This window comes from Mytilus galloprovincialis, chromosome 2, assembly GCF_965363235.1.
Source record: "Mytilus galloprovincialis chromosome 2, xbMytGall1.hap1.1, whole genome shotgun sequence".
NCBI classification, from domain to species: Eukaryota; Metazoa; Mollusca; class Bivalvia; order Mytilida; family Mytilidae; genus Mytilus; species Mytilus galloprovincialis.
Window position 1 is genome coordinate 13138138 of NC_134839.1, and position 60948 is coordinate 13199085.

Consider the following 60948-nt stretch of genomic DNA (forward strand, 5'->3'; position numbering starts at 1 on the left):
TATATATATATAATCTTTATGTTCCGGACCATGCGAGTATTTGCATCGCACGCGAATGGTCATGACCATATGGGTATACTCATATGGTCCGACCTTACGCGTATGGTCGAACCATATGCGCATATACTCGTATGGTTATCAAAGGACCTTCGTTTTATAGTTAAAGATTAGTAGTGTTTCTCAAATAAATCTTTTTTTTTTAATTTTTGCTACTGTAACATTTATCGTTTTAATTAGGCAATTGATTAAAAAACAGTTATGCAAAAACTAAGGCTATATCCATCCAAGGTTGCTATCATAGCCCGTATTGTCATGTAGATATTTTGCTTTTTTTGTCAGTCTCGTAATTTTTTACTAATCCTAAGAGTGGAAGTTTTTTTTTGGATTCCAAATTTTTAATGTTCCAGTTTTCCTGAACAAATATTATTGTCAAAAATCAATAGCTGACCACTTAATTCCTAACACTAGTCTAGAAAGCTTATAATCAAAACTTTTCAGACAAGCTTTGGTCAAATAAATTCTAATTGATTCGTTTGTTGTTGCCGGCTTGTTAAAAGATTATGGTCACACTTTTCATAAAAATTGTAACATGACAAGTCCCACTCGAATCATCAGATATGTGTCTGGATCAAAGAATATTTGTCAAAATTAGCTTCGTTAATTCACAATATAGAAATGCACTCCTGAATCAAAGGTTCCAAAGTTTGTATAATTTTGTCGATTGAAAGTCGACAATTTAGCTGAGTTACAAAAATGGTGGTTTCTTTGAAGATGAAAAAAATAGGATTTGTTTTTTTAACTGCATGCTACATACAATTACTTACATTATATATATATATTGGTCGTTTGGACGTTGTACTTTATGTCTATTTTCAAACACAAATTTGCATGTTTGTTCTTTGGTTTTTAATAGAAATTTATCGCATTGGGAATCATACCACATCTCCTGATTTTATATTCCCAAAGAACTTAAACCAGTTTTGGATCCGGGGGGTGGGTTGTAGTGGGCATTCGACACTTTTCGTTGCCAATTTGTTTTTATAATATTATTTGTTATGATTTATATGAATTTTTTGAATGAAATCGTCCACAATTTTATATCTAATCCGTTTTTTGAATAACGCCCCTGCACCACATGCAAGTATACCCTTTAGTGGAAATTTCGAGTGCACATAATTTACACGTACGATTTTTCTTGCCTCATTCTAAGTATTAAATTAATTGTACTATATTAACAGAGACATATAATGTATTATATGTCTCTGATATTAATTAAGCGATTAATGCTTTCGGCGGCCGTAGCAAAGAAGCCTATGAACACCAAGACCTACGGATCATATAGCTGTCCTCGTTTACGTGCAGAAACGGATTTTCGTTTTTCAATAAATCGCTATACTATTTTAACTATGACGGAATTACAATTAGACATTTTTTGACTGCAGATAAAATGCCTCAAACTATCTCTTGGTCATGGATATGAGTGTTTTACTCCTTTTATTCAGTCACGTTGTGTCGCGGGAAGGATGCGAAACTAAAGCAATGGTGGTACTTCAGAACATGTTATAATCAAGACAATCTAGAAATAAAACCAAATAGAAAAATATCAACCTTTCTTTTCAACTGTACATCGACCTAGAAAATGAGGATGAAAAGATAAATTAGTCACCTAAAGGATATTTTCATTCGAGTGTTATCATGATGAACAATCGTCTATATTTTCCTTTTTCTTAATTTCATTTCCTTCGTACACTGAACGAAACCAGTTTTAAAATGTATAATAATAAATATATTTTGAAGTGTTCATTTTAAGTTCATTTCCTCATGATAATATTGGAGAGAATACAGTTTTATGGTAATTATTTTTCTCACTTTTTCGAATATCGATAGAGGCATATATTGTTTTTGCGTTCAGTCTTAAACTTGTATAAAAATCAACAAAGCGTAAAACACTATTCATAAGTTATCTCCTATGTTAAACATTGAATATTTTTGTATAAAAGAAGATGTGGTATGATTGCCAATTATAGACAACTCTTCACAAGAAACCAATTGACACAGACATTAACAAATGCAGGAAGCCGTACGGCCTTCAACAATGAGCAAAGCCCATATCGCAGTTAGATGATTGCTACAATAAGGGATCTTGAGTATTATGTGTATTTGTTTAGGTAAAAAAAATGTCTTAAATTATCCGACATAAGATTTATTTCCTGTATTGGACTGTTTCACTAGCTTACATTTTCTCATCTCACAATATTATTTTGCTGTAGTGTAAACATTTGATATACGGTTTACCGAGGCTCTTTCAATGTATTTGATTCATCTTGCAAATTGTATTTAATTTATAAAATTAACAATTGTAGCTTAAAGAAATTCAATTGATTATGCATGTGTTTCTACAAAGCCATAAAATATTATCACCGAATGCGAGTAACACGATTGATGCCACTATAGGAGCTGGAACTGTTAACCTTTCCAAAGACCTTGATTTGATTTTGCATTTGTTTTCAATGTTCGTTTTGAGGTATTTTCAACGTCTGTTGTTCCTAATCACCCGTTATAACAGCACAATCTGGTGAAACTGGGACTGCTGACACTTTCGTAATCACTGGCGTTCATTCATATGCATGTTTTATTTTACTCAATCTTAAGTTTTCTTCGTAGTACATTGTGGAATATTCTTTCGACTTTTCGTCGGTATTTTCGAGTTTTTGGATTTTCTTCGACTTATGTACCATCTTTTCCTAACGCTGTTCAAAGCTGTTGTCTGCGTTGTAATCCCTTCATTTCTGATCCACTCACAAGTTATTGTTAGTGGCTTGAATCTTCTACATCTATCAAATGTTTAGCTCCCGCTTATAGTGCCTCCTATTAAAAAATGTCTCATAATTGCCAGGCGATTGTTGCTTATACTTTTATTTGATTGGTTAATAAGTATTCTGCGATGATTGCAAATACATTTAATAAATACGTTTCTTGGACATCTACACGTAAAAAAGACTATCAGAAACATAAATTGACAAACAAGGGTATACTAGCATAACACAATAGCAACTCTTTGTAGGAAGTTTATAAGGGCAAAAGTTCACAAGGCAGTTACAAATAAATCAGATGTTAGACACCACCGGACCATCATTGACATATATTATATACAACTGGTACAGAGATATAATAGCACAATAGAATAGGTGGTAAATAATGTTTAAGTGTTCATACAGTCACCTGATTGAATAAATCAATAACATTTGATCACCATAATAGAAAAATAAGTGCGACGAACAGCAAGTCTCATTTATCATTTAAGTTATAGTAACCCCAAACAATACACCTGCTGTATATAGTTTTGAACATTCCATCGATGTTATACAATGTAAAATTAGCCTAATAAACATGTTTTATCATATATAAGAATTTTTAAAAGGTAATTAAAAACATGCTATTATTACTGCACAGTTCGCATGAGGGTTTGCCCTGTCTCACTTCATGTAGATATTTGTGTCGGATAAAGCAAGATTTATTTCTATTTTGAACAATATGAGTATTAAAAAGTATATGTTGCAAAAATTCGTACCAAGATACTTGTGTGCAGTCTTTTTCTTTCATGAAATTAAGACCTGGTTCTTGTATTCGGGCTTTTCCGTTTTCCTTTTTTTTTTTAATTGATTACTAAACCTTGTTATATAAATACTATGTGCTACTGTATATGTGCTGATATTAGACATTTGTTTTAATCTATCTTGCTTAGCTTTTATTCTGCATGTGCTATCTATGTATTAATATATATATGTGATGTCTGTATGTTTGTGTTGTATGTGTATCTGATGTTATTACATGTATGTTTTGTTTATTAATATCAGTCGGTTAAAGAGCGCTTAAGAGCTCATGTTCTTTGTTATTATGTATATATATGCAACCCGACTTTAAATAAAGATTACTTTACTTTACTTTACTTTACTTTACTTGAAGTCCAATAAAAACTTGTCAGAAGCCTACTGTATATCGCTATCTTGTATTGTACAGTAGCAGTACACAATCGGTCTAGTTCTTTAACTAAATACGCAAATTTTGAGACATACTCCAATTTATGTTATATGAATGTTTATTTGTAAAAAAAAGAAAATAAGTGATTTATTGCCTAATCTATAATGTTTAAATAAATACCAAATATTTGGGTTTTAAAAATTATTTTTTCAACTTAACTATTTAAGGGGAGAACAATCTATGCAAATTTTGGCAATTTTGCAAGACTTCTAGCTTGAAAAAATAAAACGATGACCCATAGTTTTTATTAAATATAGTTATATTGTTTATTATTTTGTATGTTACAAACTTAATGTTTAAAGTTTACATGGCAATAAATATTTGAATTAAATATATCTGAAAAAAGCATGGTCACATCTACATATTTGGCAAAGTTTAATAAAATTCTATCTGAGGAAATCTATACCGATGATTCACCTGAACTCTACTGACTATTCAATTTCACGTTTTATCAATCATGCCTGTGGTCGAAAGTTTACAGTTATTCTGTTCCCCTATAAAAGCAGGAAGGATAAGCTTTTTTTGGAAAATACTTAATCCGATTTAACATTGCATGTTAAAAAAAAACATTAATGTCGTGGCCTTCTATATCTGATATCGGGTATTAGTTTTTATCATTGTTGGAAGGCCGTACGGTTGCCTATAATTACTAAATATCCACTTCATTTAAACTTTAGTGGACATTTGTCTAATTGGCAATTACTTTATTTACAGACCAGTATGGAGGATGTCACATGCAATAACATGTCAATGAAATGTCGAATATACCAAAATTATCTAGATAATATACAAGTATAGTCTTTTTTATGTTGAAACGAGGATATATCAACAAGAAATAATTAAGTTATTGTAAGAGAAAAATCAGTCTAGGTAAACATGTGTCCGGGCAGACACATATATTGCTAGTATGAAATGATAACAGGGGCTTTTACAACATTGGATGTTTTGCATCATTCAAATATTTCATATTTTTATAATTTAGTTATTTTCAGAAGAATTCGATTTTAAAATAATAAAAATTGCACTAAATAATCATGAAAAAACGCCATATCCAATATTTTCTAGAAAAGAAAGTAGCTGGAAATGTATTTGATTTATTTTACTACGAAAATGTATCCTGGGACTTATTATTCAAGTAAAAGTTTGGTATGAGCTTGATTACTTAGGAAAAAAGTCTGCCAGGTGTACAAATTTGACTGTCACATAATCTCTTTTGATATTGGAACTGTTATCGAACTTTGCTCATGGAATGAAAAAAAATGTAATAATATATATTTTTTGTTCACTGTTTTCTTAATTTTTTATTTATATATATAACAGCTGTAGATGAGCCACGATGATGTTTCCAATCAATCAATAATTATTATACACCTTATTTATGAACAAGCATATTTTTTATAAATATCGATTGGAATGTAATAGATCGCACCGTTAATAATCGATTTTATGCACCTTTGAACCTCTGGTTTAAATATATGTATTATTTTCCAAATTATTGTTTTGAGTTATCTACCTTTGGGCACAATCCATCTTACTTCCTTGTACACAACACTATTATGGTAATATTAATTTTATAAATTGTTCATGTTATACTTGAAAATTAATGTTATGCAAGCTTAACAAGCATGTAACAGTCTTTTGAAGTTAGAATCCACATAATGTCACTGCACTGCGAGTGTTATTTTATATTAAGTAATCATTGTTTTGTGTAATTTGTAAATCACAGGTAAGTATAACAATTAGTTTTGTTTCAACTTGAATATGCATGGATCAAAGATCGTAGATAAAATGTTCAAGATGATATTGTCGTGTTTTCATTATTAAGATTATGCTTGAGATCTTTTTTGACGACACAATATTGAGCTATATTTGTTCCGCAAATTAACAAAATTGGTAAGTAAATATAAATGTAAATTCAGGGGAGATAAATCTGGCATGGCACTTCCAAGAACTCGTTGTTTGTACAAACAAATTAAAAATAACTAGGTTATCTTGAAGAAAATTCAGTTAATTTTAGAAGAGTTTGTGTTACTTTTTCTAACACATGTTCATTTTCTTGCAATAAAACTATTTCTAACAGAAAAAAATATCACAAAAGGAGAAAATAAGATAATGTTATATTATTAAAACATCCTATTTTGTTCTAGACCAACACACTAAGATTGATTTTACGGGCTAATCACAGGTAACAGACATAAATGTGTCAACTACCGGACACGTTATTTTGATTCCTAGTCCACCATACTGGGAGTTTTTGCTCTAACTTCAAAATGCAATGCGCTAAATGGAGAAGCACGACGATGCGAACATGCTACCATGAGACTGAGCCATGAGACCACTGGCACTGACGTGTTTTTTTACGTCAATAAGTCAATACCGAGTTCTAAAAGTTTGACTCGAAAAAGATGTGCATTACTGTATAACCATTTTGTTTTGCTTAAGAAAGATAAGCTTTCAGTACAGCCAAAACAGCCTATTAGAATAGAAAGATCGCCCATTATAGTATTAAATAATGAATTTGGACTTGTGCATGTATATGTTTAAAAGTTTAAGTTTTATGGGGGTCTCTTGATGCAATGTTCACATGATTATTTGCAGGACAAACAAATCTAAATTAAATCGTCACAATTTATATATTTTTTTAATTTTCTCTTGTATAGATCTTGTGGCATTATGGTTCTTTACTTGTGTTAAAATAAAATGTAATGTATTGCTTTTGAATAAATTGTTGGTTATTTTCCACTTTTTTCTCAGTATTGCTTCTCCATTGTCTGTTTCTGCTTTTACTTCTTTAAATTTAGTTTTCAATATTGTGTCTTGATGTCATCCAAGACTAAATCACGTCAAATTATTATATGCTAGTGTGAAGCTTTACAATTAATTGATTGTCTGTTGTCATTCCCCAGTCGCCGATATTATAAGCAAATCAAGGAAAGTCGTCAACAATTTATCGAATTCAATCATTCCAACCACGCCCTTTTTGTACTATACAAGGATTTCTGGAATTTGCTTTCAAGGTTTATATAAGTCTGCTATACCGTGTGATGCGTTTTCAGATTCGTCACTCGACAACTTCCTGTTAACCGAACAATTTTACACATGATAACCAAGTTGAAAATTTTCGTCACATTTTTCTCAGGAATTCCAATACAAGGATTTCTGAAATTTGGTTTCAGGATTTATACAAGAAGTCAGCTATACCTTGTGATGCTTTTTCAGATTCATCACTCATCAACTTCCTGTTTACAGAACACTTGCATATTTTAACACTAAAAATTATCCACTTGCGGCGGGGGTTTCATCAGTGAGCAGTAGCTCACAGTTTCACTTGTTAAGCATATTTTTGCTTTTCACCGTTTGTTTTAAACTGTTTTAAAAGTATTTTCCGGTTAAAAGCGGATCCCGAGTTAAACAGTTAAATACTGATGAATCCTTCAGGTTTCACATGATGTCTAACAAAATAATGTAGGCAAATCTAGACATATTTTTGTTTACTGTTAATGTGCAAAGTTTATCGAGATTAAAAAAAGGATAGTTACTTTCAAGTATTCTAAATTTATGTATGTCATAAATGTCATTGATTACATTATTGATTCTGGACAACTAAAATGGGGATAATATTTTCGTAAATATATATATTATTTTTTTTAATTGTTTATTGTGGAATGCTTGTATTAATATAACAAGCTACAGCAAAAATTATAACATTCCGACGAAATGGGCTCTGTCTTACGGCAAATTCACTTTTACACAAATTAGTTTATGTATCAATTTATCGAATTCAATCATTCCAACCACGCCCTTTTTGTATCTACAATATGTTAAATACAGGAAAGACAAGTTAATTTTATTTTTTATATACAAATTTCCATTCATTTATAATGTTTTTTCTTGGTTTTGGAAGAATGTTTAAAGGGGGACTATCGATATTGATCAGACCAAAACTATTACGTGTATAAACGGGGTTGTTTGATTAACTTCCTGTTTTAAACTGAATGCTAAATTTGGATCATTGATTTAGGATAACATTTCCGATTTCAAAAAAAAATAGGAAATTGAAATGAAATGAAATAATGTACAGAAATATTAAACTAAAATCATCTTCACATATATATATATATATTAAGTATTTGAAAATTCATTATTAAACTTATTAAAGAAATGACGAGGTTATAAACCTAAAAAGACAACAATTATAGACAAAGCTGAACAATGAATCAGAGCATTGTATGCAAGGATTTATTCCTTAATTTAGAATAATTTCAAATAAAGTCCATCAGCAGAGCAATAGACCCAGTGGTAGTATAATATTAACGGTAACAATATATCCGCCCGGGGTGTTTGTTAAGTTATGTTCAAGGTCAAAATATTTAAAATTGGGGGAAAAAATGAGGAGCTTATAAACCTAAAAGAACAAATTGTATAGGCAAAGCTGGGCATGAATTAGAGCTCTGCATGATAACTTTTTCAAGCGATACCCAATTGTGACTCGTTATAAAACTTATAAATATCGGCAGCTGTTCCTCCGACAAGATTTCATGATATCAAATAGTAGACCATGACAGCATGAGTTAAAGTTAACATTTGTATGCAGACTGCCGTGGGCATTTTATTTATCCTGCTCTAATCGGAAGACGATCACAATTACCGTCAAATATACTTTCTTCAAGGTTGTTTCAATGTAATTTGATACAATTTAGTAAAAAAATCTTGACTAACTAGGGATAAAATGGCAAAAGTTAAGCCTCCTGACATTTTTGAAATATCTGTCAAGTTAGATTTTGTATGGTCTAAATAAAGTTTAGCGATCAACTTTGATTCATATCCGTAAATGGAAATATCCCGTTATAATTTTCGCACATCTGAAATAAATAAATACTATGGTACATTCAGCATTCATTTAGTCGAAGACATGCGGTCAATCTGATGATCCCGACTTTGGAAACAGTAACGTGTTTTTATACGACCGCAAAATTTGAAAAATTTTTCGTCGTATATTGCTATCACGTTGGCGTCGGCGTCGTCGTCGTCGTCGTCGTCCGGCGTCCGAATACTTTTAGTTTTCGCACTCTAACTTTAGTAAAAGTGAATGGAAATCTATGAAATTTTAACACAAGGTTTATGACCACAAAAGGAAGGTTGGTATTGATTTTGGGAGTTTTGGTCCCAACATTTTAGGAATTAGGGGCCAAAAAGGGCCCAAATAAGCATTTTCTTGGTTTTCGCACTATAACTTTAGTTTAAGTAAATAGAAATCTATGAAATTTTGACACAAGGTTTATGACCACAAAAGGAAGATTGGGATTGATTTTGGGGGTTTTGGTTCCAACAGTTTAGGAATTAAGGGCCAAAAAAGGGCCCAAATAAGCATTATTCTTGGTTTTCGCACAATAACTTTAGTATAAGTAAATAGAAATCAATGAAATTTTAGCACAAGGTTTATGACCACAAAAGGAAGGTTGGGATTGATTTTTGGAGTTGAGGTCACAACAGTTTATGAATTAGGGGCCAAAAAGGGGCCCTATTAAGCATTATTTTTGGTTTTTGCACCATAACTTTAGTATAAGTAAATAGAAATCTATGAAATTTAAACACAAGGTTTATGACCATAAAAGGAAGGTTGGGTTTGTTTTTGGGAGTTTTGGTCCTAACAGTTTAGGAATAAGGGGCCCAAAGGGTCCAAAATTGAACTTTGTGTGATTTCATCAAAAATTGAATAATTGGGGTTCTTTGATATGCCGAATCTAACTATGTATGTAGATTCTTAATTTTTGGTCCCGTTTTCAAATTGGTCTACATTAAGGTCCAAAGGGTCCAAAATTAAACTTAGTTTGATTTTAACAAAAATTGAATCCTTGGGGTTCTTTGATATGCTGAATTTAAAAATGTACTTAGATTTTTAATTATTGGCCTAGTTTTCAAGTTGGTCCAAATGGGGGTCCAAAATTAAACTTTGTTTGATTTCTTCAAAAATTGAATAAATGGGTTCTTTGATATGCCAAATCTAACTGTGTATGTAGATTCTTAATTTTTGGTCCAGTTTTCAAATTGGTCTACATTAAGGTCCAAAGGGTCCAAATTAAACTAAGTTTGATTTTAACAAAAATTAAATTCTTGGGCTTATTTGATATGCTTTATCTAAATATGTACTTTGATTTTTGATTATGGGCCTAGTTTTCAAGTTGGTCCAAATCAGGATTCCATATCAAGTATTGTGCAATAGCAAGAAATTTTCAATTGCACAGTATTGCACAATAGCAAGAAATATCTAATTGCACAATATTGTGCAATAGCAATTAATTTTCAATTGGAGTTATCTTTCTTTGTATAGAATAGTAGTTGATAATATATGTTGGAAATTTGCCAGACATGACTATGATGTCATTTTCTATTTTTATTTGCCAATAACTTTATGTAAATAACTTCATTGGAAATTTGCCAATATAAAATGTTGCTGATGAAGCTTTTTTTCCTTATCTTATCTAAAATGTTTTAGATAATGTATGTTGGAAATTTGCCAGACATGACTATGATGTCATTTTCTATTTTTATTTGCCAATAACTTTATGTAAATAACTTCATTGGAAATTTGCCAATATAAAATGTTGCTGATGAAGCTTTTTTTCCTTATCTTATCTAAAATGTTTTAGATAATGTATGTTGGAAATTTGCCAGACATGACTATGATGTCATTTTCTATTTTTATTTGCCAATAACTTTATGTAAATAACTTCATTGGAAATTTGCCAATATAAAATGTTGCTGATGAAGTTTTTTTTATTGTTTTATACAATAAACAATGTATATTCACTTTTACTACCAACCAATCTTTACCATTCAGTGATAACAAGCACTTTATTTTACATTTTAATATTTTATGATGTATTTAAAAGAGTAGTTATTGTTGCAAACTCCATTAGAAATTTGAATTGATATCAGTTTTGGAAAAAGGGAAACGGGGATGTGAAAAAGGGGGGGGGGGTTAAATTTTTCTCATTTCAGATTTCATAAATAAAAAGAAAATTTCTTCAAACATTTTTTTGAGAGGATTAATATTCAACAGCATAGTGAATTGCTCAAAGGCAAAAAAAAACTTTTAAGTTCATTAGACCACATTCATTCTGTGTCAGAAACCTATGCTGTGTCAACTATTTAATTTTAGATTTAAATAAGAAGAAATCTTTAATTGATTTGTAAAATCTTGACATTTGTTTTGTGTAAAAAAAACCCATGTAATGTCAAAAATTTGATCACAATCCAAATTCAGAGCTGTATCACGCTTGAATGTTTTGTCCATACTTGCCCCAACTGTTCAGGGTTCGACCTCTGCGGTCGTATAAAGCTGCGCCCTGCGGAGCACCTGGTTTGTATTGGGTTTTGAGTTGTTTGTTTTAATATGATTTTTGTTAGAATCCTATACATTTTATATACTGCATGCCTTTAATCATTTACAAAATAATTCGCTATTGGTTCATCCTTTGCACCTTTTGGGGGCTACGTTCTCTTTTATTTATTTTTAAAAATATCGTCTGCTTTTATTTTTACAGATTTTTTTTGGATTAGTTTGAATTGTATTCAAATAGCTTCAACACAATGGCCGAGGGAGATGACAAGACGGACAAAAAGAAAAACAGTTTTTCGTCAACTCTTCGAAATTTGGCCGACATGGGTTTAAGTGGCGAAATGGCCGATCTTGAAGTAATTGTGGAAGGCAAATCTTTTCCATGTCATAGGTTAATTCTATCAGCAGTTTCCCCACATTTTCGAGCAATGTTCAATTCAGGAATGGTCGAAGCTCAGAAGGGTCGACTAGAGTTACCTGACATAACAAAGGAAGTTTTTGAGATCATGCGAACATTTATTTATACTGGAAATGTCGAAGTGGACAAAATCACAGAAGACAACATCGTTGACCTTCTTCAGGCGTCTGCGCTTTATGAATTACAAGATATGCAAGACGAGTGTGAAAAAGTTCTTGGAAAAGAAATCGGCAATGATAATTGTTTGCCTTTATTTAAAATGTCACGCATGTACAATTGTAAGTTATTATTTGACAAGTGCAGACCGTTTATTATGGAAGGCTTTAATGGTTTGTGGAAAGCTGACGAATTTACTACCCTTCACATAGAAGATCTTGAAAGTATTGTCCGCGATGACGAATTAGTACCAGTTGATGAGGAACAAATTTGTGAAGCTATCCTTATGTGGATAAAAAAGGACCCACAGGAAAGAAAGCAATTTATCAGTCGATTGTTTCGACATGTTCGTTTTATCAATATAAGTCCGGAGTATTTAATCAAAGAGTTATATAGCGAAGATCTTTTAACGAAAGACCCCGAGTGCAAAAGATTTCTGGATGAGGCTCGAGATTTTCATTTGCTTCCGGCAAGACAGCACGAGTATACAACCGAAAGATTTCACCTTCGGGACAGTGATGATTACGAGGAGGTGATTTTAATTTTAACAGAATTCGACATGGAACGTTCAGGGTCATTTTATCAAGATGGAAAATGTCTGTGGGCTTTTAGCTTACAACAGAGTCGATGGTTCACATTATCACCCGTTCCACATCCACTAAACCCAGGATTACATGTTGGTATGGTATCGTACAGAACAGATGTATTCATTACAGGTGGTAATGAAACGAAAACCTCGAAAAACATTATAAGATACGATTCCGAAAAGAACGAGTTTACGCCAATTCCAGAGGCAGTGTTGAAAAAGGGTCGATTTAACCATATGATGGTTGCGGTCCGAGAATCTTTATTTGTCATGGGGGGTAAAATCGAAAAGGCAAGGAAGGATGGCACATATCAAGTTGTTCCGACTATTGAAGAGCTACCAGTTCATGGAAAAAGGTGGCGGGTAATTGGGGAACTGAAAACAGCAGTACATTCCGCAAGCACAGTTGTTGTTGGTGAAAAGGTTTTTGTTTTTGGTGGAATACTAGAAGACGGATCTAACCATAATCGTGTGCAAGTTTTTAATGTCCGTCTTCGTGAAACTGAAAATGTTTGCGATATTGACAAAAGTATGACTCAACCATTTAAAGTCATCCACTTCAATGGAAAGGTTGTTATATTCACGGCTAAAGGGGAAATGCACGATTTTGATCCGTGTGGTATGAAATTCAAATTGATGAAACAAATAAAATCGACGTATCTACCAATAGCAGCTGTTTCACATTATAGAGGGTGCATCATGCTTCTAACCGGGAAACCCGACAACCCGAATTGTTATAATAAAATGTACAGGTTGGACGTTAGTGTAAACCCATATAGATTGGATCTTATCACGCCTAAGTCAAGCATCAAGCCAAAGCCAATTCATTCGTGTCAGAGGGGGAGAGTAAACAAACAATTCATGTACCATACTTATTTTCAATAAGCGGAAACGTGTATTTGTGTGTGAAACAGTGATTTTTTTTATAGACAAAAACATGATTTTAGTAAAAGATTGTTTATAATATATTGTTTTTCACAGTTAAACTGTAACTATTAAAGTTTGTAAATACAATTTTTTTTTAGTAAAGCTTTGATTTTTTAAGTTTCAGCTGTATAAAGTTCCATCAGTAAAATCCCCTATCAAGGTCTGAACATGTAAGTAAATGTGATATCTATGTCATGTCTTGATACACAACGTATAACCAGGGGTATAGAAATAATATCAACATTGATCACCATGGAATAACCGTTTCACACATGATATCGGATATGTTCCTTGTGTCGTAAATACAATCTACTTCCCTTTTCACTACGAATGTGACCTACCGAGTTAGACTATGTACTTCTTACTGTGCTGGCGAAATCCCTGGTTACTAACTGCTCACCAGCATTTCGACAAATAGTGTCTTCTGCTCCAGGACAAAAATATTGGAATATCTAAGATATAATACAAATGTAACGTGTGACCGCATTTCGGATTCAATAGATTGGATTGCGAGAGGCTGTATGCTTAGCACAACAACGCATGCGTTATTGTTAACCTTTAATTTGCGAAGACTTTAATTACTTTAACGGCAATACAATTCGAATATACATGTTCATGTTTAAGATCGTTTAAGATTACAGACATTGTAACACCTAGACAATTAATTGATGAAACAAAAAAAGGCCTTTGGAGACTATCTACTCGATGAAAGACTCCGATTGCTGTGTGTTCATTGGTAGTGGACAACAGAACAAAATAACTTTCAATGAATGAACATAGGGAACACATATATTTTAATGAAGAACTAGATATTGAAAAGAGCTCCCCCCCTTTTTTTCTGCTCTGTCATATGCATGAGTATAGTTTCACATATTTCATATTTGACAAACAGTGATGTTGGCATACAACTTGAAATTGTAACACTGTCTATAAGACACAAATGATGCCCCCGCCTGATCATAGGAAATTATAGATTTAACACTATATATGTATGAAGATGTAATAGTAGGAGGAAATAGCCGGACAAACCATGCATGATCTTTATATGCAGCTAGTTAAAATCCAACTACCCGTCATTTTCAGAATATTTGAAGAAACAAAATCAAAAGAAGAAAACGCAAAATTATATAGAAACCGGTCTACAGCAATTAACATTACAGTCAAACCTGGGTAAACCGGACCGTGAATAAACAAAATTCCTCTCTATTCCGGTCAAAAATTAAGGTCTCAATATTTTTACATGTAGAAACAAATGAAGCCAAAATGATTTTTGACGGCTGTAGGAAAATAAGGGAGGAAGGAAACAATTCGATACGCGTTGAAGACCAGCGGAAAGGAAATAATCAGCGGAACATCTGAACAGTATAAAAATAATGAATACATCAAACTATAAAGAACTCTTGTTGGAAATTAAAAATCCTGAAACGAACCAAATATAAACAGCATGCAGTAACTGTCATTTCCTAGATTTAGGTATTTCAGTTTCACACGGGAAACTACACACACAAAAATTACGACAGAATGTACGTCGTATTCCGTCGTCTGTCATCGTCTGTCTAATACTATTTCAAAAATCATCGCCTCTGAAACTACTGGGCCAAATTCCTTAAAACTTTTTACTAAATGAATCCTTAGGGTTTTATAAATTATTTCCGAAGATTTGATCCCTCGATAAACATGGCCGCCATGGCTAAAAAAAGAACATAGGGGTCAAATGCAGTTTTTGGCTTTTTGGCTTATATCACACAATTTGTTCATCAAGTTTGCTAACATTTAAAAATATTCTCCTCTGAAACTGTTGTGCCTAAACCTTCTTAAGTTTAAATGAATGTTCCTTTGGGAATCTAGTTTTTTAATTATATCCGATTTTTGTATCCATCAACAAACGTTGCCGCCATGGCTAAAAATAGAACATAGGGGTCAAATACAGTTTTTGGCTTATATCTTAGAAACTAAAGCATTTAGAGCAAATATGACATGGGTTTTTGATGTTTAAAAGCTCAAGATCTATCGGCCCTAAAATTTTCAGACAAACCAAACAACCCATTAGTGCTACGTTCCTTTGTGTGTTAATATGAGTTTTTTAGTGGGTGCGGGTGTATATTTGTATATTGCGCATTATCCATCCTACTATGTAGGAGTCGCCGATCTAGAACGGCGATTCATAACTGTAGAAAGAAAGCTGCCACCAAATTGGTTATTTTGAGGAAATTTTGCTGTTTTTTGTTATTATCTTAATATTATTAAAGATAAAGATAAACTCTAAACAGCAAAACTGTTCAGCAAAGTAAGATCTACAAAACAGACACTATAATATGGCTCAAATGGAACATATCATGGAGAAAACGCATTTATTTGCTTTTAAAGAAAATATGACAGATACAATGAACATTTAAATGGCATTTTTAAGCCACTCATTAATAAATATTGAAAAGCAAAAATAATCATTGATGAAAGATTTAAACAAAAAAATAACAGGTGAGCGATTCAGGCTCTTAAGAGCCTCTTGTTTATTTTTCTTTTTTTGCCGGAACATTGATGTTCCTTATGCCTCAGCGAAAGGTGTTTATAAATACATACTCGAAAAAACGTTCCCTCTGTAGTGACGTTTTTGGAATACATTGAATGTAATCCAGCTATTTTCGTTACCACAAATTATTTTAAGCTATACTTACTTCTTCCATAGATACAGATATTTGTTTTGGAATTTTGACTGTACCTTTAGAAAACATTTTTCAAAAGGGCTAGCACATCCTAATTTTTACGGTGATATTGTTTACCGAGCCCGTAAATTAAGATACGATCCGGGTAAACGTATCGATATTATTCTAAAAGGTTACCAATTCAAGATTTTGAATATCATTTTTATCATTAAACATATTGGTTTTGTGGTCAATGAACAAAAACACACTTAAAGGTACATTAACGGTCCTGTAATCAGGCGATACATATAGTTTTGTGTTGCAAAAGATCTTGTTTTTCTCCGACTAACGTCTTTACATAAAATCCATTGGATGTTGGGTTTGAACTGATTGATAGTTTAGTCTTGCATAGGTGTAAACCGATATAATATATTTATTATTTCCTCCCATGCCCTTTCTTATCTCTGTATAACAGTATGGGATTTTGCTTTTAAAATTCGTTTACTCCCTTGCTCGTCCGTCAAAATAACCTTTTCTCGTATTCCAAAATTTGATTCGTTCTGACATTTTTGTTTGTTTAATTATTTTTAAAATTCAATAACACAACTAACATTTTAATTTAACCCAAATTGTTAAAAATATGCATTGTTCAATCAATGCATGGAAACTATCAACACAAACTTTTGCACGGATGAGTACATGCGCTAACATATACCCAACGTTTGTAAAAGTAAGACTTAAATGCATACGACTTTGACTAAAGAAATTCTAAATATAATGTTATTTCAAAGAACACTTAAAAGTGAAGATTTTTATGCGTACGGGCACTGGTATACTATGAATTCATATCCAATAATTAAAAACAAACCACTGAACGAAATAAAATAACAGATGCCTTGAGTTCGGCAGTTTTAACATGAATCTAAGTTATTCCTCTTTGTATACTGAAGTACGACTCATCAGGTATTATATATATAAGACCCATATAAAGCGAACATTCAATAAAAATATGGACGCAAATTATGATATACTGTTTATAATGTTAGCAAAATTTGGGTTAATTATTTGTTTACTATTTTCTACAGTGCCTATACGTGGAGTAGTGGCCTGCTGCAAGGAAAATTGTCTGTCCCTATCCAATACACCCTCATTTTTCAGTGACAGTTCAAATTTTCACGGCCATCATCCCAGTCGTCCTCTATTACGTGCTCGACCTACCTATTGTATTCATTGTTAATTTGATCTCGTCCCAAATACATGAAGTATTTGCCACTGGACTTTGGGCAATTAAGTATTAAGATAAATGTATATGGAGTACTAGTATACATATGTCAGCCGGTACGATACACTAGAGTTTGCGTTTCTTATCATGTTTCTCTTGAAAAAGGTTTTCTGCTTGCAAAGAATCGATTAAAATAACGGTCTCAAATGGTGAAGCTGAAATCATCTCATGAAAAGCATTATGTCGTATCTATAATAATTTAATTTACACATAGCCTACATCTTATTATGTATTAGTATCATGGTATGGTCCATTATGTTGCAGGTTAGAAAAGTTAATAAACTCAAACAGTTACAATTGAAGATGGAAGCTATCAAATAACATTTAACAAAGCAGTTTGTTGGAGGGACATATTAGATAAATTGCATACGGATTACAAAGAAAATAAAAGTAGGTGGTTAATGTATGTGTGTAAACAGAACAAAAGCGACCACACAACACACTCTTCGATTTTTCGTTATCTCTAAGTAAACAGTTGAGTCCAAATACAAAACAGGGAGACTGACCATTTGGTTGCAGATTTCTTTCTGACTTCTGATGGATAACAACAAAACAAAGGATGTCCTTGCTTTTTGTGTTTTTTGTTTGTTTTGCTTTTACTGATTTTGCGTCATGGGTGAATATCCCATATCCTTTCTCCTTTTTTTAAAATTATATATTATTGAATGAACAAAACATTGTGAACAAGGGCGTCGTCGTCGTCGGTCTGGATAATATGATCTGAATTGTTGTTTGTGTGTTTGTTTTTATTATATATGATATAATTGCTCCTATGTAATTTCTTCTTTTTCTTAATGAGATTTCAACTACAGTTTGGCCAAATGGTCAATGATAGCTTCTTAATGAGTTACACAGATTATTATGTGCATTAAGGAGATAACTATGTTTTATTTTAAGCTCCGACGGCATCAATTGGGATTTGATGGTCGCAAATTAAGTTTACTGGCGACGCGTTAGCGGAGACAGTAAACGGGTATTTGCGACCATCAAATCCCAAATTGATGACGTCGGAGCTTAAAATACAATATTGTTATCTCCATTCTAATGAAACTGACAGAAAACAACGTTAAAACATGTATTTAAAATCTGTCATATGCCGTCTGCGCTTGCGCGTACGTCCCATAGCATCAATTGTGAATTGATGCCATGTAAGAAAGTGACGTTATCCAATCAAAATGAACGTTACAAACGTTGTTGCATTAGAATTGATAATATTTATTTTGCAAATTACGTTCATATCGTTAGGTACGGTAAAACAATACATACAGTACAACATAGTTTTAACAATAAAGTCAAGAATTACATATATAAACATTGAACAAGCACATAAAGGTTGTAGTTGTGGAAAGATATGAAAGAATGAGAACGGACTCAAGATTCTTCGCACAAAGATGGACTGTTCAGTAACTCGAATAATTCAAGCCCTTTCCGTGTCCGATTTTCTCCCACACGAGGGCTTGAACTCTTTGTGATCATTGGCCGCGTCGCCTGCTCTCTGTGAGAGAGAGCCAATCAGCGGCGATCAGGATATGAGTCTGCGCAACTCTCTTGAAATTGCCTTACCACACACGTGTGTTCAATTAACACAAATCCGATAATAATTAATTAACATCAATTAACATCAGTTTACATCATTTATCATCAATTAACATCCGGAACTCCTCCTTCTTTAGCTGCCAATTTAAATCAAAATTCCCATATTGCAAAGCGGTGTGAATTTTCCGGTTGACGGTCTTGATCGAGGAAGACGTTCAGGCGTTAATGTAGCCTTCGTAGATCAGCGGAATATAACGACTGAATTAGTCGGGTTAACTGTTCAGTGGCAAAAATTCTTGAACGATGCAAAGGGCCACCTGATGAAATGAACCAGAAAACACAACACAGTGTTCAACACCTCCATGTTCAATAGGAGGAAGTCACAGAAGAAGACGATGTTTATGACAAGTTAGGAATTAATCTTAACAGTCAACAGGAAGGAGAGAAATATCAAGGGAAAGAAGAAGACCAACCAACACCACGAATTAAGTGACCAACAGCAGCTTGTAAGAAAGGAGGTATGGACAGAAAGATAAAGTGCTACGAGGAAGCAGAGGTATATGAACGAGAGGCATTAAAAGAGCTAAGATGTCAACAGGAGAGAATACAAACGCTGAGGAGAGCAGATAACTTAAGAAAGAACCGAAGGAAAGGAGCTCTCTATTTACATCTTTGTAAAGAAACTTCTTGTATATAAAAGATCAGGCCGGTAAGATTGTCCAAGAGAAGAGGTTGGAAATTATATGAGAGACACTCACAACGAACATGACAGAGAAAGAGATCTAGGAGACCAACCCAGATTGATAAGTCCAGATGAAACAACAGTAGAGTTTAATATGTCAGAACCTAAACTTCATTAAGTGATGTCAACTTTTAAAAAAGCGAGAGCAGCATCAGCACCAGGACCAACCGGTATTCCATACAGAGTTTATAAGAACTAGTCATTCCTATCAAACCAACTATAGAGACTTATTAAAGTAATATAGAGAAGAAATCGGTTACCAAATGAGTGGTTTTATTTCAAAGGAGGGAGATTCTAATGAGCTTTAAACAGTTTAGGACCATATCACTTCTCAAAGTTGAGGGAAAGGTTTGTCTGGCAATCTTTGCAAAACGGGTTACAATATATATGCTGAAGAACAACTATTTTGTCACCTAAGTTCAGACGGTGGAGTACTATGAGTACCAGGGTGCCAAGCGTTTTAAAAAGTTTTAACAAAGATTATCCAGGAAGCTAAAGCGAACAAAGGTGATTTGACTTTCATGTGGTTAGACCTGTCAAATGCATACGGAAATATACCACACTAGCTAGTAGACTTAACCCTGAAGAAATACCACATACCTTGCTAGGTTAGAGAAATGCTTCAGCACTATGCCAACAACTTTGTAATGAGGTTAAAAGTTGCAAACTATACAATAGCATGGCAAAAGCTAATAGTAGTCATTTAGTCTTAGATGCAAGATTTTTTATTAGTTGTTATTGGCTTTGAACTAGCTGTCAGTTAACTGCGAGTACTCTCAGATCTGTATCTAGTGTCTTTTTGTTGTTGGGATGTACAAGTACCCGGCCACGTCCACTTGTAATTGTATTCAACTAATTTTTATAGTTCGTTCTTATGTTGTACTGTTATACCACTGTCCCAGTTTTGGAGAGGGTTTGGCTCCCGCTAACATGTTTAACCCCGCCAACTTCTGTATGTATGTGCCTGTCCCAAGTCAGGAGCCTGTAATTCAGTGGTTGTCGTTTGTTTATGTGTTATATATTTGTTTTTCATTCATTTTTTGTACATTAATTACGCCGTTAGTTTTCTCGTTTGAATTGTTTTTCATTGTCATTTCGGGGCCTTTTATAGCTGATAGTGCGGTATGTGCTTTGCTCATTGTTGAAGGCCGTACGGTGACCTATAGTTAATTTCTGTGTCATTTTAGTCTTGTGGAGAGTTGTCGCATTGGCAATCATACCACATCTTCTTTTTAGCTCACCTTGCCCGAAGGGCCAATGAGCTTTTCTCATCACTTGGCGTCCTTCGTCTGTCGTCCGTCGTCTGTCGTCCGTCGTCGTCGTTAACATTTTACATTTTGAACTTCTTCTAGAGAACCACTGAATGGAATGAAACCACACCTAGTATGAATGTGCCTTATTAGGTGCTGAGCAAGTGTTGTTACTTTGTAGCCGATCCATCATCCAAGATGGCCGCCAGCGGGGGACTTAGTTTTAGATAGGACCTTAAGGGAAATACATACAAATGTCTTCTTTCAGAGAACCACTGAATGGAATGAAGTCAGACATAGCATGAATGTTCCTTATGAGATGCTGACCAAGTGTTGTTACTTTGTAGCCAAGCCAACATCCAAGATGGTCGCCAGTGGGGGGACTTAGTTTAACATAGGACCCTATGGGAAATACATACAAATTTCTTCTTTTAGAGAACCACTGAATTGAATGAAACCAAACATAGCATAAATGTTCCTTTCCTAATGAGGTTCTGGCCAAGTGCTGTTACTTTGTAGCCAAATTTTATCTTTTTTTATCTGAATTCAAAAACCTAGGTAGATTCAGGTGAGCGATACAAGCTCTTGAGAGCCTCTAGTTATATATTGTTACAGGATGCATCATATCTGATCTGTAGTCTTATTCTCAGCAGCAATGAATCTACTACTAGTAGTAAAATCAGCATAAAAGATGAGCAGAGGACCTGTAATGTCATCTGGGGTCAGTCACCACCAACAAAAGCATTCATGTATAACATGACAACAGCCATGACAGTTATGGAATGCAAGTGGGTGCTACAAGATCTGTGTGAGCTTATAGAAGTTCAAGTTTCAAGTGAAGGAGTCTGATATTGAAGAAAGGAAATGTACAGGACAGAAAAATCAGAATTGGAGGAGATATAATTCCAACAATCATAGGAAAACCAGTCAAAATCTTAGGCAAGTGGTTTAGAGACTCCTTGAACGACAGAGAAAGTATAGTTAATGGTATCACAGGCAGGAAAGTTAATGGACATTATTGACAAGTCGGGTTTATCTGGGAAGAATAAGGCATGGTGCTTTCAGTATGGAATATTACCAAGAATCACATGGCCTCTGTTGATGTACGAAGTACCTCTTACCAAAGTTGAAATTTTAGAGAGGATGTGAAAAAGACACTTACGCAAATGGCTTGGGGTTCCAAAGAGCTTTAGCAGCATTGGTTTGTACAGTACCAGTTCAAAACTTCAACTACCACTGTCTTCTATTACAGAAGAGTTTAAAGTCACCAAAAGTTATGATGTTAAGAGACAGTAAAGATGACAAGGTGAAAGAAGCAAATGTTGTTGTTAGGACAGGACGAAAATGGGTGGCCAAGAGTGCCGTTGAAGATGCAGAGAGTCGATTAAGACATAGAGACAAGGTGGGAGTGGTAACATTCAGCAACCATTATGGCAGTTAGCAGATGCAAGACACAGAAGGGAACCTTTTCAGTAAGAAGTTCGTCGTTAGGAAGAAGAAAATCGCCAAGAAGGAGCCGTCAGTATGAAACAACAAGGGCAATATATGAAATGGGAGATGACAAGACCAAGAAAGATCAGTTGGCATGAGATGTGAAGAATGGACGGACAGAAGATAAGCTTCTTACTAAGATCAGTATACGACGTACTACCAACACGCGCAAACCTTACAATGTGGAAACTGATCGAAGACCCTAGATGTGCGGCAAGCCAGAGAATTTAGAACATTTTTGTCGTCTTGCAGAACAACTCTAAAGGATGGAGATATAATGCATTGCGCCATGACCAAGTCCTTCAGGAGATAGCATCAGTCTTGGATACACAGAGGGGGAGAAGACTAAGATAGAGAAGTGGCCAAATTTCATCAACTTTATTAAAGGAGGTGGATAGTCATCCGAAAACACAAATAGCAAAACCAGTGGTATCATAGAAAAGCGAATCACTGGGAGATGCAAGCCGACGTTAGTGAAAAGACCACATTCCCAAGAGAGCCTCAGGTCTTAACAACATCCCTCTGACCAGACATTGTGCTGTGGTCCAGAATCGGCATGCATGTCTGTTGTCTGCTCTATGGTCGGGTTGTTGTTTCTTTGGCACATTCCCCATTTCCATTCTCAATTTTATCATTCTTGTAGAGCTAACAGTGCCATGGAAAACAAGACTGGCAGAAGCTCATGAGAGAGAGCTTGTGAAGTACCAGAAATTAGTAATAGATATCCAAGACAAGAGTTGGAGGACATGGTATTTTCCAGTAGAGGTAGACTATAGAGGTTTTGTTTCACAAACATTCTGGAGGGTCTTGGGGTCCCTATGACTAACTGGACCAGTAAGAAGCTTGGTTGGAAATGTTGGGAGACAGGCAGAGGAAGCTTCTGGTTGAGTATGGAGGAAGAGAGACGAGCAGTGGAAGAGCTAGCTTTTTCCTGGCTGAACTTGATCAATTCAGTCGGCGGATTGTCGTGGACAGCGCCGAAACAGTCGAGGAGAGGGGATCCACCTGATGATGGAACCAACTGAGCAGTGGAAACACTGTATTTAAGGTTTTACTTAATGCAAATTGCTAAATGAATTCTTATAATAACACTTGAAGTTGTCTTGTGTAAAAAACATTCAGTTTGCATTTAATCTTTGCATAACTATTAAATTTAGAAAGGAAGAGACAACGGCAGACTGATGACTACAAAAATATCATCAACTAAATTTTTGTTAAATTTTCTTGTTGACAATACTCAAGTTGATAATTTACATTTTCTGTCTTAATATTGACCCCTTTTCTACCTCTTATTTTGCGTCTAAGAACTAAAATCTAAATTTTGATTCAGACAAAATCATGCCGATGATAGCTGCAAAAGCAGAAAGAGAAATTTAACCTTTTTCGACATTTTTTTTATTAAATATATATCTTCATTGCAGCTTGTCTATTTAAAAAAAAAACGATCATCTACGTGTCCTTTTTTCACACGAAAACGTGTATAATGGGACTTGACATCTAAGTCTGGTAGGATTATAGAAATGTTGTCAAGATAGATTTCTATTTTCATGCATTTGTTAGACACCGATAAGCTTAGGTATATTAAAGAACATGATTGATAAGTGTAATTCTCTGGAGCAAGAGAGACCTGTGTGAAATGTTACAAATGATGTAAAATCCCAAGGTTACCTACATTTCTTTAGCAAACATGTTCGAATTGTTTATGTCTGAGACGGCAAACAAAATTGAATCTTACAGCATCTAAGATATTATATAAAATGTAGTTTTTGCAAAATATAAAATTAAAAAAAACGTGATTCGTCTAGACAAAAACGTGTGTGGAATCGTTATCAGCTGTTTTAACTAGAACCTGCTGGATCAGCACATCTTACCAGTGACATGTCTTATGAGAAAAAGACGTAAAATATCAAATTTATAATAGAATTTTCTAATAGAATTCTTATTACGAGATCAAATGCATTTGATATTTCATGTGTATTCGCATAATTATTTGCATTTCACTACCATGTTTGTCCATTCGGTCATTATTATTTACTTTAAATGCTTTTGTGCAAATGAAATATTGACTAATTGTCTGTATACTGAAATATAGCAAAAATAACCAATTTCGAAAAAGACGTGTAATGCAATCGTTTTGAAAAGACCATATTTTGATTATAGTCTAGTTATGACCTGAAAGATGAACAAGCTTTAGACTATAAAGTGTGTCATATTCATTGGTCTGCCTTTACCCTGATGCTTAATTTTGATCATAGACCAACACTTCCTACGCTCAGATGGCCACATTCCCTACACTGCAACAGTACAGTGGCTATATGGTTTGGAGATCTATTTGGATAGTTTTTACATATCTGAAACTCTGCTAAAAGGGATATCCTGATTAAAAACAGTAAACCCAGGCTAATTGCATAAGTTCTAAGAAAATACTTTAGCCGTATATGATGCGAGAGTGAGCTATAATAGGACGTTCTTTCATATGATGAATTTTGCAGCATCTTAAATTTAAGGTACCCTGCAATGGATGCTGGGTACACTTATATGAGGGTCTTATATGGTACCCGATATTCCAAAGGTAGACTTTTGTAAACAAACAAGTACACGGGGTTCACAGTTGTAGTACCCTTTACGACGATATGCAATTCTTACATATCCATATGCGCAATTCAAATACTAGCATAGAGAGACGGATTTATATAAGTTTTTCCAAACTTGTTTCCGAATCCCATATTTGAACTTTATGTAACTTGTAATATTTTATCTTGTAATTTCTCATAAGGAGATGAAGTAAAAAATGTATATGTTTTTTTTTTAAATTCAAATTACTTTGGTTCGGTTTTGTAAAACATGTAATTAAGCATGAGTTTGGCCATCTTGTAAATGGGATACAACCTTGATTAAGATATGACACAAAGCCAACAATATATATAAAAGCTCGAGCTCAACAGTACCCGGTAAGAAATGCAAGAGAAGGTTTTAACATAGATGTAATAGCCATATCTTTGGGTATTACATCTATGGTTTTGATAAAGTATAGGCATACAAAACATGTTAAAAGAATAGTTTCAAACGTTCAAAGTCTCGGTAGAAAAATAAATCAAGAAAATAAATAATCGGTGCTGTTTCAAAACACACATCACTTTGCTTGGCCTAAGTGAATTTTCTCACAGACAAAAGGCGTTACACATGTGGGAGTAATCATTCAAAAAAGCTACATGATGTCAGCTTCACAAAGAGACATAAATTAATTTCTTACTATTTTTTAAGAGGCAATCGCTACATTTTATGTACAAACACTCTGCTCGTAAAATAGTGCTGTGTATAGTCTAAATTTATCAGAGGGGTTCAATGCAGGTATTATTTGCACGTTACGCGTGCGAGAAGAGAAAAGTAAATGATAACACTCATGTTTGAATAAACACTCTCCTTTTCTTTGATTGTAAATCAAGTAAAACGTGTGAATTCTCATAGCAAGAAACTAATAGTTCTGTAGTTTTGCTGATTTTTTCTTTGTTTCTCTCTCTCTCTCTCTCTTGATATCAACAAGGCTATTATTTTTAGTTAACGCTCGACGGTAAACGATCTTCAATGCATAAGATTTTTATTTCAGTAAATCAAAGAAGGACTCGGGGATAGTTTTGTTTATTTGGCCATAAAAAAAAAACGTTTTAAAATCAAATATCAATTTCTTAATCTGAGTGTAAATATTTTTTTTCAAAAGCACCGAATATTAAATTTCAAAATCAATAAGTCTTTGATAGATTAAAATGTTTAATAGTCTGTTGTTTGTTGAGTTGGGTTGCTGTCATGTCAACGTGTCGTCTTCGTCCTTTTTTATTCATATTCTTAAATTTGCGCCAAAATGCCAGAAAAAGTATGTTGTGTCAATTAAGTTATCAATTATCTTTATGATAGATCATTGTGTTTGACAGCATTCTTCTTTTCTATGTAGAGGCAATTTTACTTTCACACACGTCTTCAAAATTCAGCGACCCTTGTATTTTTGGGTCAATAAGCAGGCATTAAAGTTGCAAGAGTATGTCTGATAAATTTGTATATCAAATTACGCCTTTACTTTTTTTTGTGCAAGAATAAATCGTCTGCTTCTATGAAAAATTCAACATCTGAGGTCAGCAACTTCACTGCCAACAACCTCATTGATTGGTTGTTTCTGGAGCAGCAGCATAATTAAAGTTTAGAATGATATCACAGTAGTAAACGCGGCTAAGAGGCTGCTCAACTCGGCTACCATTTTACAACGGCCTAGGAATCCTGTGTTCCAATATCCTTTATTGGAGCACGGCTCTTCCTAGTTACATTGGAGCCGGGGTTCCTGGCTCAGACATTCCTATAGATCTCAATTTTTCCTATTCCAACCTGAATGAGGTAGAATAGAGGCTATAGACGTTAAAATGAAGTTTGGATCAGTTCGATGGAAGAACTGTCTAGCACCAATATTGCTATTTGTAGTGCTAGTACAATCTCAGGAAGGTATAGTGCATTTTTATACTTATATTTATATACTTTGCATGCAATGTATTGAATTCAATCTTTCTATTTTCCATGCATGACAGAAACTTGTTTTCGATTGAAGACTGTATACTTTTAATTAAGCCCATGTTTTGATCAAGTTATTGTTTGTATTTTCAAAAGTGTTCATTTATACTTTAAATGTATGTCTAGATACTAAAAGTGCATTAATGGGTTGGTTTTTCCTTCCGGATAAATTCGCCTGTGAAACGCCCTAAGATTCAATATTGTCCTTATTTTTTATGGATCCGCCTCTGTTCAACCTATAATCCCGTATAAAATGTCTGTTATTCCAAGGAGGTCACCTTGGTTATTCGATGTATAATAATTTATTAACAAATCTATTTTTAAAAATAGAATGGTTATTTAAAAACATTGCATTTTGCATCCCAAGATTTGTAAGAAACAAAAGGAAAGGTAGAAAAGTTAACGCCCTTTGATCAGAGCTACTATGTATACAGCGATGTTTAATGCACTTGACTTTAAACAATGCTCTAAGCAAAGTTTTTCTAGTGCGCGAGAATTGCCACGTAAACATGTCTATGTGGCAGCCTACAAGACGTGTTCGGCAATAATCAACACACGCCATTATCGGTAATTGGTACAGCAGATACAACTCGAATCTGTGTTCCCGATTGCTATTGAAAATCGACTTTGCTACGGTACGATAGAAATAAGAGCTGTGTTCCCAATTGCTGTTAAAACAATTGATTTTGGTATCGATACGATAGATACGAACGGATTTGTGTTCGCTATCAAATCAATCGATTTTGCTATCGGTACGGTAAATACTAAAGGATTTGTGTTCCCTGTTGATATCAAAACAATTGTTTTGGCTATCGTGCACAGCAGGTTATTGTCTGCGTTTTCGGAAAAAAATGTTTAAGTTATTGACCTTTTTTTCTACCAAAAAACTTTCATATCAAAGCTATGCTGTGGTAAGTACGGCCAGAGTAATAATGCAAAATGAATCTGCAAAATTAAATTATACAAAAATATTTCACTAAAATGTTTACAGATTTTGGCAGTAAAGTCACACTTTTTGTAATTGGAAATTGGTGAATAAAAATTTGTCATTAGACATAATCTTATCTTAATAATATCAATCTATATGTATTACATGCATACCAAGCACTTCTCCTAATTTTTTACCCCCCCCCCCCCCCTCTCTCCCAAACCGCGAACGCGTTGCGAAGACCTAGAAACACAGGGTGTCCGTCCGTCTGTTAAGTCTTGTTAGCGCCATCACGTGTAAAATTCTTGCCAGAGTTTTAAGAAACTTATATCATATGTTAATATCGGCAATGTTTTAGGCAAGTTCGAAAATCAGTACCGATCATTAATTTTTAAAAGAGATCCCCTTTGAAACAATAATTATATGAAAATTACATCTTTTGTGCTATCATTTGCACAGTTCTCGTTAGATTTTTATGAAACTTGTAACATAGGTTTATATAACAATGCTTTGGACGAGTTAGAAAATCTAATCCGATTAACTATTTTTTAAAAGTTGTGCCATTTGGAATTAAAATTGCATTGTTTATGTTGGAAGCTCTCTCGTGCATGTTGACAATTTTTGCCAGAATTTCATGACACTTAAATCATATGATTATATTAGCAATTTTCCTTGACAAGTTAGAACATCAATAATTTCTTAATGAGTTATGCCCCTTTGCAATATCAATTATATGAAAAATTGCCTGATGAGCGCTTTTGAATATAATTCTTGTCACATTTTAATGAAATTTTTATCTTAAGTTTATATCATTAATGTCTTTGACGAGTTAGAAAATCAATGGCGATCACACATTTTTAAAAGAGAAAATAGAAATATTGAATATATAGAAAAGAGCATTGTCAGCATTCTCTTGTGTACAATTACTGGCAGAATTTTATGAAACATATATCATAGGTTTATATCAACAATGTCTTTGACAATTTGAGAAATAAGTGCTGATCAAATAGTTTTTACGAGTTATACCCCTTGGAAATATTTATTAAAATGAAATTAAATCACATTGCATTCGCTCTGAATCCTTCATTTCTTGAAGACATTATTACAAAGTTTAAATGTTGTTTATTGCCCTTGTACCTTGGGTAGATTAAAATTTTGCAACGTGGAGGACATTTGAACTCTGGTTTTTTTTTATACAAATAAAATTATTTGTTTCATATTTGAGCAAATTAGATAATATAAATAAATTAGACAGATATTAAAGAGACTTAAATGCATATTTTGTAAACTTTATTTTGGATGAAAATCGTAGAACTAATTAAAGTCAATTTATCTGATTATGTAATTTGTGCTTTCCAAATAAAGATGAATGCTAACTCACCATTATTATAAAGAAAATAATAATGGATCATTACTGATGTATCGGTAGCTTTAAAGATATTTTATGGGGAGCTACACAAATTTTAGATAATTTAACAGTAAGCTACAAAAATATTTTAGTGAGTTACAAAGAAATTTTGATAGAGAGCTTCAAAGAAATTTTAATAGGGAGATACAAAAATATTTAAAACAAGTTGCTTTCTTTAAAAAAAAAGAAATGCAATCGTAAACCCAAATGCTTGTTTGGCATTATATATATATTAGATAATTGTTTAATAAAGATGTATTGTCTTATATTACTTTTGTTGTGCATAAGAATTAGAAACTGACATTGCCTGTTTAGTGGTTTAAATAATGTAATACCGGCTTCACACATCAACGTATAGATCCGACGTACGTCGGCCGAGGTAAAAAAAATCATGCACGCTACCAAAACGCTAGTAATTTTGATGCATTCAACCTGTCAATCATATCTGTATCGTGTGCACAACGAGCTTAAAGCGTGTATTGGGTGTGCGTATAGCGTACCTTAGCGTTTCTCCTAGTCTTCCTACATTCCCAACTGCAGGTCTGTCTATATGTGAATGTTTGTCAATAAGTCTGTCACATTCGCCCGTCTGTTTACATGTTTACCAGTCCGTCTTTGTCCACTGGTTCGTCTACATGTTCACTAGCTTTGAAATAGCTTTCCGTAAGTGCGATTATTTCAGTGATTTGTGTCTATTGTTTTTATGTAAGTGATTATTGTGCACCGTATCCATAATTTTAGGGACGCGAATTGCAACTGATATTTTACAGTTTTTTCTTGCGATGTGTTGTCCTTAAGGTTTGGTTCATTTGGGAGGGTTGGGTTTATGGCCACCACATTGTTTATGTGCCAATGTCCATTCTAAAGCCAGAAACATGTAGTACACTGGTTGTTGTTCATAATTCATGTCGGTCAAGTTGTTTTCGTAAATTATTTTGTTATCAATAAGGCTGTTTAGTTTTGTTTGATTTTTGTTTTTAAATCTTAATGGTCGGGGCATTTAACAGCCGACTAAATAGTGTTTTTTTTCATTTCTGGAGGCCGCTCGGTGGCCTTTAAAGACTTACTACCACGTCATTGTAACTCTGGTTGATTTTTGGATCATTAGTGCTGGACCATGGTCGATCCTATATGCACCTTTGAGGCAGGCGGGATATTTTTGTAGATCTTGTACAGCTCAAACTAATGTGAGTAGTTCCTGTACTTCTATGTCTAGTCCAATGTTGCATGGTTGGATAGGGTGTAATATCTTCTGTAGGTTTGATGAAGTTTCACCCGTATCGGACTTCTTTTCCTAAATGAAAGCTTTAAGGCGACGAGTATTTTTGTATGCAATGTGCCCTTAACGTGTCTAAAACTTATCTGTAGCGTTTTCAACGCTCGTGTAGCGTGTATATTATGTCCGTGCAGTTTACAGGTATATACGTTTGACAAACGCTTGAGCTGAATGATTTTTTTTATGTTCCATTAAAATTTTCCTGAAGTAAAAGCGTTCACCAAGCGTATACCGTTGCATTTCGACGTACTTCAAACTTATGGAACGCGTGTTTAAACGCTTGCTTAGAGTTCCTCTGGTGAGCAACTAAGTTACGCATACGATGATACGGACTTTGTTAATTTTCTTTTTTGACTGATTGTTTTACATTGTCATTTCGGGGCCTTTTATAGCCGACTATGCGGTACGTGCTTTGCCTGTTGTTGAAGGCCGTACGGTGGCCCATAGTTTGTATTTCTGTGTTATTTTGGTTTCTTGTAGATAGTTGTCTCATTGACACCAAACCCGATATCTTCTTTTTTTATATTCGATATCTTATCGCCGACCTGGTTAAGTCTGCCAAAAATGCATGCATGATTCCTTTTTAGGTTATCAGTCGTAATTAAAGTGGCACATTTAATTCGTTGCTTCATTGCTTGAAGTATCATTTCTTACATCTGCATGGTCAAATGTGTATTTTTTTAAAATAAATTTTAGATTTAGATTTCAGTCACGGTTATTTTTTCCCCCTTCATATTGAATATCTATACTTATCAGTCGCATTTTAATGACGAAAAGGATTCAGAGGTTATTAAAAAAAGTAAATAGTGTTGCAATATTTAAACAAAGAAAATAACTTTAAATTTGCAATATTAATGAAAATAAATACGGACATAACTTTCATAATTAATTTTAACGTTATTTTCAATAAACGATTTTTTTTTAAATCCTCGTTTTTACACCTATTTGAGGCACGTATTTATGATTATATTTCCATGTCCTTGGTTTATCCTAAACGTAAAATTTCAAAAAGTGCTAATACTTTTTTTAAAGATATTATTTTTAATTGTTCTCGTTCAAAATATTTTATTTTTTCATATTCAATATCTATTTAATTTTATTTTTAATAACCATTTTTTTTTATTAAAGTTGCAATATTTAACCAAAAAAAATAACTGTAATTTAATCATATGCAAGAAAGACTTCCCTTTAATTTCAGTATAAAAAATAAATAGCTTGCTTTTTACAACATGTACATCTTCACTAAACGTAAACTCTAAAATAAAATGCTACTAAAACTCTTTCTAAAGGTTTTATTTTTAATTATTCTCGTTCAGAATATAAAGCGCATTGTTTACATGAAATCTTATCTCATATCTAAACACAGCTGGTTACATCGTTTGACTAATTAAAATACTACGCATGTAGGTTAATATTAGCAGCTTGTAATCGTGTGCAAGAAAATATTATATCATAATAAATTTCAGATCATACGTAAAATATCTCTATAGCAACTTAAGATGCTAATGCATATTCAACAGATTAGTAAGCTATTGCGCATGCCTTTGAAAGGTGGTCATAGCTATTGCGCATGTATTTGAAAGGTGGTCATAGAAAGACCAGAAGTGTACCGACTAACATCCGGTGTTCCGAAAGACTACATCACTCGTCCAATATATACTGCGTAAACCCTCAGGGGTTTACGCAAGTAAACTACAAAAATATTTTAAAAGTGAGCGTCAAAGATATTTTAAAAGTGAGCATCAAAAATAATTATATGTTTAGACACAAAGATATTTTGATACTGAGGGAGATGCAACGTAACAACAATATTTTAAAAGTGAGCTACGAAGGTAAATTTAATAGGGAGTTACACAAATATTTGAAAAGTGAGCTACAAAGATTAAATGAAGCGACAAAAAGATGTTAATAGAAATGCTTCAAAGATATGTTAACGATGTTGAGGTTGCATGTCCCAGCTGTCTGGTACTAGGGTTTGACAATTTTACAATGATTTCTGAAATTGTATGGCTGTATAATTTTCTGTAAAGAAGAATTTCACACGATACCCTGTCATCCTAAATGAGCGCACGCATTACATGTAGCTTATATACATTTTATTCCGTCGGGTGGCTAGAAGAGCTGTGTGGAGTCAGGATGGGATTGAGAGAAAAGAGACTGACAATGGCCAGAACAAATATTGAAAATAGAAAAGTGCATACGTACTTAGGGACAGGATTAATTGTTAAGCCCTCCCCCTTTTTTTATACAAAATATATTGAGTTTTCCTTTTTAAAAATACAATAACTAGTCTTCACGTTTTCTGTGTGATATATTTACATAAATATACTTGAAATACATGTAACAGTTATTACCCATTAGTATTTTATATCAATTCATAGTAAACTTCCAATGGTACATGGTAAAAAAAATTGCCTCAGTGGTGTAGAAAAATAAAGAATAATTGTAGAAAATGAAATGAAGCATTAGGTTATCATACTGTTACAGAAATTAATAATGTACAAAATAAAGAAATCATCTTATTTCTGAAAAAAATTGTAAAAGGAGAATAATTTTCATGCCAATGTCACAATTTACAGAATATTAAAGGGTTATTCTTAAAGATAAAAAATGCTAAAATTTTTTAGAAATGCCCTCATTCAGACTAATAAGTCAAAACAAGTCAAATTTGTTTAAATTCCAAACTCTGGCATAGGCTTATGCACCTTGATCTCAAAATCAAGCTAATTTAAAAAAAAAAAAAGAAAATATCAATTAGTCAAACATTTTAAAATGATTAAATGAATTGGTTAGACAGCAGCTAATTTTCTAACAGCAGAGGCGGATTTAGGGGGGGGGGCAGGGGGCCCGGGACCCCCCTTTTTGGAAAAAAATATGGTTGCTTATATAGGGAAGCGTGAAGCGTGACTGGAGCGGGCCCCCTCTTAGGTCAGTCAGTGGGCCCCCACTTATGAAAATTTCTGGATCCGCCACTGAACAGTCTATTTGGTATGCATTTTTATTAATTATAATGATGGCATATACTAATTACAGATCATAAGCTATCAGAATGTTCAGGGGATTATAAACATATTGTATAATTTTAACACTGTGAGTTAGTAAACTTTATCTTGATCAAATGTTAACTTCACCTCTGATGAACTTTTCACCAAATATAAAAACAGCCAGGAAATACACAAAAAAAACCTAGCATGAGCTTTAAAAAACATTTATATAAATCATGAAACCCTTCACCAAAACATAATATGAAGATGATATCCTTGTGCATGATGAGAAAAAAAATGGGAATTAACTTGAATGATAGACAATTATACGAATTATATGATTACGTTTAAGAAGTGAAATTGTTAAAACATCTGCCATGTATGAGGGTCTGGATGGGGGGGGGGGGGGGGGGGTCTGTTATTCTGTAAACATTTAATTTTCACCCCTTTTTTCTCTAATCTTCAAAAAATTAACCCCTTTTTTTTCTCTAATCTTCAAAAAATTAGACCACGCATTTCTCTAATCTTCATTTTTTTCCCCCGTTATTCTCTAATCTTCAATTTTAAGGGCATTATTCTTTAATCATTTAACCCCATCCAAACCCTCATGTATGTGTAAAGCAAAACATTTGTAGGAGTAAGTAAAAGTTTAATCAACTACAACCAATACTTTATACAATGCCATATTTAATTTTACTTCCAACTGTTAAATTAAAGCAATCTTTACCCTTCAGTGCTTACCTTACAAACACTTTGATAAATTTACATGTAAAACCTAGCTTTTTTAACAATTGTGATAAATTCAATTACCCTACATAATCTTAACCAAATTATATATATCAAACACAGATAACCACACATTTGATTTCAATCCACATATGTCTTCTTTTTTTATTTCAAAGAAAAACCATGTGTATCAAAAGATGGACAGACCTATCAGTCCGGAGATGAATGGATACAGCAACCATGCAAATGGTGTTCGTGTAAGGACGGCAAAATTGATTGTTCTGAATTACTTGATTGTGATCAATATGAAGGTACAAATATTTATATTTTTGATGAACTTGATGTTGTTTTTTTTATTTTTGGTACATGTTTGTGTAAAATAATAATAATATATAAATGAACCTGCAAACTCAGTTGATTATGATAAAACTTGAAGTATTTTCTTGCTTTTTACCATAAAGTTCAATAAATTCAAAAACTTTTAGAAGACAAAAATACCTTTCTTTACTTTTTTTTTTAGTTTATAATTGAATATTTTGATTGCCTGAATTGTGTAAAGTAATTTAGTGGTTAAAGGGGAACCACAAATTTTTATGATCAATGGAGTACACATTTTCTTCAAACTTTGACAAAACCAGGAAATTTTTAAAATATCAACAAAAATACAATTTTTTACTCCATGAAAATTGATACCCACTAAAAAATAAAAAAAAAACCACTGTTAGCCATGAATTTCTAAGATTGTATGAGTAAATCTACATTTTTTTTGTAGGATTAACAAATGCTGGAGATGTGAGTATTGCATTATTTGTAAATTATATTTCCGAATTTGATTTAATTTATGAGTTTCTGCATCCTTATTATTTATTAATAATGTTCTGAAATTTGGATCAATTGGTAATTTAATTTTACCTTGTATCATTTGCTAATAAATGAATTTTGCCATGCATTTTATGGTTAATCATGATTGTATCAGGTGAATAAGTATGATTTACACTTCCATTTTGTTCAGCTTCCTCCACCAATATAAACTGGCCGCCATGAAATAGTCCAAAAGCAGTTAAAACACCAATAATCAAATCACTTTCATTTTAAAAAAAAAATATTTCTTTGTGCTTGACATCAATATTGATTTACGGAATGTTTTACTTTATAGAGTTTAGAAAAAGAGTTGAAACCAATTCAATCCCATGAAGCAATAGAACGGGAAGCTGAGGTAAGTTCATGCTTTCTCTAATATTTTGAAAAATACTGTAAATCAACTAAATAACGATAATTGCATCTTTGCCAGTAGATAAATAACTCTAATATAAATCTTCCCAAATATTTAATACTTTTTTTTCATTTAACTACATTCATCAAAATCGTGAAATTAGATAAATCGTCATGAAAAAACTAGCAATGACTAAACTCAAAATAAAGTATCTGCGAAAATAAGTTGGTTTTCAGTGATAGATCTGATATGTTGATATTCAATTAGATTTTGATTTTCTTGACTTTCATTTACATTTGTAGTAAGGATGGATGTAACATTTTAAAAGGGGGGGGGAAGAAAAAAAGTTGTTGTATTATATGCTTCTAATAAAAAAGTGAATCCCATAAAATTAAAAGTTTGAAAATATAGAAATGTTTTGAAAACAACTGTTCATGTCAACACTTGTGGTAGCGTACTTTATTGCAACTAGTAAGTATTTGCAAAATGTTGTTTAGACTTTATATAAGACAAATTTAAGAATATTGGTCTTCGGACTATTAGTTGGAAAAAATTTGGTGCAGACTGCCTGGCATTTTATTTCAATATTAGAAGTAGGTATGAAAAAATGTAATTTATTGATTTCAGGGTTCCTCTGGTATGCCTGGCCGTACTGGAATCGAAGGACAAGCTGGACCGATTGTAAGTAGAATTAGTATTCTTTTTAAAGAAGGGTTAGAATTAACAGATAAACATTTAGGTCAGAAATTGGGCAGAATTACATTCTTGCTTCTGAATTGCATCCCTTTATATGTTTTCATCACAGTCTATACAATTTAAAACGATTCTTTGAATACAATTTATTTTCAGTCAAAAAGATTTTAACACACTTTTGTATTCTTAATAATATGGTGTAAATTGTTTTACCATTGCAATACTATTACTTGTATTATATTATGATATCTAATAATAATTTTTTAGACAAATCCATGATATAAATTGAAAGATTTGAATTGAAAATAATTTGCAGTGTATAATAAAAAAAGAACTCAAGTGAAGACAAAATGTGAAAAATTACAGTTCTGTGTATACTCTTATTATAACAATGTAATACATGTATCAATATTTGAATTATTTAGGGAGACCCTGGACCAGATGGTAACCATGGTATTCCCGGCCCTCCAGGTCCACCAGGAATCCCACCAATGGTAAGTACCAGTATACTTCGTCAAATACATATACCAAAATGAAAAATGAAAGATGATTTAAATTAAGATTTTCAAACTTCAAGCAATCACCAGGTATATATTTCACCTCTATTTCCATGCACAACAGTACTTTTATATTTGCTGTAAGTTGATGCTTTCATAAAATACATAGAATTTGATACAAAGCAGAAAATATATTGTCCTAATAAAATGATTATTTGACATTGTAGTCAGCAGACCAGGCCTATGCTAGATATTTCCAACAGACTTACAATCAGGCTTTTAAGGCAGGAGGAAGAGCTCAAAATGCACCATATCTGCAGGCACATGTTGTGAGTATTGTTAAGGTTCAAGAGAAATTGTTTCCCTTCAACTGGTTATTTATAAGTCAACCAGGTGATTTGTGATATAAATACACCATTTTTTGGGTTGACCGAAATAAAAAAATAAAAAAAATACCTTTTTTTAATTGATTTTTTTTTCTTATTGAAAACTTGTTCCTTGACAACTAAATTAGGCTTATGACTCTTTTAAAAAGAAACAGTATTTTGATCTACATTTATGTAATAGTTAATAAACTATTTTATTTATATGCATTTTATTATTAGAAGTTTAAATTTTAGTACTTTTTACATGACTTATATTGCTTGGTTTTGTATATTATTTCAGGGACCAAGTGGCCCAAGAGGATCCCCAGGACCCCCTGGAACACCAGTAAGTAAAAATAATTTTCACTTTGCCATTAATTTAAAGACATATGCAATTACAATTATTTGAAAAAGGGTTACAAAAATAATTGCATTTTATTTGCATTCACTTTTTTTGTGAGAATGAATTTTGTAAGCTGTAATAGCAATCTAAATTGACATAATATTATTCGTTAAAAAAAAAAAATTGTGGAGTTATTTCCCCTTTTCATGTAAAGGGAGTTAATTCTTATATTTTATTTCATATAGGGATGAATTTTGTTAACTACAATAGCTTTTTAAATGGTCAAATATTTTAAAATCAGTGTGGAAAAAAAAGTGAAATTATTTCCCTTTTCCTTGTAAGGGGAGTTAATTCTGTCTTTTTTTTTTTTATTCATCTAGGGACCACAGGGTATGCAGGGTATGAGAGGAGAGCCCGGAGATTCTGGACCACCTGTAAGTACATAAAAGAAAAAAGTGTTCTCATAAAAAACTTTCTTTCAAACTTTTTGTCATTGTTTTACAACTAAAGCATAGTGTTAACAATTAATTTTGCAATAAAATATCTGAAGTAGAGGGGGGGGAAGGGTTAAGTTCATATCTTAAGAACATTGTTATTCATTGTGATCTTTTCTTTGCTTAGGGATCACCAGGACAAAGAGGAGCCCCAGGACCTAATGGAATTCCAGGCCCAGAGGTTTGTACAGTATATAAGAATACTGTATTCTAAAATTCAATTTGCAAATTGAATAGATTTATTGTAAATATTTTATTTTTTTTTTTACTTTCTGGAAAAAAATCTATTATTTGTTTGTGCATAAACTTGGTAGTCAGTCGTTTGTGCAATTCACATGTGATGAAGATATCGGTTAATCTAAGCAATCTTTTATTCGTTAATTCAATTTCCAGTATGATGTTTTTCTTTTACATCTAAAGTGTGAACCGGGACATTTTCAAAAAATGTTGAATTTTGAAATTGAAAAAAAATTAAAAGTTACTTATTCAAACAACCCTCTACATAAGCAAATCAAAACAAACAGTACTTTAAGAACAACATATTAAAAGATGCAATCTTAATGATGTCATACAAGAATATCTTGAAACAGTTTTTGATCGGTGGTACAATATTTTGTCTATCCTGTTACCATTTTCAAAAGAAATTTTGGATTATTAAGAAAAGGTTTAGATAAAATGTTAAGCTTGTTTTACGTAGCCAATTAGATGGTTTTCAAGAGAATAAACTTCTATATATATTCATTCTGTAAAATAATAGATTGTTTTCCAATTTCCAGGTTGTACTGAAAAATACCTGTAAAAATTGGTTTTCAAAAGTTGTAAAAATTACCACCAGTAATGCAAGTCTAAGATAGCAATTTATATTGTTCAGCATTTTTTCACCCTTTCAAATAAACCCAACATCAAGTAAATCCATCATAAGTAAGTTTACTTTTCTCTTTATTTCATTGGTATCAGGAACGTATGTTTCTGATATATCACTATATAAAAATCTATCCTGTTACCTTTTTGTCTATCCTTTTACCGAAATCAGTATTGCACCTGCAAATGCTTATTGGGAAGATTAAGACGTTATAACCTTAAGATGAGTTCAAACAACGAAATATTTAATTGGTTTTGCACCTACATTGTATATGTTAAGATAAAAAAATTAACGACGTTTTTGTCTACAATTGTCTATCCTGTTACTGTAACCATAGCAACCATAGTAACAGGATAGACATAACAGGATAGACAAATTTCTTTGTTGTGAATTTGGTTTCTAACACGTTATTGCACTTTTTACGAGCAAACTGTTGGTGTAATTGATCAAAATTGTTGGTAACAGCAAAGATATGAAAAAAAGTACACTCTATTTTTTTCACTCAATGTCTTGAAATTTCTTTTCTCTACACTGTCATTCAAGAAATGAGGCGTTTTAAATGTAAAAATAACTTTGTACTTTTGAAATCAACACTGACTGATTCAATATTCAAAGGGAGAAAAAATTAACGGCTAATTTAAGTAGCGGTAACAGGATGGACATGAACCTCCCGTACGCTGATTGAATTTAGTTTGTAGATAATATGTTACATACAATGATAAAGAAGCTACAATTTTTTGTTAGAGTAATAATAAACGTTCTTAAAAAGTCTCTTTTGCAGATATCAAGGCGATCAGAAAATCGGAAAAAAATGATTTGAAATGTGTTTTTCTGACACTGTACGCACACAAATACCCCCAAAATCGGCCTTAATTGCAGTTTAATCTTATCAAAATAGATGTAAGGTGTGTTTATTATTAATGTTCTGAATCACAAATCCGACAAGCTTTCATTTAAACCATTACAACTGAAATTTCCATTAGAAATAAAAAATTTAGCATGGGTGTACTGAAAATTCGACATTTTTTGAAAATGCCCCAACCCAATCTATAGGTGCTGTTTTCAAATAACCAATTATGATAAAAACAAAAAATATGACAAATCCTTGTAGATTTTTGTGCTGTTTGATGGATCTTTGTTGAATGATGATCAGAAAATTCAAGAGACTGTTCTCTTTTAAGATAGTTGTTTAATAAGAGTTTAGACCAGTAACATTACTAAGTCCCAAAAAATATGAAATAAACAACATAGAAGTTAATTACCATGGGAAGTCACTCTGCAATATTTCTGGAATGTTTCACTGAATTTCGTGTTTTTTTCATGTTTATGTATAATTATTTTAGGGAGATTCAGGAAGAAATGGAGAGACTGGACCACGGGGATTACCTGGACCAAAGGTTTGTTATATCTAATCTGTAAAATCTGATTTTTGGGATATTATATATATGTTTTCTCATTTCAATCTTAGCACAGAACAAATAAATAAATGAACAAATTTATAGACCTTGTGTTAAATTTGTAATGCTTAGTATTATTGTATTATTACAAATTTTATTATTGAAGAGAATTAAACTAAAAATCTGTATTTAACAATATTTATTATTGAAGAGAATTAAACTAAAAATCTGTATTTAACAATATTTAAGTGCTGTTATTTTTAGATTAATAGAAACATGTATTACATGTTGATTGTATTATTTGCAGGGACCATCAGGAATAAGTGGTATGCCAGGTATGCCTGGAATGAAGGGACATCGAGTAAGTGGAGGATATTTGAATATATTACTATAGTCATTTTAAGACTAAAATGTGATTTTAATTTTTGTGATATTGAGAAAATTTCCTGTTTCAATTTTTATGATTAAAACCCTGTAGCAGTTTTCGCAACAATTAAAACATCGCATTAATTTGTGAATTTTCAGTATTTGATAATTTGTAATCTGGAAAGAAGGAATATTCAGGGGTTAAATAAATTTTTAGAAAGTGAAGGTTTAGGACCGTTTGAATTTTCAAATGTTATGATTCAATTACAGTGATGATGACATACTTACTATTAAAATGAATATTGATTGAACTTATATGTGTACATTTGTATTGTTGTATCTTTTTTATTTCTTTTATTTTGTGTTTAATATTTGTATTTATTTTTATTTAAAGGGCTTCAATGGTCCACAAGGTCCTACTGGTGAACAAGGACGTCCTGGTGACAAGGTAATCTAATTAGAACTTAGGGTCAAAATGGGGTTTACAGAATAGGCAAAAAGTGTAGAATAAAAACCCTAAAAAGATAAATAATAGATGAAAATAGGCCAAAAAAGCTGAGCAAAAAATATCAATAGTAGAGAAAAATTACCTAAAAATAGACTTCTCAAAATATTAAGATGTTCAATTATCAATTTATAAAAACTACTTGACATAATATGACCAAAATATCACTTGCGATTTTAAAGACTGTATGCATGATAAATAAAAGAATAAATGCTTAGTTAGTTGAGAATAGTATGGTAACTTTTTTTCTTGTTCTGCTTTAGGGAAGTCTTGGATCCCCAGGAGCTCATGGACCTAATGGCCCCCAAGGACCACGTGGATTACAAGGTGAACGTGGAACTGATGGAGGTTCTGGATCACCAGTAAGTATTTTTTCATAAAAAGTCTTATTTTTTCATTTTTTTTTTTCATTCAAGTTAGATTGTATTTAGCCTTTTTATTAAATGATCTTCAAGTTGCTGCTTTTTCTTGTATTTAGCCTTTTTATTAAATGATCTTCAAGTTGCTGCTTTTTCCAGAAAATTTTGACATCACCAAGTTAATAACTTACATCACAATGCTTTATTACAAGTTTCCTACAAATGTCCCTTGGTCAAACAGTGCATTTCATTCATAAAATCAAAATTGGAATCTTATTTATTATTCAAGTAGATCAGAACATGGTCACAAAAGAGAGAAAACTAGAAAATAAAAAGGAATTAAAACACAAATAAATACATACTTATGATATTAATTCAGCATAAATGTTAATGATTATATTCTTTTCAATTTTAGGGATTACCAGGTGTTGATGGCCTTGCTGGTGCCCCAGGAGAGTCTGGACCAGTTGGACGATCTGGACCACCCGGTATGCCTGGCATGCCAGGGTCTAAGGTAAAAAAACAAACAAGGAATTTTAAGAAAACTTTGAAACCAGCGGGAAAACCTTATCGACTCTAAGTGATTTAATTTTACAGATGAATTTGACTCAAAGAAAAAAAGATATACTGTAGCATACAGAAAGTTTTCTCCATGGAATACATCTGAAAAAATGTCCTACAATTTTTAAATCTTAACATTTCAGATAAAAGGGGAGATAATTTACTACAACTTTTCAGATAAAAGGGAGTTAATTTCTTACAAGATTTCAGTTAAAAAGTGTTCACTTTAAATAGAAATTATTATAATTTAGGGTGATGCTGGTGCAGGAGGACCAAAAGGAACACAAGGACTTCAAGGTGCTAGGGGAGACCCTGGTATATCTGGACCTCCAGGTGCAGAGGGATTAGCGGGCACTGATGGTTTACTTGGAATGAATGGAGAAAAAGGTGCTTCTGTAAGTAAACTACTTAGGTTAGAATGAACTTACTTTTGCATTGCATAAATAAGAATCAGAATTAATACAAATTTGTTTTCTGTTGAGGTATTCTTTTTAAAAGAACTTCACTAAAAAATATGTGTAAATATATAGATTATGTGAAAAATTCTTTAAAAACCAGCAAATTCAAATGCAACATTATTAATTTGAAGTACATTTGATTGAAAACATGATATGCAAACAGCTTGATATTACTTTTAAAGAATTTGAAAAGAATATATATTTTGTATTCATTGTCTGTGTTTTGTTTAGGGAGACCCAGGACCAGCAGGAGCCCCAGGTTATCCTGGACCAAGAGGACCATCTGGCTTAAACGGAAGTCCAGGTTCACTAGGAGCCAAGGGTGCACCAGTAAGTAGAAAAAGTATAAGCAAGAAAAAGGAATGGTGCGGAAGTGTGGCTGCCTTGAAATGTTCAGTTATGTGTCAATAGTTGTACCAAGATGTGGTATGAGTGCCAATCAGACAACTCTCCATCCAAGGCACAATTATAAAAGCTAACCATAATTGGTCATTACCGTCAAGGTACGGCCTTCAACACAGAGCCTTGGCTCACACCGAACAGCAAGCTATAAAAGGCCCCAAAAATTAGTTATGTAAAACCATTCAAACGGGTCTTCAAGCCTTGATAGTTCTCAGCTACAGTACTAAGTGTTCCAAATTTAAAATTATAAAAAAAAGAGTTATCTTAAAAATTTATTAATGAAAAACTAATTTGTAATCCAATATGGCTACTATTTACTATTGGACTGATTGAGTCAATATTCAAATATAAATGTACTTAATTAGTAATTTAGTTCCTTGGAATATCTAGTTATCATCAAGAATGTGTTCAAAGATATTTTTTTCTTATCAAAATAGGGTCAACCAGGAGAGGCTGGATTCAAAGGAGAACGTGGACCAAAGGGTCTACATGGATCATCAGGAAACCGTGGACCACCTGGACCTCCTGGAAATGAAGGAAAGCGAGGACAAAGAGGAACATTAGGAGAGCCTGGACCATTAGGCCCACCTGGAGAAAGGGTTGGTATATGGGTTGATGACTATTGCTGTTTTATAACATAATTTTAAAGGAACTGTCATTTTAACAATGTAAAGCTCTGGAAGAATTCAATATAGCTTAAAAAATGAATGCATGAGAAACATTTCATGCAAACATGTCGGTTTCATGACTTTAATATTATTATATGTTTGTCCCTTGTAAAAATACTGCTGTTTATCAAGGTTTAGTGAAGATTTTAAAGAAAGTAAACAATTGAAAATTACTTTTAAATTTTATGTAACTGACGTGATAAAAATTTTGTGTATAGGGACAAACTGGACAGAGAGGATATCCTGGTTCTATTGGAGAACCTGGTACCACAGGAGAAGAGGGAGAGACTGGACCAAGAGGGAGACGAGGAGAACCTGGACCATTGGTAAGTAAAAATATTAGACAGAGAGACAATGACCAATATTAGAAGTAAGACAACTTCAAAACATGAGATATTGAAGAGACCAGGAAAATGTTGAGACAGGGAGACTAAAAAAAACACCCATGGTAGGTCATCTGGTGCAAAAAGCGTTAATTTTTCATCCTTTTTCACGACCTGTTAGACAAAGTGATGCTTCTAGATACATCTAGAGTAGATCCAAGTGAACAATAATCCACAAAAAGTGATAAGGTCATCGTGTAATGAACTGTGATATAAAGGCCATTGTGTAATGAACTGTGATATAAAGGTCATCATTTAATGAACTGTGATATAAAGGTCATCGTGTAATGAACTGTGATATACTCTGTTGTACTTTGCATAGGTCTTTGCATATGACAATTAATATCAACTTATATAAGAATAACTTTATTTTATTTTTCATCTTTTTGTAACATGTTTCTTTCCAACTTCAGGGAGAACCAGGTAGACAGGGAAGTCCAGGAGCTAGAGGAGCAAGAGTAAGTTCAAGATTTCATTTCAAACAATAAACTCGCAATAACAATTATTTTATTCCTTATTCCTAATTAATTTGAATGCAGAAAGTTATGTTGATATATAAAAGGATGTTTTCTGTTTTGAATTTTTTGATAATTTTGGCAGATGTTAAATATTAGGTTTTGTACCATTATTAATCCAGTTATTTTAATGAGATATTTTTCTTTATTAAACTTGCAAGAGTATATTATATACGGGATGAGATATTTTATAGTACAACTTGTTTGTTCAAATTCATGAAAATGTTTACATTTGAGTTGTTAGTAGGCATTAAGAACATTGAAAAAAAGAATGAAAATGATTTTTTATTTTGTAATAATATATTTTAATGACTATTTAGATTTATTAATTAAGGGTAATAATGATATTAATTTATTTGTATAGGGAGGTAGCGGAGGACCCGGATTAGATGGTATGGCTGGCAGACCTGGACCTGCAGTGAGTTCCATATTATTTACACATTTATACATTGAACTGGCAAATAAAAATAAAAATTGATACTGCTTACTATGATTTCTCAATTTAGAAAAAAAAATATGATTTTAAAAATCAAAAAGGCAATAAATAATTTAATGATATAATTGATAAAGTCTGTCTTCATATGTTTTTAATGAAACTGATGGTTTTAGTGTGGTAGTATGTTCATGCTGTAAATAAAAAATATATTCAAAGAATAGATATTTCACAAGTTTGTAAATCAATTTTAGGGAGTTACTGGTAATGATGGAAGACCAGGAGAGATGGGAGCCCCTGGCATCCCCGGACCTGCTGGAACACAAGGACCACAGGGAAACCCAGGCTCAAGGGTATGTACATTTCCAGAAAGAAATAAGATATCTTTGCCTTTTTTATGTTAACTCTGCTTTAATATTAATACTTTGAACTAAATACACATTTTTCAGTATTGTTAGTAATTTTTGTTTATCAATTTAAAAAAAAGTACTATTTAAGATATAATATACTATAATTCTCCAAATTTTTAAATCAGCTCATTTTATTTTTTGGTAAATATACCTGAATACCATACATTTTTGGACCAAAAGATGGATTAAATCTTAAAAGAATTTCATTTTTGTCAGACTCGGGTATAGATTTATATTTCATTATATAGGGACCTCCAGGACAAGATGGAAACCCAGGAGGCCAGGGTCCACGTGGACCAAATGGAGACAGTGGACCCGCTGGAGAAAGAGGAAACACCGGACCACCAGGAGCAACTGTATGTTACATATTCTCAAATCTTCTTTCTAAGATTTATTATAATTGAATTTTAATTTTCAAAACGATTATTATTGAAGCACCTTTTTTTGTTAAGAAAATATTATTACCTTAAATGAAATGATCCTAAAGAAAATAACAAGTGATAAACATTAGAATGTTATGTTTAAATTACTAACATTAACCTTCACCCTGTGCAGCCGAAATAGACTATATTTTTTGTAATTCAAGAATTTTCTTTGTTTTGATTTGGTTTTGTTAGATGAAATAATTAATTGCAAATACATTAAGATGACAGTTTTATTTCATTTGCTGTGACTTGGATTTTTTTCAGGGAGAAGCAGGAGGCAGGGGACCCGACGGAAATCCAGGTGCTGCAGGATTTGTTGTGAGTCCTTTATTTATTAGAGTCAATTTATAATACTTGAGTTCTGAGATACTGTAAATTATATATTTGCTTGAAAAAAAAATTTTCTTTTTCTTTCTTTAATATTTTGATTGAGGTAAAATCAGATACTTTCTTATATTATAGGGAGCTCCAGGTATCCCAGGAGGCAGAGGCGAGCCCGGTAAACCAGGAGAGCCTGGACCCCCTGGAGAAGCAGGCAACACTGGACGCACAGGAGCTAATGTAAGTATACATTGTTTATGTTTCTTCTCTATGGTCGGGTTGTTTTCTCTTTGACACATTCCCCATTTCCATTCTTAATTATATATAATGAAAATGTTTTTGTTATTCACCCTGATTTTAAAAGGATTTTTTTAAGTTATATATCATTAGCAAACTGAAATGTTCAGAAAAGAAAAATTTAAAATAACATTGCTGACCATACACTTTTGAATTTTGAAACGAAATTCATGAAGAGTTTTCGTTGGACTTGGTTTGTAAAAATGAGGAATTATGATGAATTTATTAAGTTGAAATTTTTTTTATGAACTTGCTTTATTGTACCAATATATATGCTCTCAATGGTCAAAAAGATTTTGCAGAAAGGTTTTGTTAAATTTTTTTCAAGGGAATAATTTTTATTTTGTAATTTAGGGAGAGCGAGGAGTTCCTGGTGTGACTGGTGAGCCTGGTACCCCAGGAGAACCAGGAGCAGCTGGACCAACTGGTGGAGCTGGCAGGGATGGAGAACGAGTAAGTTGTGATTTATAACTATGAGTTGTTATATTCTGAGTTTTTGTTTGTATGATGATGATAGACTTTCGTTCATGATTTGAGCAGGTATTTCTTAAATAAAAACTTTTCGAGGGATATCATATAGGAGGAAAAAAAATGAAGTATGTATAATTCAAGAATAACATAGGTCAAATAAATTGAGACTCCTTAAGTTTGGTTTACAGTTTCTTTATTTCAATTTGTACATTGTATGAATTTGTTTGAGGGAAATCATTGCTAACACTGCATGCAATCATCCTCTATCTTTTCTTATCAGATCGAATTGTCATATATAGAGTAAAAGTGGAAAGGCTGTGAATTATTTTGCCAAATTTAAATAAATTTTGCATTAAAGGGGGCATTATCTCTAAGAGTGTTCGTCTGAAACACTTCAGTATAAAAATATTTTAGTCATTGTTACTGATATACATTCTATGACAGATAAAAATTCATTATAAGTAAGCTCATGGTTTTAGTTGCCATGTCACAGCCCCATGTGTATTTGCTGACTACCTTAAATACAGTATTTTGTTATCTCTTTTTAGGGACAACCAGGTGATCGAGGAGAGAAGGGAGATGAGGGACCTGAAGGACCAGTGGTAAGTTGTTGTCATGGGAACCATAATGGATTTTCTTGTAAACAGATTGATCAAAACATATTTCTGTGATAATGTTTTTCAAATGAATTATTTAAGACATATAAAAGTATCTTTCTGGTCCTCAGACAATATGTGGCTAATGTCAGCAAAAAACTGCCGTCGACATGTATATATCATCAAACCAAAACATTAATAAGGTTTAAGAAAATGCATTGCTAAAATTTAACTGTTTTCAAACTAGTTAAAAAGCGATAAATCTAAAACATTTTGTAAAAATTGGAGTTTATACCTCTGTTATTTGTTGGAACTTTAGACGTCCTGTAAGCTTGATCGTTTGCCAAATGTAATCACAAGTGAAAATGCTTTGATGATCGTTAAACAAGTTTTTCAATTGATGTTGTAGTCTGAAAAAACTATAAGCAACTTTATAAAACAAAGAAGGGAAATTTTGCAATAGAAAATTTTCTCCATATTTCAGTTACAAATTAGAAAAAAAAGACACATATTTTTCCAGTTTTTCAGTAGATTGTGTTCTCATGGAGACCAAATGACATAGAAATTAACAGCTATAGATCCCTGTACGGCCTTTACCAGTGAGCAAAGCCCATACTGCAAGTATTTTATCAAATGTATTTGCTATTTTAAATATTTTTAATGTTATGATGTTTGCTTCAATAGGGTCCCCAAGGAATGAGAGGACCAAGAGGAGAACGTGGACCTAAAGGAGAAAGCGTAAGTATACTTAAAAAGTACAATTAATTTGATAAATTTGATCTTAAAATTGTTAAAATTAATTTAGAACCTGTCTTGTTCAGACTCTTTAAATTTTCTTCAGATAGAAAAATATTTTCATCTTAATAAAATAACATAAAAATATTTTGAAGTTTTGACAATGTTAATGTAACTTTATTGATTACGGGTATATGATTTTTGTCTTATGTAACTTTAAAGGGAGAATCTGGAACCCCAGGAGCAGATGGAAATGAGGGAAAAGTAGGATCTCGAGGACCACCTGGTTCCCAAGGTCCCATTGGTATAATGGGAGAGCCTGCTCCAAAAGGACAACCTGGTGATGCTGGTGCACCCGGAGAGAATGGTGCACGTGGTGCCCCAGGAGAGAGAGGACAACAAGGAGTAGTGGGAGAAGTAGGCTTGGCAGGACCAGGGGTAAGAATTCCCCAGATAGCAAACATGTGTTGGGCCAATATTGGCATTCTGTTGGCAACATTGTTGGGCCAATGTTGGAAAACTATGTTGGGCCAACGTCATTTTGCTCATCGGCCCTCAGTTGGCCCAACATGTTGGGTCTTTGTTGGCCCAACATCAGTATGCCAACAAGGTTAACTATGTGCCAACAATCTGCCAACAATGTCAACTATTTCCCAACAGTCTACCAACGTCGTCTAGTTTTAAAATTATGTTGGATTAATGTTGGTCGAACAGCAGTATGCCAACGATGGCTTCAATCTGTCAAACATGTTATTCATGCATTTCATGTTATGTATTAAGAAATATTTCTCCCTAGTATATAATGTCTATTATATTGGCAGGACAATCTCGGCTGTCATGTGGAGAGTGTGATATTACACTCGTGTCAAATGAGCAGCTGAGTTCAGATGATCAGTTTAGCAACTTGCAGAAACTATATTTAAATTTTATTTGTTTTTTTGGGCTGGTTTTAAATATTTTTTGTTTGTGCATAAAATTATTCAATCATTAAGATAAATACATTTAAATGACTACACAGATTTGAAAATATTAGATAAAGAGAATGAAGAGCACATTTTTTGGTTTGCACTTTGAAATAATATCTAAAAAAAAATATAAAAATCTGTGGTATAATACGGGGAGATAAGAACTTAATACGTTGGCATATTGTTGGCACAATGTTGGCTCATATTTCAATATTGTCATGAAATATCAATGATATGTTGGTTTTTTTTTATAAATATACTGTTTTAAAAACTTTTGAATTATTCAAAATACTAAGAATTTTCTAGCTCTTGGCACAGACGGTTTAAAATAGTCCTATTTGGGAAGACTTTATTATTTGATATTTTACTAAGTCCTCAATGCCCTTCAAACACAATATATAGTCTCTATGATAACATAGAATCATTCAAATAAAGTTCGAATAAAATTGGTTCAGTCGTTTCAGTCAGAAGATCTTACACTGAACCAATGGATAACGTAAGTCAAATATTGTTGGGCAAGCTACTTTAAAAATAACAGTTGGTAAGAAAATGTTGGGCCAACATTGGGCCAATAACACCAAAATGACAGTTGGTGGAAAGTCGTTGGGCCAACAAGGGGCCAATAGTGTCAAAATAACTGTTGGCTGAGTTTTGTTGGGCCAACAAGGGGCCAATAGTGTCAAAATAACTGTTGGCTGAGTTTTGTTGGGCCAACGTCGGTTTCTTGTTGTGCTGCCAACGCCAACTATTTACCAACTGTGCCAACCAATCACCAATGTTGGCCCAACAAAGTATTGCTATCTGGGTCACTTGTATGACTTGTAAGGACTACACAGTTGATGTCAAAATAAATCATAGTTGTCTCTTGTTTCAGCCATTTTTTTTGTATAAAAATGTTTTACAAAAAAAAAATCTTTTTCATCCAATTAAAGTTGGTACTACATTATTATATTTTATTGAATTTGTACAAAAATAGGTATGGTACTTACTTCTTTTGGCGTATTTAAGAAGTTGATTTTGTTCTTGGTGTATGTATTAATTTTCACAATTTTTATATTTGGTTAAATCTGTATTTTTTATTACCTTTAATACACCTTATCGCTAATCCCGGCTGACCCGGCCGCTTGAACTTTTGACGTCAACAACAATCACTTTTCCATTGTGGCGTCAGATATTTTGTCAACATTTTACAGGAACCTGTGTGATATCCAGCAATGGCGGACAAATAGCGATAAGGTGTATAACAATGGTATATCATCAGAAGAAGAAAACAAGATTGCAAGGGTAATTTTACTGACCAGAAAATCACCAAACTCAGTATGATTTAAAATAATATTACATTTTAGGGTATACCTGGATTACCAGGGGCTAAAGGAGGAAGAGGGTTCGCTGGACCTAAAGGAGAACAAGGAGCAGCTGGAACTGCAGGACTAGGTGGACCACCAGGACCAAGTGTAATTAAGTCATAATTAGAAGAAACTCATGTTGATAAGACTGTTTGAACATTGAAGCATAAATATTGATGAAAATACATCTGTTACTTTTTTGTTGACTCATGTTTAAATGCATAGGGCTTTTTTTTTGTTATCTTATCACTGCAATAAAAAAAAAATCTTAACATCAATTTTAAATTTTGATTAAAGAAAGGTTTTGTGGTATTTAAATTGATTTCAGATTATATTATTTTCACCCTTACCGATGTAAACTGCAGATTTTGTAGTGCTTTTTTTTGGCTATGATATTTCTTATTTATGAATTATTTATAAGATGCATCTTTAACTACAGGGACGTAACGGTCTCAATGGAAGGAAAGGAGTTCGTGGTGACAGAGGAGTACAAGGTCTTCCTGGACAACCTGGAGCAACAGGAGGTCTTGGACCACAAGGACAGTCTGGCCCATCTGGTGAAGATGGACCTCCTGGTCCATCCGGAGCTGATGGCATAAAAGTAAGAAATTTTTAAGATTTCACTTTTGAAACTACATTTGTTTTAAAAACATGAAAATTACTTCCGTTTTTGTTTCTAAATCACTTAATTCTTTAACTAAAAAAATGTATGATACTATAATGAAATAATGAATTCCAAATCTATGAATTGTTTTCACAATTTTTGTAATGAAAGATACAAATTTGCAGAAAATACATTCGATATATTATATTGATAAATTGCAAAAATCAATGTAAGAATTTAGATTATGTATGTTTTTAAACGCAAAAACACATTAAATATAACCATGCTAATGATTTGTCTTTTTAATTACATTTGTGACATATTAAACAAAATATAGTGTAATAATATTCTTCCTTCAGGGATCACGAGGAGAGGTTGGTCACATGGGCCGTCCAGGAGAATCTGGATCACCTGGTTTTGCAGGAGAACCTGGATTAAAGGGAGCTAGGGGAGAAGACGGTGAACAAGTAAGTCATATTCTATTTACAGGTCAACTGACCCTTCATTTTGAAAACTAGGATTTTGCTGGAGATATTTAAAATTTATTAAAGTTTTGATATGAACTCTTTGCTTGATATTATTCAACACTACTGATTTTGATAAAATGTACTAAATTCTTTGTAGCCTATTTAAAAAATGTTTAACTAGTTATATGTTAAAATTAAAGCACAATAATATTCTTAAGAAATTATAATTATAATACAGAGCCTTCTATAAACACTGCTATTATCACTCAACTAAATTTATTCTAAATAATGAAATAGTTTTAATGGTATGTAGTCATGACATATACATTGATTACATAGATTTTGCTTTATCATATGAATCTTTGCAAACTCATCTCTTAAGAGATGATTTAAAAATGAAATCTGTGTGTTCAGACATTTCTGAGGGTTCTAAATTATATCACTTTGTTTGGTAACAATATTTGGCCTTTAGATCAGAATGTCAGATAAATAATTTTTTACATTTATATTGTATTTTTAGGGACAAACTGGACCTGTAGGAGCAGCTGGACCACCAGGTGAAAGTGGACTTCCCGGAGATGGTGGACAACCGGGAGAAAGAGGACCTGCGGGTCCACCAGGACCAGCTGTGAGTCATCCTATAAATAAACGTTTTCTCACTTTTAGTGATACATTCTGAATAATTTAAGATACTTGTAGTCATAAAAGAATACAATACATTTACTTGAGGGTATGACTAATGACGGTAACATATTTGTTGAAGTAGCATTAAAGATAAACATTTTACTCAATTTAACACTAACATAGCTGCAATGAAATTTGAGGATGACGATAAAAAATTAAGGCCCAGTTGATGCTAACTGTAGCCAAAATAGGATGTTTGAAGTTTGACATGTACAATAAAGGGCATTCCTACCCTCTTACTTGTGAGTGGAGGAGTTTGAACATGTGGGTATTGACCTTTTTGATGTTACTGTAATCAAAGGCAAGGGTGACATGTTCCAGGATTCTGATGATTTGACTCTTAGCAAATTTGGAGACTATATGCTTGTCTATTTCCTTTTTTTTATGAAAGTTATTACCTCCCCTGTAACTGTATGGAAGTTTTCTAATACGGGGGAAAATTGGGATTTATGATGATTAATTGTATACATAAGTGTTCAAACTTTCAAATAGGTATGTATATGCTTCCATGTCAAGAAATATGTTGTACTATCCTAAATTTGATATGTCATTATAGGGAATGCAAGGAGAAGCCGGAAGACCTGGACAAGATGGTTCCCCTGGTAAAGCAGGACCACAAGGTGTTACTGGTAGCCCTGGACCAATAGGAGATGTTGGACATCCAGTAAGTAGACTGGTTTCTAGATAGACTATGGAAGAAAGTCAAAAGAATTAATTTATTTACATTAATATAAAAAAAACTTTTAGTTTATATTCCATATTCTAGCCTCGCTGTTATTTCTAGGCAGAAAAAAGTGTATACATGTAGCTCTGTTTTAGATGATTAGCTATTTGTACAGTTCAAATAATATTCAAATTATATATTATCATATTTAGGTATGCTATTTTCATTTCTGAATAAATTTGACACCGATATTTTTTCTTTCAAGGGACCCCCTGGACCAGATGGTGCACCAGGACTCCAAGGACAATCAGGTGAGAAGGGAGTTGATGGAGATATAGGACCACCAGGAGCTGTTGGACTAATGGGATTCAATGTAAGTATTCTTATTTTATATATATTAAAAAAATATTCAGAGGACTAGAATTTTAATCATTCATAAAAAAAGATTAAAAACAAAAGATAAATGTATTTTCGTCGAACTAGATTTTTTCGTTTTTGTCAAATTCTGCATGAAAGCATAACAGAATTTTTGTTATGTTTTTTTGAACTCATCTTTCACCCCTACCCACAAAAATTAATGGCCCATAAATAATTTTGAATCCATATTAATTCATATTATTCATTGTTTAAGCACTGATTCATACTAAATCACTAAGTCACGTTGTACCTGGAATCTGTGAAAGGGCTATAGTAAATAAGATAAGATTGAAACTGTTATTAGAATTTATTTTATGATTTATATATAGTTTATTTCAGACTTTTATAATTTTATTTGCAGGGACCACCAGGAGGCCCAGGACCCGCTGGACCTGCAGGACAACGTGGAGAAAGAGTATGTTATCATATTATGTTATCATATTTTTAATCAAAAGAGGGGAAAAGTTTATTGCTTGATATCAACTCAAGAGATTTAATTTTAGTATATTATAAAAGAACCTATCAGCCTGTTTAGGTTTGGTTTTAATTTTCATGTTTCTGCGGTTTTCCAGTAAAAGTTTGCCTTAATATTTTTGTCAGCATCAGTTTTATATATTTTTATAATTGAACATATTTGACATATCTGTAATATTTTTTACTGTTTTTTAGGGTGAACCTGGACCTAATGGAGCACCAGGTCAATCTGGCACCAGAGGTCCTCCAGTAAGTATTTAAAATTTTAAAATTTGTATTGTTTGAAAATCAATTAAAATTTATTCTGATACATCTGTAAAGTAATACCGTAAACCAACTTTTTTTTTCGCTAATTTTGAAAGTACACCAAAAAGGTTAACAAAAAAGAACCTAAAAAAAAATCAACAAGGTCCACAAGAAAATTAGTTAATTTATTAAATATTGTTTTCATTTTAGAGCCCACAAGGTCCACAAGAAAATAACACTGTTTTGAAATGTAGGGCCAAACAAGGTCCACAAAGAAATGAGTTTATTATTTGAACATTGTTTTAAGTTTAGGGCCCACAAGGTCCACAAGAAAATGAGTTTATTATTTAAACATTGATTTGAAATGTAGGGCCTCCAAGGTCCACAAAGAAATGAGTTTATTATTTGAACAATGTTTTAATTTTAGGGCCCACAAGGTCCACAAGGAGTCACAGGAGAAAGAGGTGGTAATGGAGAAAATGTAAGTTCTTATCTAATTCTAGATGTTGATTTTTTTTTCTATTAAAATATATTTCTATACCTTCTTGTGTAAATGTAGAGTAAGCAATGTTTATGAAGAGAAATACAGCTTATACAATATAAATTAACATTTTCAGAAACAAGCAAAAAGTGTTGATGTTAATCAGTCTCCTACTTGTATAAGATTCATATACAATACTAGTACATAATCAGTACAAACTAGTTAGACTTTATGTTCAAGGAATTTAAACAGTTATATTTTGACTAGATTATATTAATTTTTTGAGTTAATTTTATTTGTAAATAGATAAGAGAGCAAATTTTGGTATGATTAGACATATGTTTTTATATGATTGTTTTTGTTTATTGTGACATTTTGTAATGTAGGGAGACAAGGGAGACCCTGGACTTCAAGGCATGAATGGATTACCAGGACCAGAGGTTAGTTTTTCTATTTCCCGTCAGATAAAAAGAAAAATGGTATCACTCAACTTGTTTTATTGCTACAAGTAAAAAATTATATTGCATTAACATTTCTTTATTGCCAGTCGACCAACCAAAATTCACGATTAATTATTGTCATTTCACTAAAAATGCCAATTAACAGTTACTGGTCTTACACTGAAGGTACCCTGTTTTGACCAGTAGTCTTGTCAAAATCTTTAAATGTAAAACAACTTGATCTTACTTATTCGCCGTTTCCGCTAATGTTATTGAAACAACAGAATTGAAAAAATACATCGCTAAGACAATATTTAAAAAAAAACACTAAATATGGATTGCTTTACATATAAAGAAAACTAATTAGTGATGTTACTGTTTTAATAGGGACCACCAGGTGAACCAGGTTCTATGGGAGCACAAGGACCCCCAGGCCAAAGAGTAAGTAGCTCAGCCATTTTATTTTTATTTACTGTAAATGTCTTACTTTGCTCTTTGATGCAGATGGAAAATTGCCTTAAAATTACTACTCAGTCAATGGATCCAAAATTAGGGACTGAAAATGTTTTTCCTTGAAAATAACTAAATGTTTTATAATCTGTTTTTTTTTTCTCTTTTTTTTTCTATAAATTTATATGCTAAGTGTGTTGTGAATTTGAAATGGAAATTCTGATAATTATTGTTACACATTCTTGTAATTTATCGAGTTAAGTATTAATTAATTTTATATCTTCGTTATTTTTTCAGGGTCCTGATGGAAGACGTGGAGACCCCGGAACTGATGGAAGCCCAGGACCTTCTGGACCACCAGGACCAACAGTATGTCAATTATTTTAATCCTCAAATTTATGTATTTTGATAAAAATCTACATACACCAAAATCTTCTCATAGCATTCACTTCATTATGATTATTTTTATAAGTGACCTCAGAGGAACTAAGAAGGCTTTTCACAAATGTAATTACACTTATCTTCGAAGAGCGCAGATAGTCCAGGAAAGTCACTTTAAACTTAAGCTTTGTAAGATGGAAGAAGAAATGGAACTCTATATTTTAAAACTGAAAATGTCCAAACAATCTTCCTTTAGTTACAACAAGGTTTCCTTTAAATAGCCTTTGTCTTTGAAATAAGTTGTAAGCATATAAATCAAACTAAGTATATACACATATAACAATAGATGGTTGGACTAAAGGTAAAAAAAAATTAGCTCTAAGATTTGAAACATAATAAATTGGGAAAACGGTCTTTTTATTTTTAGAATCATGTGATTGTGTTTCCATTTCATACAAAGTATCCTCTCATTTTTTCAAGGAGGCTTGTTTAACACACAAATGTTTATTTTTAGAATGTTATTTTGTATGTTGCATTATATATTTAGAAATTAACAACTTTTTTTTTTAAATTTAGGGTAGACGAGGACCATCAGGTGAAGATGGACGCAGGGTATGACATTATACTTTTTCTCCTAATATTTTGAAAAAGAATGACTCAATTTAGATTAAATATATGTAAATTCCAATTCAATATTTCAAACAGTTAGAATGTTACTTTGTTTAGTTTGCATTAAACACAAATTTAAAACACATTTCTGGAGTTTTTTTCCACACCTTACAAAAAATAATTTTTTCAGAAAAAATTTCAAAAGAAAAAAGCAACATTCTTTAATCAACTCTTCTCTCATCCAGACGCAGATTGTTTAAACGATACAAAAAAATTTAACACCAATTGAAATTGTGGACCTATCATTTTTTTTTTTTTAACTTTGTGAAGATTGTTTACTTCTTTTTAACCATTAACTTTTGTATTTTGCATAAACATGTATTAAGTTGTTCATTTATATAGATTCATTCTTTGTTGTAAAAACAGTTGTTTAACTCTTTTATTATATTTTTTTAGGGATCAATGGGAGAAGCCGGTAATCCAGGACCACCTGTAAGTATAATTCATCTCACCTTCACTTTGACATTCAAACGTATATCATTTCCCTAATTTCAGAAAATTTTCAATATGTATAAATATGATTTTTTTTCAGAAAAAAGTCTCTGCCCAAAATGATGTTGCAATGTTCTCACATTTGAAATTGAAAACAATGTGTCCTTTTGTTTTTACTACATGTACTACCGCAGTATTTATAAACAAAGTTTAAAAATCTTTTAAAAAAGATAAGTTGTGTAACTAATCGTGATATTGTTAAGCATATGGTACGTTTTTTTTAATTTTAGGGTCAACCAGGACGAAACATTTATGGTGGTGCAATGACCCAGTGGTTCAGAAACCCAGCACAAGGAAACAAAGGATGGCAAGGAGATGATCCAATTCCAGCAGAAGAGGTATATAAATATAAAAAAAAGATATGTGACACATTTATTTAGAGGTGTGGCCTATTTGTATGATTGTTTTAACTCCATATGTAACTGGCATTCATAAAATATCTTCATTTCTTTTGCTGTTAATTATCAAATTTGAACACATCACCATATTAAATTAATTAATGTTTATATAATGAAATGATGTATTGGCCAAACAATTTTAACAAAACAATTTAGGCTTAAAAAATAATTTTTGAAAAACATTTTATTTGAAGATTGATGCTGATGTTTTCAAAGCATTGGAAGAAGTAACTCTCCAAATTGAGAAGATCAGGAATCCAACTGGTGCACAAGATTCTCCAGCACGCACCTGTGAAGATCTCAAACACCATAATCCAGATATTGAAGATGGTAAGTGGTATCAGATTCTAATGCATTTTGGGTAATTTTTTCCAAAAGTGTACACCAAAACTTTTTGATTGGTTTAAAACATCCTAAACAATGGAAATCCATCCAATGACTTTTATGTTATTTTCATTTTGGTGTATGAACAATGACGATTACACATAGTTATTCTGAATCTGAAACAGCGAATTCAGTATCCTATTTATATTAATAGATATCTGACAGCTGATTTATTATCCTTTAGTTCAGTTCTATAAATGGTGTGTAAATAACACAGACTTCTTTTCTAAATTACCTTAGTATGTGCAAGGTCATTTTTTATCACTACATTGTGCAGATTTCTTACCATATCACATGAGTTTTTGTGTGAAATGAAATGAAATAATAGGCTATATCCGAATCCTTTTTTAATGTGACCACTTTGTTTTTACAGGTGAATACTGGATTAACCCTAACCTTGGACCAATATATGATGTTATTAAAGTAAGATGTGACTTCAAGAGGAAGAGAACATTTACATGTGTACAACCAGAAGTTAAAGTGGTAAGTATTCACTTAAAAAATATTAATTTGTGTACATTTTAAAAAGCTGTTTATAAAGTTGTTTTTTTTAACAACTTCTCATAATTTTATAAAATTGCATGTACTTATACATCAAATGTAACAAAAAATTTAGAAAAGTGAACTGTTTTATCAAGGAATTATATCTCTTATGCTAATTTGACACATTTATTCTTAAATTTACAAGTGTGGACACAGATCAGTGTGGATAGTACTTGTTTGATTAGTGTTGGTATGTTTGACCTTGTTCTTAATATGTTTGACCTTGTTCTTAAATTCATCATTTGACTTTTTTTCAGATTGAGAATGTTAAAGTAGAATCAAAAACATCCCATACCTGGCTTTCTGATGTACTAGGATCTAAGGTAAATGAACACTATTTCTGCATTGGGAGTAAGGAGGGTCTGGATGAGATTTATAGAAGTGCAAAAATAAAGGCTATTAAATAAAAAAAGAGAGAAAGAAAACAATCACAAACACAGAAATATGAGACACCACATCCAGATCCTTGTTACTTAACAACAGATCATAAGCCCTAGCTAGAAAGTGATGGTCTTACCTATATGCAACTTTATATTTGCAAAACTAGTTTATCACATTATTTAGTAATGCCCATTTGAGTCTTAAGAATGATTATTTAATCCCATCCATAAATGTTTAGCCCATTTAAACCCATTTCGCAATTCTCAAATTAACTTGATGTAGTTAAATAAGAAAAACTCAAAGTTTAACATAGTCGCAACTTTGATACTTAATTAATTCATGATTTTCTTTACAGTTTAACTATGATCCAAGTGCCTTCATCAAACCACAGATAAAATTCCTTCAGTATCTCCATCAAAAGGTTAACCAGAAAATTACATATGAATGTAAAAACTCTATTGCCATTGGAAGTGGTGAGAAATCTATCCAACTTTCTGGATTTGATGATACTACAATGTCTGTCAATGGCAAGAGGAGCATCAGATACAAGGTGGCAGAAGATTCTTGCAAGGTAAAAATATTTGATTTTTGTTATCAGATATTTTAAATTAAAATATCAATAAATAAAGGCAACAATAGTTTACCGCTTTTCAAAAGTCATAAATTGATTGAGAGAATACAAACTAAAACTGAGGGAAAGTCATCAACTATAAGCGAAAATCAACAGAACAACCAGAAACACTGAAGTGTGATGTTATAGAATAGAAAAGATAACCATGACGCAAAATTAGTACATGCACAGCGCCAAAAAAAAAGCAGATACAGGCATTTTATTGCTGTTCTTCATCTGTTTTATACTCAATTGAGACAGCAACCCAACAAAACATTAGAAGCAGACATCAAGGAAAAAACAATATTGGATCATACATGTTTTTCCAAAATGCCAAAATTTCTTCAGTTACAAACAACAAAAGAGTACAGTATGTCTTAAAAAAATCTTGCTTATCAGTTTAAAAAAAAACACTTTGAAAATTCAAATAAAGGATATAGCATTTCATAAAAAAAAAGTTTTATCTGTGTGATTAAAGCTAACAGTTTAACCTTCTACATTAAAAACTTAAAAATTAATTAATTGGAGTTGATAGAATGTAAAACTTATCAAAGTTTACAGTGTATAAAGATGTTATTGATTGTGTTCTATTTTTACCCACAGGTTAAGAATGGTCAATGGGGAAGAACAGTTCTAGAGATTAATACAAAGAGAACAAAATCCCTACCAGTTATGGATATAGGCGTATATGATGTAGGGGCACCTGACCAAGACTTTAAAATTAAACTTGGAGAAGTTTGCTTCTTTAACTAAAATCATTTTACATTTAAGCTTCATATTTTCATAAGCATTTTTTTTATATAATAGAATTTATCACATTGTGCAATTTTATGGTGCTGTAAAACTATAAATATTTTAGAGACTATTTAAACACATTTAGGACGGAATAGTGTGGATATTTTTATCAATTAACAATGATTTTTATATGTGCAATATATTTTGTATAATGAATTGTTTTTTGGTATTCGTCCTAAGGAAGGGACCATTCCTTTTATAATTTACACATCAGGGAGAATGTAATGTTTGTATGAAGATAGATTTTTCTATCCTATGAGAGTTGCCATGTATATATTTGTTAGTTTTATAATTTTAGCTGTGAAATTTATTGCCGTTAGTAATCGTAAGATCTGTGGTCTGCCATGATACCACTTTACTACTAACGACAACAAATTTCTGGTATAATACACCTTATCTGTGATATCATTTGCCAGACACTGCCATGATTTCAAGACTGTTAACATTTTTTTGTTTTATTTGTATAACATTGAATTTTCTATGCAATATGATTTGATATCTGCTTATTCTCAGCAATAGCATTTTATATACAGATCTTGTTCAGAAGGTTTATTGTAATATCAGCTTTCAGAGAAATAAAATAAAACTAAAAGTTAGCACCTTTTTGATTTTCCTTCAGCTTAAAACAACCCTTAATAAAGGTGGTTGTTACTCTTCTGACTTAGGTCAGTGTAGGGTTGAGTGCTCACATTTAAGTCAGTCCCACCATATTCTTTTTGTCCCTGTATTGAGTCAGGAGCTTATAGTCAAGTATTTGTTGTTTGTTGCTGCCCATCATAATTGTCTCTTTTATAGACTACATCAGGCTGATTGTTTTCTCTGTTGAATTGTTTTACATTTTTGTCATCCAAGACCTTTAAAAAAGATAACAAAGGGTTTTCAAACTCATAAGTTGAAGACTGTTAACAAAATGAAAAACAACCAAAAGACAAACAACAGTAAACAGAATACAACATTTAAACTGTACGATATGGGTATTGGTCATTGTTGAAGGCCATA

The 60948-nt window shown here is 32.4% G+C and overlaps 2 protein-coding genes across 3 annotated transcripts; both read left to right on the forward strand.

The window, feature by feature from the left end:
• The first annotated feature begins 1828 nt into the window (after positions 1-1828).
• LOC143062934 (kelch-like protein 24) lies at positions 1829-13557 on the forward strand. Of its 2 annotated transcripts, none has more exons than XM_076234778.1 (2): positions 1829-1852; positions 11589-13557. In XM_076234778.1, the coding sequence occupies exon 2, from the start codon at positions 11635-11637 to the stop codon at positions 13426-13428; it is 1794 nt and encodes a 597-aa protein (XP_076090893.1). In that variant the 5' UTR covers positions 1829-1852; positions 11589-11634; the 3' UTR covers positions 13429-13557. The 2 variants fall into 2 exon arrangements, with proteins under 2 accessions (XP_076090893.1, XP_076090892.1); XM_076234777.1 differs by lacking the exon at positions 1829-1852 and adding an exon at positions 5559-5600.
• Positions 13558-26619: 13062 nt separating this feature from the next.
• LOC143062936 (uncharacterized) lies at positions 26620-60545 on the forward strand. The gene is made up of 49 exons (XM_076234779.1): positions 26620-26901; positions 34466-34600; positions 35062-35081; positions 35446-35505; positions 36130-36183; positions 36621-36689; positions 36920-37021; positions 37359-37403; positions 37781-37834; positions 38022-38075; positions 40100-40153; positions 40461-40514; positions 40914-40967; positions 41288-41386; positions 41799-41897; positions 42196-42339; positions 42634-42732; positions 43242-43403; positions 43691-43798; positions 44269-44313; positions 44735-44788; positions 45058-45156; positions 45462-45569; positions 45903-45956; positions 46101-46199; positions 46611-46709; positions 47276-47329; positions 48008-48061; positions 48281-48496; positions 50370-50477; positions 50809-50970; positions 51333-51440; positions 51961-52068; positions 52681-52788; positions 53054-53161; positions 53567-53620; positions 53875-53928; positions 54353-54406; positions 54793-54846; positions 55234-55287; positions 55594-55665; positions 56254-56289; positions 56743-56778; positions 57069-57176; positions 57431-57566; positions 57994-58103; positions 58421-58486; positions 58900-59115; positions 59758-60545. The coding sequence occupies exons 1-49, from the start codon at positions 26823-26825 to the stop codon at positions 59905-59907; spliced, it is 4329 nt and encodes a 1442-aa protein (XP_076090894.1). The 5' UTR covers positions 26620-26822; the 3' UTR covers positions 59908-60545.
• The last annotated feature ends 403 nt before the right edge of the window (positions 60546-60948 follow it).

What these genes read in the sequence shown, in the direction of transcription:
- LOC143062936 (XM_076234779.1), top strand. Translation starts at nt 26,823, where the DNA reads ATGAAGTTTGGATCAGTTCGATGGAAGAACTGTCTAGCACCAATATTG. An exon ending in TGATTGTGATCAATATGAAG is followed by an intron (nt 34,601 to 35,061) that starts GTACAAATATTT and finishes TTTTTTTTGTAG; the next exon opens with GATTAACAAATGCTGGAGAT. An exon ending in CTGGAATGAAGGGACATCGA is followed by an intron (nt 40,515 to 40,913) that starts GTAAGTGGAGGA and finishes TTTTATTTAAAG; the next exon opens with GGCTTCAATGGTCCACAAGG.
- LOC143062934 (XM_076234778.1), top strand. Translation starts at nt 11,635, where the DNA reads ATGGCCGAGGGAGATGACAAGACGGACAAAAAGAAAAACAGTTTTTCG.